Source organism: Vanellus vanellus, assembly GCF_965231255.1.
Source record: "Vanellus vanellus genome assembly, chromosome: 5".
Taxonomy (NCBI): Eukaryota; Metazoa; Chordata; class Aves; order Charadriiformes; family Charadriidae; genus Vanellus; species Vanellus vanellus.
In genome coordinates this window covers 65,932,344-66,003,736 of record NC_138910.1, presented here as the reverse complement: position 1 = coordinate 66,003,736, position 71,393 = coordinate 65,932,344, and the positions used below count along the sequence as shown (strand labels likewise).

The 71,393-nt window shown below is 40.5% G+C and overlaps 3 protein-coding genes across 3 annotated transcripts in view; all 3 read right to left on the bottom strand.

The window, feature by feature from the left end:
• The window catches only part of LOC309672529 (vitellogenin-2-like), a gene marked incomplete at both ends in the record, with an annotated part of 23,798 nt that extends 3,272 nt beyond the window's left edge, over positions 1 to 20,526 (bottom strand). Inside the window, 30 exons of the mRNA XM_082484057.1 lie at positions 472 to 658; positions 1,811 to 1,946; positions 2,657 to 2,795; positions 4,117 to 4,259; positions 4,352 to 4,564; positions 6,134 to 6,211; positions 6,373 to 6,420; positions 6,782 to 7,126; positions 7,387 to 7,562; positions 7,651 to 7,879; positions 8,648 to 8,792; positions 8,995 to 9,180; positions 9,977 to 10,070; positions 10,397 to 10,586; positions 10,687 to 10,806; positions 11,404 to 11,505; positions 12,164 to 12,288; positions 12,713 to 12,810; positions 12,928 to 13,145; positions 13,559 to 13,777; positions 14,837 to 14,962; positions 15,461 to 15,626; positions 15,709 to 15,866; positions 15,976 to 16,126; positions 16,552 to 16,700; positions 16,838 to 16,999; positions 17,149 to 17,400; positions 19,221 to 19,372; positions 19,931 to 19,988; positions 20,506 to 20,526. Coding sequence (XP_082340183.1) covers positions 472 to 658; positions 1,811 to 1,946; positions 2,657 to 2,795; positions 4,117 to 4,259; positions 4,352 to 4,564; positions 6,134 to 6,211; positions 6,373 to 6,420; positions 6,782 to 7,126; positions 7,387 to 7,562; positions 7,651 to 7,879; positions 8,648 to 8,792; positions 8,995 to 9,180; positions 9,977 to 10,070; positions 10,397 to 10,586; positions 10,687 to 10,806; positions 11,404 to 11,505; positions 12,164 to 12,288; positions 12,713 to 12,810; positions 12,928 to 13,145; positions 13,559 to 13,777; positions 14,837 to 14,962; positions 15,461 to 15,626; positions 15,709 to 15,866; positions 15,976 to 16,126; positions 16,552 to 16,700; positions 16,838 to 16,999; positions 17,149 to 17,400; positions 19,221 to 19,372; positions 19,931 to 19,988; positions 20,506 to 20,526 — 4,586 coding nt within the window. The remainder of the gene's footprint in view (positions 1 to 471; positions 659 to 1,810; positions 1,947 to 2,656; positions 2,796 to 4,116; positions 4,260 to 4,351; positions 4,565 to 6,133; positions 6,212 to 6,372; positions 6,421 to 6,781; positions 7,127 to 7,386; positions 7,563 to 7,650; positions 7,880 to 8,647; positions 8,793 to 8,994; positions 9,181 to 9,976; positions 10,071 to 10,396; positions 10,587 to 10,686; positions 10,807 to 11,403; positions 11,506 to 12,163; positions 12,289 to 12,712; positions 12,811 to 12,927; positions 13,146 to 13,558; positions 13,778 to 14,836; positions 14,963 to 15,460; positions 15,627 to 15,708; positions 15,867 to 15,975; positions 16,127 to 16,551; positions 16,701 to 16,837; positions 17,000 to 17,148; positions 17,401 to 19,220; positions 19,373 to 19,930; positions 19,989 to 20,505) is intronic.
• Positions 20,527 to 24,159: 3,633 nt separating this feature from the next.
• On the bottom strand, positions 24,160 to 47,441 carry LOC309672528 (vitellogenin-2-like; the record flags this gene model as incomplete). Its single annotated transcript, XM_082484056.1, has 36 exons — positions 24,160 to 24,278; positions 25,158 to 25,319; positions 26,715 to 26,874; positions 27,624 to 27,721; positions 28,804 to 28,895; positions 29,212 to 29,398; positions 29,893 to 30,028; positions 30,564 to 30,702; positions 31,108 to 31,250; positions 31,345 to 31,557; positions 32,652 to 32,741; positions 33,610 to 33,660; positions 34,155 to 34,712; positions 35,106 to 35,281; positions 35,372 to 35,594; positions 35,716 to 35,860; positions 36,404 to 36,589; positions 36,702 to 36,795; positions 38,556 to 38,745; positions 38,832 to 38,951; positions 39,201 to 39,302; positions 39,413 to 39,537; positions 39,836 to 39,933; positions 40,095 to 40,312; positions 41,282 to 41,500; positions 41,833 to 41,958; positions 42,836 to 43,001; positions 43,092 to 43,249; positions 43,370 to 43,520; positions 44,114 to 44,262; positions 44,346 to 44,507; positions 45,070 to 45,321; positions 46,832 to 46,983; positions 47,085 to 47,105; positions 47,222 to 47,298; positions 47,434 to 47,441. The coding sequence occupies 36 exons, from the start codon at positions 47,439 to 47,441 to the stop codon at positions 24,160 to 24,162; spliced, it is 5,466 nt and encodes a 1,821-aa protein (XP_082340182.1).
• A 5,129-nt stretch (positions 47,442 to 52,570) lies between these two features.
• SSX2IP (SSX family member 2 interacting protein) lies at positions 52,571 to 68,614 on the bottom strand (the record flags this gene model as incomplete). The annotated part of the gene is made up of 13 exons (XM_082484286.1): positions 52,571 to 52,652; positions 52,861 to 52,981; positions 53,922 to 53,973; positions 56,256 to 56,429; positions 56,847 to 56,983; positions 58,470 to 58,620; positions 61,580 to 61,751; positions 61,829 to 61,904; positions 64,060 to 64,195; positions 65,309 to 65,419; positions 67,198 to 67,398; positions 67,629 to 67,795; positions 68,572 to 68,614. 13 exons carry the CDS (start codon positions 68,612 to 68,614, stop codon positions 52,571 to 52,573), a joined length of 1,623 nt encoding a protein of 540 aa, XP_082340412.1.
• Positions 68,615 to 71,393: the final 2,779 nt, after the last annotated feature.

Below are 71,393 nucleotides of genomic sequence, written 5' to 3'. Positions count from 1 at the left end.
ACTAAGGGATGACCTAAGAGAGTGCCTCTAATCTGGGATAAGTAATTCCCTTTTTAGCTTTGTCCACTTCTGAACATCTCTGCTGAGATGATTGTGGGTGCTAATTGATTCTAATTACTAGCTTAGCGTAGCAGGCCAGACTAAGTGATTACAATAATCCCTTTCGGATTTATAGTTTATGTGTCTACCTAATTACTAAGAACTGCAATGAGATGGTTAAATGCTAACAAATTAATGAAGAATTTTGGGGAGTAAAGACTTTAGGTTACTGTGAACCTCAGATATGTTTCAGAAGCACCTTTGAAAGACAAAGTCCCAAATCCCAGTGACATTCCTAGAAATCTTTCCATTGACGTCAGTAATCTTTGCATGAGTCTTATGCGAGTACCAATCTGCCCTAACAGTCTGGTCGTCACGTTTATAGCATGTTCAGCTTGACATCTATTTGTCATTAAGTTTGCAATTACTTACTGGCTGGCGAGTCTGATATTTATTGCTGTAAGGTCAGCAGACTCTTCAAGTCTTTTCATCACCACGAGGAATTTCAGTTCTGGACTACAGTCCTGCACCAAGATATGGTAGCAATTTGTAGGCATTGAATAGTTAAATTCAACTCCATTGAAGGTTGTGATCGTATTTTGGAAAACTGAACAACGAGCTGAAAAAAAAAAATCAGTCAAAAGCAAGCCTTTTATACTTTATATGACAGTTATTCTATTTTAGATTTGCAATAAAAAAAAAAAGAGACCATTTTCTGGTGTTACCTATTCCCACGTAAAAGCAAAATGATTCCTTTAATTGAAATACTGAATTTAGGGTAATATGAAAGCAAAACTTCGCCAGTTTAGTTTTTTGACACACTGTACAGCAGTGTAACCCACTCATGATTTAATCGTTGTTTGAGATAAATTCTGCTCATGGCTGGTGCTGGTGGAACTCTGTGGCCTTTTGGCTTTTGTAACTTTGTTGTAGTCAAATGAATTTCTCAAATGTTGTTAACAATTCACATATCATTAACACTAGAGGAAATTCACTAAAATGCTGCTACCTTTATTGAGTCATAAGCAGGATTAGAAATAGTCAGAAGATGTCGTGGAAAAAAACCCACACTAGAGTGAACTTCTCCCTTTTCCACTGTAATGGTATTTTGTTGCAAATCCTACTAGCTCTGATTAGAAATTATTTTACAAAAATTTTAATTAATACGGACTAGTTTAGGTGTTTACCAAAGAAATATGCATAGGTATAATATTAGTCCACGGATTTCGAGCAAAATGTGACTCCTTATCCCAGGATTACGTAAAGCTTTTCCACTGGAAATTTACCCTAAGTAAGTATAATGTGATTAGCCCTTAATACAGCATTAATGAAATAATAAGCCCAAAATCAAGTGCAGGAGGTGAAATTAATAGGTATACTTTTGAAGCTGTTTTAGCTTCTACATAACAGCACTAATCAAGCAGAGCACCCCAAATCTGGGGTTGCTTAGATGTCCCTCTCATAAATTTTGTAATGATTTTTTCTTCACGAGCAATCTCTGCAGTGAAGCTGAAATGGATGCATTTGGGAATGGATGCATTTAGAATTACTATTTGGCATGGAATTGAATATTTAATCTTATTATATAAGTTTCCTTTTCTTTACATATTTGCAGCCTCACAATTTTCATACAGATGGGTTTATTTCTAGCTGAAGTCCAACTGATTTTTTAAATGAATGTAAAACATTTTCAACTTATGTCAAAAGTATAAATCATATTTACAAAATCTGCAAAGTCAATCAATGTTTGTGCAGATAGTTAATTGCTGACCTTTAAGGTTTTCAAGGATTGTAAGTGTTGCTTGGGAAAAGACATTCTGGTCAGGGGATGGTAGTGTTGAGGTCGGTGTGCCTCGACTTGAAGGGAATGGCAGGGGAAGCCTGATGGCTCTGTCGTAAATTGTGAGCTGAAAATCAGTCAGAAAACAAACATGAATGTAAATGCAAAATACAGCGTAGGGATGAGATAGCATTTTCCTATATTGTTCAAAGAAGGCTGTACTGACTGAATCTAAACTAGAATCTAGATTTAGGTCAGAGCTAAAAATAAATCACATCCTCTGTCTAGAGCATGAAATAGCTCTACCTCTACAGTTTGACACAGCTGCAGTCTATAGAATAGCAGTGCTATAAATGAAGTTTGATATCCACCAATTTTCATCTTTTTGGGGAGTTGTACATCACATTTTCTCACAGTCTGACAAGATGCACACCCTCTCCTTGCCTATACGTTGAGGGCTGCTATTTGGCCATCACGCTTCTGTACAGCCTGGTTTTATTATCTTTTCCAAGACACAGGAAAACGTGTCGTCTTCCTGAAGATTTGGGGAGTGGTAGTCTATTTAATAAGTTATTCTTAGTGTGCTATCAATCATACCGGTTGTTTCATAAGCTGTTTCTTATTTCACATGTTTACATGCTCCATGAGAAAGGGAAATGTGTTGTAAGATATTTTCATAATGAAACCAACTGCATTAATATAACGTCCTTGTGATAGGAGCTTCTTTATAGTTTAATAAATAATAATAATAATAAAACCAATGGGTAAAAAAAGCTATTAACCTTTGATTTCATAAGTACTGAATGCCCCAGGATAAAAGATAGTGGAAACAGTTACCTCAGGTAGCTTGAGGACCACATCGCAGGTTCGTGGAGATGTCAGAGCTATAACCAAGGTTGCCTGGTGAGAGGGACCCCGTTGTTGCCTTTGGGAATATGCAAGCACATATGCAGCTCCTGGAAGAAATGAGTAGAACCTGGAAAAGAAGTAAGTGATTAAAACTACTCATCTTTGAAAAAAATGGTTATCATTTGTTCAGACTAAAATACCCCCTTAAAGCAATATGCGTTCTGTGCACATTTTATATCGGGGTTTGGTAATACATGGTGTTGTGTATGGGAGGACAGGCAGGCGATTTTAACTGTTAATGGGTGAACATCTTCAAGAGACTGGATGGCAGAGTGAAATGAGAACAAAAGTATAGCCAACTTGTTTTAAAAACATTCAGAGTTAAAAACTAGGCACTGATTACATAAAAACTAAAATAATAAAATGCTAAAAAATAGATGACCTTGTATTAATGTGTCAGTTCTGGGGTGGTAACTTTTAACAAGGATCCTTCACCCACTGAGGTTGTCGATGGGTTGACAGAAGGACCTCCGTGATTGGGTTTCCTTACAGGTTTGGAGCTCAAATAGAGAAATAGAGAAAATATTCCTTAAAAAAAAGGCATAGTCTCAGAGCAGAACAAAGCTGAGTTCTATGGCTTTGCTCCAGGGTAGTCAATTGGATGGTTTCATCCCCTATAATAAGGGCAGATAAAAACACTTCAGGTAATTCAATCTAATATAAAAAAATAGCCTCTTTGGTAGACATCTGTTAACCAAATCGCCTGTATCCCTTTAACGTGAAAGCTTGTGTTGCATGCATATTTTAGTAATTGAGTTATATGTGTCTGTATTTTGGTAGCACTATGGAAAAAGATTAGGCTTTGATATGGATCTATATGTTATTGTGGGCGAATGCATGTATGACTGCAATGAATGAATGAATGAATACAATAGATACTATATGTATATGGATAGACAAGTGAACCGAACCCATCAGTTACAGTTTTCTTATACTGTTACACAACATTTGCTATTTAGTGTGCAATAAGCCTTAAGAGAAGTATTTGTATCACCTTCTTCAGAAGCTGGAGATAAAGTGCCTATGTTAGGAAATTACTCTCCCTGTACAGTCGGTAAGAGAATGAAGGTTAGCCTTCAGAGAATGAAGGTTAGCCTTCTGCTCTGAGCCTCCATCGATTAGGAAGCATCAGGAGACCAATTTCCTAATTCAGGAACTTTAAATTAAAAGCGTCCAATTAGATGAATCCCACCAGTTTTCCCACAAACTAAAATACACTAGGCTTTGAGGGAGTGAATACACAGAAAAAACAGACACGTGTAATCTGATTTTATAATATCATATTGGCTAAGGGGAATTTTTCCAGCCCAGAAATTGCAGAACTCAGTCTGTAATTATCTGGAGCATTGGCACAGGTGAATTTTTCAAAAACTAAAGTAAAATCTCACCATCTTGCAGTTGTTCGGACTATTGAAGGTACTTTTGGCCACTCCAGCTTCATCTGCATAGCTGGATAAGCAGCAAATTGCCCTGTCGCAATCTGAGTAGCAATCTGGTAGTCCTGGCAATCTTTACCCCACTTAAGAGAACCCTAGTAGAGAGGAATATATATATTTTTGTATAAAACATAGTCAGATCATTAAATTTCATTTACATTTGAGCTGAACATTATTTTAAACTTACCGATACTTTATGGGAATTTATTACTGAAGCATCAGCACAGAGTTTCCATCTACTTGATCCTGTGATGCTTGAAGCAAACATCTGTATCCTCGATCTCACAGGTTGTGTATCAGTGTACAGTACAAGCTGCAATCCCGTCGGCTGCTTGTTTCTGTGGATGGTGCGAAGGACTGCAGCCACCACTGGTGACTTGCTGTCTCCCAAGAATTCAGGCTTAAGTCAGCAGAGATGAAATAGAGACCAAAGACATAAACAAAGCATTAAAATTACTATATTAAAACCACAGATAAAAAGTATTCGTAAAGGAAAAGTTTAATTCAAAAATCTTTTTATGTAAAATATGGGACAGCATCATAGATCGTTGCTTGATCTGTTCAGTTCATCTGTAGTTTTGCCACAGTCTTTCAAGGGAGAGCTGTCCTGACCTATGTAAGTAAAAAAGTAGTGTTGGGAATCTTTTTTTAAAAGCAATTTCAGTGTAACAAAAGGAAGTATGGAGTAGGACCTTACTGTATAAAAAAACAACAACACCCAGCTCAGCACTGCTCTCTAACCAACCTGTAGTTTAGCTAATAGTCTTTTTGATAAAGTTAATTTAGACACCTGCTTAAAATGGTGATAATTTGTATTGACAGAGGAATCTGTTCAGTGCAGTCTGAAGTGTGGAAGCATGAGGAGCAGCACGTGCCCCCGTTCAAAGTCAGAGCCTTGTGCCCGGCAGCAGCATCTGCTCCGGCTGTGACTGCCCTACCTGAGCTGTGGGGCAGGAGTTCCCACCTGGCCACGGGTGAGTTGCAGGTGGGATGAGCTGTGGGGCAGCGGGTCTCCCCCCTCTGCTGCCAGGTCCAAGTGACAGACCCATAGAAGGATTAGGCAAGACAGCTGGCGAGGGCTTAGGGGGAAACAGGGAAAGAGCAAGGCTGTAGCTGAGGAAGAAGGTGTATGCGGTGAGAGCATTGGAGAAGACTGAGAAGAGTTCAGGGAACTAGTAACGTGGTGAAAAGATGGACAAGAGAGGTGAATTCAAGTTATATGGAAATGGATGGGGGAGAAAGTAGATCTGGTTGCCTTCTTCCCTCAAGCTACTTGCACTAACAACTGGGAGATGCTGGTGCAGAGGGGGTGCTTCAGCAAAGTAAGGCTTACAATTTTGTAGGCATGTAGGTCGTTGTCTGAAAGTGTGAAATTTTCCTTTGAGGAAATCTGCTCCAGATTCCATCAGTTCTTACAATAGTTCTTACAGAGGGACCAGGTACCATTAACTATGTACCGTGCAGTCATTCCTGAACAAACACCTGGATTGCTCTCAACGTTGGAGCATTACTGCGAAGTCAAGGTCTATTCAAAGGCTTTGTATGGTCCTGCTAACGTCAACAGAAGTACTTGGCAGTGAAGGACTAATGAACAAAAGAGTCAAAACCTGAACTTTTACAGAGAGCTATGCAATAAAAAATATACCTGAAACCAGTTTCTGCTCAAGCAGGTCAGCACTTGTCAAGTTCTCATTTTTATAGCAAATTATTTACTCAGTAACACAAATTTCAACATATACAGCAATACATTCCAGTTTCGTTAATTAAGTAGCCTGTATTGAGTGAACCTTAAAAAAGCATTCAATGGCTATTCAATGTGCTCACCTTTATAAAACAGGAAACAATTCATTTTCTTTCTATGTATTACCTAATATGCTAAATCACCATATTTTTCCTATTCTGTTATAAACACCCAATAGCTGGAAATCTAAAGTAAATGTTTTCATTTCTTGTAGATAAAGACACTCACCTGAGACGTGTCTCTAGAGGTGCCAGCTGAAGAAGAGGAGGAGCTGATGCTGCTGTTCAGGACTTCCCTCCCTGGGTCCTGCAAAAACAGAGAATCACCTTGAAGCAAGTTGTTTACCACTGGAAGTTGTTTCAGAATTAATTTGTCATATTTTTATTCTCAGACAACTAAACTCTAATTGCAGCAAAGTTAGTGAGAGCAGTTGTAGGCCCTGCTCACAGTACAAGCAGTAAATGTACCTGTTCATCTGCTGGCTTGAACCAATACTGGTAAACAGGTAGATTTGCCTGTGAAAATAGACAGTGTGTAAGAAGATGTAAGAGAAGACAAAGAACTAACTTTTGACAAATGCGTTAAAAAGTTCAGTATCGAGTATGGAAAAAAGGCAAAACAAAATTGTATTTTTTAAACATTTTAAACTGAAATCTTCTGAAATGTGAAACTTCTTGAACTGAAATGCTTTAGAGAACCGAAGAGGATAACGAGAAAAAGCTCTGGTAGATGGTTACCTCGTTCATCCTGCAGTGAACAGCTACGCTCAACAGACTATTTTGTCTTTCTTTGGTCCATGTTCTGTGGGCACAATTTCCTGATGCACACAAATGTTCACTACAAGAAATATAAAAGGGTCCAGCCTGGGTGAATTACCTCTTCGCTGGAATATTCACTGTCCCCACTGCAGTGCCTGTCTCCAGAGCGGTCTTCTCCACTGCTGCTGCTGCAGATTTTACTGCTAGCAGAGCTGACACCGCTGCTGCTGCTTCTCCTGCCACTGCTGTTGCTGCTCTTGCTGCCGCCATGCTTTTTCCCAGATTGCCTTATTTCATCTTTCTTGTGTTCATTTCCAGGCTCTTTACCATCAGCAGAGGAAGCAGTGGAAGAAGAGGATGAACTGGAGAGGGGTGTTGCGCTGGGCTCTGCCCAGAGGTCTGTAACTGCAGTCTTTACTTTTCTGTGAATCCGTTTCTTACGGTGCCGTGTTTTATTTGCGACCTCCAAAAACAGTTCAAAGCATTATGAATTTATAGCTTGTTCTGTCACATTGCTCTGGGTGTCAGACAAGCTGCTCACCACAGGCTTTCAAGGAAATACAACTTCTTGGCCCTGCATGCTGCAGAAGCTGCACCAGAACTCATCTAGACCCATTCCTCCCAGCCAAAATCCTTGCTTTCCTATGCCAGTTTTCCACGCTGGAAACCCTTGGCTTCATTTATAGGGAAATATTTCCCTCTCTGATGTTCAAAGTTTCTTACCTGGAACATATTTTCAATGCCTAGAATCTTCTTCAGTTTAGCTTGTATGTTCTCATACAGAGATGTCTCATCCTCCTCCTTAGATCCTGAGCTTGCTGTGTCAATTATTTTGGAAGCTGCTTTGGATCCTGCCTGAATCTCCAGCTGTATTTTGTCAATATCAGCATCTGCATGAACTAAAGTCAAGACACTTACATTCCAGGGTTGTGCTGCTTGAGCAGCATTCACAGAGATTGACGGAAAAGCTTTTTGTTGTGACTGTACCTGGCTTTAAAACTATTTTGGCTTCAAGTTCTCCAACTAATTTGTGCAGATAGGTTTTTCTTATGAATGCAGAATTTTGTGACTTTAGGCTGAGACAAGCAGAACATCCCAAACTCTCAAATTTTCCACAGAAGGTGCGTGCATAAAATCTTCTTCCTACACTGTGGTGATGTGCCTCTTCTGAACCTTGCTGGTATCCTTTGGATATCCCACTAGGAATATTGCTTTGCTGCATTAAACAAAAATATGGCAAATAAAGATATTTAAAAAAAAAAAATTGTCACAGCTGCTAAAATCTTTCCTCCTATTGAAGAGAATGATGACAGTCCTGCCTAAGTAAGGAAGCACTGCTTAAAATTAGAGATCCAAGCACTGGAAGCAGTGAGGTTTCCTCCAAAGTGCTCTGTGGAAGAGCACAGCTCTCCTGCCCAGCCTTTCCCAAGCAATGTTTCACAAACATGCTCCCAATGAGAACCTGAAGCACTCTTTGGAAGGGCTATTTCTCTGCATCAGTTTTGGGCTACAAGCCCTCCTGTTGCAAGTCAACCTATCCTTCCCACATCAGCCTCGGAAGCTGAAGAGCAAGTAGGAGAATGAGCTTCTGCAATCCAATGCAGGGATTACCTCAGGATTTGGGATATAACCTGCCCAAGAACCATCTTTTCCACATTGCTGTGGCTCAGAAAAAAAAGGAACATTGTACAAAGGATATGACTTTCACACACCTTCCCCATGACTGTAAAGAAGTAGGAAGACATGCTGTCAAAGCAACCCTACCTGCATGAGATGATGAGGGTGAGACTGTGAATGATCAAGTCTTGAACCCACTGGGGCTTATGTTAGGCTCGGTTTGGGATATGTCAGGCACCTGTTGAGTCTCACAGTTTCTGTGTTTGTGATCTGGTTAGCCAGCTGCTGTCTTGGGCGTGCTCAGCCCCTCTGAGGAGCTGTCTGTTCTCTACCCATCTGCAATACAGATGGTGAGAGGCCTCCTTACCTTCCAACTGCCAGGTCTTGAAGATCTTTCTGATGGCTGAAATGGCTGGTCAGAGATACTTGGTACTTCTCCTCTGGGGAGAAGCTGGGATTTCTTTTCAGAATCTACTTTTTCCATGTTCCTTGAAATAGCATACGCTTCACTCCTGTGGAGGTGATAAATGGCACACAAGTAGCATCTGATTTTGCTTATCTGTCTTTGCTGGTGCAAAAAAAGACAATACTAAGCTTTACGTGGCTGCCAAGGTATGGCAGAGCCTAACAAAGAGTTGTATGTTCATGATTTTGTAACAAGGAGCTCACACTCAGTAACACATAACGAGCAAAATGCAACAAGCTCTTCTGTACCTCACAGCTGCGAGCTCAACCTCCTGACGGCAGGGAGGCGTTTCAATCTTCAAATTTTTCTCTTTCATGTTTATCCTGGCATCAAATTTCATTGTAGTGTTGGCACTGAACTCTGCATGAAATTCAAGACCACTCTGAAAGTATTGTGTATTAATCCCCATCATTGCAATCATATGAAAATATCCTCTGAAAGAGTGGAAATAAAAACACATTATTACAGATTAATATGCACATATTTAACTTTGAAATGCCAAATTGCATTTTCATGCTGTTCTTTTTATTGTAAGAGCCACTACTGATGGATAAAGAGATGTATCATATAACATGATAAAAAAAAAGCTGAAGTGCCGCTGGAAAAGGTGAAGGGATTTGTCTGATAAACAAAGCTAACATGGACTCTCTCGCTGCTTTCTCACTGATACATTGCTTGAGGACAAGCTGATGCCGGAATCTCTACTACCTTCAGATTGTGTCTAGTTGTTTATTAATATTATCACTATTATTAGGATAATTGTTACTATTATTGTTATTAGTACTGTTGCATTTGCTTTTGGAGATCCAGAAGCATTTCCCTTTGCCTCCTCAAATCCCCCCAGCTTGTGCCTGGTGGTGATGCTATTCTCTGTTGAACTTGTAAAAACCTTTTTGTATGTAAACAAATACATCTTCACAGCTTAGTATCTTTAGTCACTGAACAGGTACAAAAGTGAGCGTTTTTAGTAACGGCAGAACGGCACAGTGTCCTGTGGGATACAGTGCACGTTGTTACGTTTGCAGGATCATAAAGCATGTGTGTTACTTTGTCACTGTCGTGGTTTGGGCCTCAAACCAGGACACTCACAACTTCACTGCTCTGGACTAGCACAGCCGTCCCGAATCTGGGATGACCAAGACCCTTATATAACAACATGCAATCACATATCTATTTCAAATATAAATATAAATGCTTGTGTGTGTTTGTGAAAATATATGTCATTTTTACTTTGGCTTGATGTCAGCATGAATGTCCATGTTGGTTTCCAACAACTGTGAAGGTCTAAAATTGTCAGATAACGGTGGTGACATCTGTATATCCACTGCAAAAGACAAACAGGAATTGTATGAACAGAAAAACAATAAATGCTGGAGGTGCAATGTTTTCAAGAAGCATAGCAGTTAACACGTGGGCAGTGGTTTTACATTGTTAAATACTTTACATGGTAGTTTAAAGATGGCTACTCCAAACCAGAGTTATACAACTATGTCCAAGGTGAAACATGCTAATTACTTCTCAAACCCTTTGGAGGTAGCCCAACACTGGTATTTCCACATTACAAGAGTATTTTTCAAGATTATAGAGGGATTTAACTTCAGACCCACAATTATTGTGGGGAAACTGCTCATTTTGGTATCCCAAGCTCACCGTCAGCCGCGGCCCGGGCCAGCACGGCGCCGCACAGACTAAGCTCCAGCGGCACACCGACCACCGTGGGGACAATGTGCCGCAGCTCAGTCACCATCGCCGGCAGGGTCCATTGGCCTGAAATGCCTCGCTGGACTTCTTCCACCACTTTTTTCACCACTGGCTGCCAGTTTGATGATCCAGTTAGACTCTGAAAACGGAGAAATAGGTTAGGCAAGTACGTAAGAAGAGATGGGAAAGGGAAATTATTCAGCACCACAGACAAAAAAAGACAACAGCCTTGTCAGTACCATCATGGTCTGCTGAATGGCATCTTTATCAATGTCAACAAAGGCGATCTCTTGGCCCAATACTTTGACATAAGCAGACACCAGAGGGTCTTCGGGAGGTAGTTCTTTCCATCCCAGAAGCTGTGGTGTTCAGGAGATATGGGGAGAAAGAAAAGCAGCAGATAATGTTACTTCAAATACAGTAATGTATTAGCAAAGCGTAGATCCCATTTCAAGGTACTAACCGTGGTTCCTTAGCCAAAAACTAATAGACATCTTACGGGTCTGAATCAATGTGGCCTTTCTGATGTTGCATAACTGACTCCAGTGGGAATTTTCCCACATAAGGATGAGGTAAGGACTTGGTAATTTCTGCTGTTCTAAGTGGGTGACACCTAAGGACTCATGGACAAAAATCTTATTCAAGAATCGTTTTAAAGGAGAAGAGCAACCACTTACTGTGTTTTAACATACACTTGAAAACACATGAATTTTAGCTACTGGCATCATCATTGTCTTTTGTATTGTACATTAAGGGCTGGCACATGTTGAGTGAAAAGGTGGCATCTGTTGACAGCGTAAGTACAAAGTAAGTACATCTTTCCGTGACCAAACAGGATGACTGACTCCTTTCTCACTGAAACATCAAAGGGACGACTCGGTGGGTGGGTGATGCAACCCCGGCGCTGGCGGGAATTGTGTATTACAAACAGATCAGAAGGGTGTGTAGAGACATACCGTTTTACCGAGTTCCTTCAGTGTCTTGTATGTATCATACTCAGCGAAGGGAATATTCTGCTTCCTGATAAGCTCGGTTAGGCCTTGTGACCGGAGAGCCACCTGTAGGAAACAGAATTGGGTGGCACAGCCCAAGCACAAGAGAGCCCAGGAAAACCTTTGTACCTAGTATTACACTCACTGAGGCCGCTCTAAATACAGGCCTCATGAAGCCATTGTACTTATAAGGCTATGTCTACCTGGCAGATGACTGCAGGCTACGGCTGCAGATGCTGAGGACGTGCTGAGCCAGCTTTGAATCAGTCATCAGGGATAATTTTAGGGCAGCGCAGAGCTCAGCCCAAGCTGCAAAGCTTGCCCAAGAAGCCTGCATGCTGTTACAGGGAGCTTCATGCTGCCTTGGCTGAACTGCTGGCTGAAATTTAATTTCAGGTGCTATTTCCCTGTACTTATGCAAAATACCCTAGATGCCATGCGACTTTAGGTAGGCAAATGAATGTTCTGCTGCATAAGCTTTCCTCTGCTGTCCTAGATTTTCATGCCCATACTGAATGTATCCATTGATGAATATATGTGTCAAGAAACCCAAATAAACAAAGAAGCCTAAGTAAAATCATAATCATTATCTAAATTTTCTGTTCCACATCTGCCCTCACAGCCAGAGACGGGGTTAAACACTACGTCACAGTCCAAATGGCTTCACAAGTAATACTATCTGTAGCTGGTTTGGATCTAGCTGGATGTTTAATGAAATACTTACTTCAATAATATCCGTTGCAGTATTTGCATAATATCCTCTTACTTTTGTGATTATATCAGATGGAAACATGGTGCTGGGACTGTTCATTAGGTAGACCCTCCAAATGGCACCAGCCTGATAGTCAGCTACCACAGAAATAAAAAGCAACGGAGATTTTGGTTAGGGTCTGCAAGGCGTCTGGTGCATGTAAGCCACCTCAGGTGCTTGCTGTAGTAGATCACAAGAGGTTCTGCCAGGATTCAGTCCCACCGGTCCTCAAGTTTGCAACCTCAAGAGGAGAACTTTGTTCTAGTGCAGAGCCAACACAAGCATAGTGACTGAAGAAGGAGGCCTAAATCCATTTACAGGCACTGCTTTCCCCAGCAGATACCCAGAGGGTAGCAGAACACCCTCAGGGAATTTTGCATCTTAGGAGGCTCTTGTGCTTTTTCTGTTTCGAGAGTGCACTAAACTCACAGCCCATGATTGGATTTTGGATGAAAATCATGGAACAAAATAGAGGCATTGGCTACGTAAGCTGAAAAGGTGAAGAGGGCACCTGGTACTCACAGGAATAATCGCCGACATGAATGACCTTGCTGTAACGATAGCTCAGCCTGTCCAGTCTGGGGCTCAGTAGTTTAATGGCAATGTTGCAGGCAGCAGATCTAAGTAAAAAGGCATAAAAATCATATGAAGATAGTTGAGTGTGACCAAATTCTTAGAAAACTGTAAGAGAAAAATCACCATTTCCTACTAAAAAAAGTACTTCTTCCTCTACTTACAGATTATAGAGCTGTGGGATCCTGCCTGTTGCCAAAGCCTTCATGTGTGAATATGTGAAACTGGCTACTTGTAAGCTGGGCTCCGTCAGCAGCGAGCTGGCCATAGCTGTTACAGTTGGAAGAGCAGGCTTAGTTTCGAAGAGGACAACACAAGCCACCATTCGGACATTAGGAGCAAGTGTATTGTCCATAAAGACCTGGAGGGCGATCTCCCTTACCTAGAGGAGGAAGGTACAACCTGTGAGTACCTCATAACTTCTCAGTGAGAAGTGGTTCCTAAACTGTGCGTGTGTGATCTGCAGTGAATGAAGAACAAAACCCAAAATAGATACTTAAGCATGGGACCTATCACTGAAAATGAAGATATTGCTGGGTGCATAGTGAACAGGGCTGGAAGAAACAGCCATTAGTAATGGACCTAGTGTTACAGTGACTAAGGCAACCTCTTTCCCGGGATATCAGCAAGGATGTGGTGATGTCAGAAATTTGCAGTGTGGGCAAGAGGAAGACCAGTAACTGAGAAATCTGCCCAGAGTTCCTGACATTACCCGATGGCTTTATTATTCCAGAGTCACTAAGTAAACCCAAACCATACCCTCTAAGATCTTTTTTAAATAATAATTTCAGTTACTTTTGCAGGGTCTTTTCTGGCAATTTTCCTCAAGGCCAACACGGCATCAGCATGAATTCTGTTTGGTAATGAAGCTGCAGCCGGGGAAAACGTTGGCAAGAACTTCAGGATGCGTTTGATACTGGCTGGCTCTCCTGCATTGCCGATGGCTTTCAGGGCCAAGGCCATATCCTTGGCATCACCTTTGCTGGTGGCTTCAGTAGCAAGGTCATGGAGCGGCTGAAAACAGAGCAGACTGTGTTAATCTTACCAGGTAACAATCTTATATTAATACATGAAAATATACATTGCCATAGCAAGCGAAATAACTACTGGTGCAGAGCCCTGAGTAAATCTGTTCATATTTTTCTCCCTGGAAAAACCTCACCATCATTATCAGGATGCCAATCACGGAACATACAAGCAAACTTGGTTTTCTCCTTACACAGTGTGGTAATTGATTTTAAATTGTGCCTGAGCCTGAGCGTAGGAGATAATGCTAGGTGGACACCTGCACCAGAGAGTCTGTTTCAAGTTCAAGAGCAGCCCTGAGCTGATGCTGGGTTCAGTGGTTCCCTGGGGCGCCTCCACCAGCCCTGCCAGCCTGCAGCCCCCGGGTCTGCACAGCTGCAGGGTTACACTGCCATATTTTTCACTTCCTATGGTGATAGCAAGTTTACTTAAATGGTTTTGCTGTTCTGAGAAGACAAATTACCCTTCCGGTGGCTTGGCTTTCTTTCACTCTTTTTCGGAAGATTTAAACACATTTCAAACACCAGCAGGCCATCTCGGTGCTGTGGTCCCTGTGAGGAAGGAGCCAGAGCGGCATAGTCCGAGGACAATGTCCTGAATATTTCTGACAGTGACACGCAATTATGTAGCAGGGCCAATTTGGAAGCACTAACCTGTGACATAGCTAAAGCTTTGCTTATGTTCACTCTTTAGTGCCTTTTTAATAGATTTTTTTTTTTAAAATACATTCTACCTAATGTAAAAGTAGAGAGAAGAATTATCATTATTTTGCTTTAATCCTAAATTTATCATGCCTAAACACGTTTTCAGGCTGTTTATAGGTTCCATTATCCCCATAGGCTTCTTCCACTCACATTTGAAATTCTGAACTGTTAAGACCAGATTTTTCGAAGTGTTTCATTCTGTCTTTGCAACTTTGCAGGCAATCACAGCTAAGAGTGAGGCACGTAAACAGCGTGTTACCTAATTGCCAGCACTGTGAGAGCTAAATTAGAGGCGTTTTAAAAATTTCTACCCCCTTATGAATAAGAAATGAGAGTCACCTACCTGAAGAAGTTCATTTGGACAAAGTGAAGTCTGAGCGCAGTATTTATTTACCACGCTGCCATATCCCAGGTAAACAATTATTCTATGCATTGATGCTTTCTGGATTTGGGGACAGGTCAGAAAAGTCTGCAGAAGAAAGAAGTAGCAGTCTTTAACGTTTCTAATAATTAGAGCTGGTATTTAGTGGAAATTACATTTGAGAAATAAATAGATAAAATTGCTTTGGATTTTTCCTAAATATTTTCAGAAGTTAAATCTAATGCTAGTCATTCAGCTACAATAAAAGTAAATAGACTTGCTCTAGTTGTACAGTATGTACTTTAGATTTTAGTTACATGGTATTATTTTCTTGAGTTTGCCTTTTTTTTTTTTTAAATATTTTTCCAAGAATACATCAGTAGCAATTTTTTAGGATTTGTGGGTTTTAACACCAAGTATCAAAGCCATAGCAAAATTTTGGCAACAAGTGTTTGGAAACATTTTCTAAAACATACCCCATTTTTGTTAATAGCTTGCATTTTACAAATTTAGAAGGAATTATGTTGCATCTTTCACTTATAATTCTGTGAATTCACCTTTAAAAGGGGTGAGGGGGAAACAGAAGGAAGAACAATCTGTACTCACTGAGGCAACTTCTAGGGTTTGCTTGTTGGGTGTAACGAAATGGAAGGCGAGAGGGAGAGTCGCAGCTGCTTCCCAGATGTTCAGCTTCTCATCATGAATTTTTTGCTTCAGGAATCTGAATGTGTCAGTAGCTCCAGCAGCACAGATGGCACTCAGGAACCAGTGCCTGCCAGGGAGAGGAGAATTCATTATCCCTATTGCCCAGTGTGCCTCTGATCGGAGATCCTGGCTGAAGGCAATAAGGTTACCTGTAGGGAAGGTCGTTGGCAAACTGCACCCACAAAGACTCAATTTGATCAAAGGTCACTACACGAAAAAGCTGGACCATTTGTAAGAACTTGGCTGAAGCTTCTTTAGTGGCTCCTTCCTCGTTATTCTGAACTAATTGCCGCAGTATTTCTGTTAACTGTGTGGGAAAAAACAGACAGTTGGAAGGATCCACGTTTAAAATAATTATGCAATGATCTGTTAACCTTATAAGTAATGAAAGAGTATGAAAAACAAGCCTCTAATACCTGTAAATCTGGATTTTTAATCCTTATTAGAGGAATTGGCATCTGGAGTAGCTCTCCCGAGAAATGATAACGAAGACTCCCCTGGTTTTGCAGCTGAATTTTTGGTGCACTGATGGGAGTCCTTTTAATGTCGACCAAAGACAGTTCTTGTCTTCAAAGGAAAGAAGAAAATACCTCAGTAGACTTTATCTGCATTGTGTGTGTGGAGGACACGTACAGCAGTTGGAGCAGACTGAGGGGTGCTGTTGCATTGACCACAAACAGATCGTGCGCTTCTCTGTTTATGCATTGCTCGGGATTATCTGGAAACATCACAGGACTGGCAAAAGCTTTCTTTAGAGTTTGCCAAAGTCTCTGAGAGGTTGGACAAATGTTTTAGGTGCCCCAGCAAAACCTCCAAATGGCAGGACACGGGACCTGGCTGGGCATCCCAAGGGATGTATGGTGCCTTGGCCCCTTTGCAGCCCACAGGCCAGATGCTTCTTGTTAACTCACAAATCAACAGTAAATATGTTTTAGGCATCTCCTCCTGGCTCTGATAATCACAGCTATGCTAAGGACATGCACGGTTCCTACCTTGCCTCCATGGCTGCTGCCCCGTTGGGTTCATTGAAGGGAGAGATCTGGTACACCTGCTTGGATGTAGCAGACGTCATCAAGGCGCCTCTGTCATCATACTTCATCTTGTAAGTGAACATCACCGTGCCCTTAACATTTCTGACTTTCTAGAAGTGCAAAGAGACCCACTCAGAAATAGGAACAGGTGGAAGTTAATTAGCAGAGATGAGCCAAACTCCCTAGTAGCATCAGTGTGATGTATGAGTGTTTAGCCGTGGCTTACGCCCAACCGTGCTGCTCGTACCAGGGGGCAGGTGGGGCAGGGGCGGATGTACGCCATTCCCATGTTCTTCACCACTTTCTCCTGGCAGTTGGTCAGGTCCTTGCTTTTGGAAATGGTGGCACGGTTATTCTTGCTGTCGTCCTGGATAACGTATCTGGTTTGGCAGATGCCTTCAATCCCGGCCTGTGAGTATTGATTAAACACAATGAACTTTCCACTTGAAACAGCAATAAATAGGTCAAAGAAAATTTCCTGGGAAGTGTATGTATAGGCAAGCTACTATATAGCAGTAAAATGGCAATAAAAGTAAAATCAGAATGGACAAAACAAACCTCCTGTAGCTCATACACATTTTGTGACTTTTTGATGGTTATCTGCATCATGTTCAGAATCCCTCTCACTAGGTTAGTGCACAGGATGGGACAGTCCTCAGGGGCGAAAATACTTCCAACCCTTCCCTCGGTGTATTCAAACTTAAAAGCTTGGCTGAAGCATGCAGCAATGGTCTCTGTGAGTCTTGAAGATGGAGTGAAGGGGTCCGTGGGCCAGAAGCCATTGAATTCCTCCAGCTTTGGTGATCGAATCTGTGAATAACATTAGGAAAACATTCATCCTGTTCCCCATCAGTTTGAAATAGTGCAATAACAGGAAAACTAGGCACTTCAAATCCACGGCTGAACACAAGCCGCTTGACCAAGAGCAGAGGAAATGTTTTCCTCCTCAGACTCCTGCCCTGGGCCTAGGAAGTGCCCTTCAAATGCAATTTGCATGAAGGACTTCTGCCAGAAAAATGAGATTGTGCAAGCAGCGTTCAAAACTTCAGCAAATCTGGTGAAGCTTGCTGGGTGAATGAAACACCGGCTGCCAGCAATCTGTACAGAAAGGATACTTGCCCGTTTTCCCCAGATGTCCAGTGAGATCTTCCTTCAGTCTGCAAGGCAGCCAAGCCATTGCTCAAGCTGCCTGCCTAAACACACGGGGACTATTTTGGCTCCTGCTCCAGGTCCAGCACATCCCAGAGTGCCGAAGCCGCAGCACAGCTGATGGGGAAGCAGAGATGACCGCAGGACCTCACATGGGAGATGGCCCAGCAGGAGCTGTCGTCTTTCTTTGGAAGCGGCTGTCATCATTTTGTTTCTCAAGCTGTAAAGCTTGCACACAAGTCCTTGACTGCTACCTAGTGGGAAATGTGTGCCTGCATGCACGTACCTATCTAGTCACATACACATACACTTACACGCACACCTCCCACCCTCGTACATAAAAGGATATGTTCTTGCACAGAGGGAAATGGTGGGGTTTTACTGCTCTATTTTATTTTAGGCATTTATAACCATTGCTGCAAGGGTGGCTTGCCTCTTGTCACATTTTCTCAAATTAAATCCTACTCGAGACTATTGTCTGCAATTGCTGAAGTTACAGCAGCTCTAGCAAGGTTACAGAGAGCCTGAAATTGCAGCAGCGTTTAAAGTTTGATAATAGGTATTCATTCACACTGTTTCAGTAATATATGCACAGGATTACAGATTGAGTAAACTCCTAGGTTGAACGCTCAGCGCTCTCTTACAGCTTTCTCCCCACTTGGTGTCTTCTTGGTCCCTGTTCTGTGGTCTTTCATTCCATGGCTGTATTTTAAGTTGTTTCGTTTAATCTTTTCAGTTAATAACTGCGCTTCCAGCTCTGGTATCATTATGCCAAGCACAAGCATTACCATTAGAATCCTTCATGTTTGAATTAATGCCTGCATGAAGAATATCAAAAGGAAGATAGTGGAGACAGATGGGACTTCCTCATGTGATATCTGAATTCGAGCGCCGAGCCTTTCTCAGGACCAGGTTGAAAAACATGAACATTTCATGCTTGAATTCTCATTCATACTCCAGCTTAGTGTTGCTTTAGTAAAACTGTCTTAAGGACATTTCTTTAAAGTGGCTGCCTGCCATATTTCTGCATGATGAACCTAAGGCAGCTTGAGTCACGAGGACTCAGGTACTGATGGCAGCAGAGCTGGAGCAGCTCTGCCTCCCTCCCGCAGAGGTGTGGGCTGCAAGGAAGCCTGTGGCGCTTTCTGTAATTCACTACCCGTAACCCAAAACAGTTTGGCTGCAGCTGGAGACACTCCAGCGGTGCCCTCAGCTCTCCCCCTGCACAGCTCAGGGGTGCAAAGCCCCGTGCCCATGCCCACACCTCTGCCTGCACTGGGGAAACCATCGCTGCCTGAGCGAAGCTGCTTGGTCTGACACTGAGCTTACGGGGTCATCTCAGCACCGGGAAGGGCCCTAAGCTTTTGTGTGAGCTCTGCATTGTTTTGTCAATTATTTTACCAGCCTGGAGGTATGAAGCAAACGTCTGTAGCTGCACAATGTGGGCGGGTGGGTGGGTTCCCATGCCCATGGGGATTTACCTGGAGAAGGTGGTCACTGTGGGACACATGGCTGATCTCCAGCTTGCAGGTCATCCTCACCCCTGCCATTGCCAGGCCTCTGCTGGGCAGCCCGTGCAGGATGAAGCTCTCATAGCCGTACAGGTAGGTCTTGCCGGTATGAAAAATGGGCTCTATTGAAATCGAAAAGAAAATGTAAGAGAAACACCTCCTTTGCTGTGATTGTTGTGATGTTACTCGCAAGAACCATCCCAGCAAAGAAGGGTGAAGCTGCTGCTGCCGAAAAATAGGTACAAGCAGCGGGCACAGCCGCAGGGGAGGGCAGCGTGGGAACTGCTTGCTGGCGGTGGCACTTACCGAGGTCCTGCTTCTGGCCCCCTGCATGGGAGGAAAGAGAAGGATGCGTGAGAAACCCCTCACCTCTGTGGGCACTTCACATGTATTATTCATTTTCTCAGTGTGCTAATGGTTGGCAAACAACCAGGAATGTGCACCCCACACCCCCCGGGGACACCAAGCCCATGCCAGCCCCCCTCGCTAGCTACCGCTCCCTCGGCTTTTCCCCTGCTGCTAAGCTTAGGCACAGAAATTTAATAGTTTACAGCCAAAGTCGTAAAAGGGCTTCAGCAAATTGAGCTGTAAATATCCCTGAAAGGCCCGGAGGACATGCAGTTTGTTCAGGACCACAGTGGCCATCGCAGCTCAGCAGTGCTGGTAAAGCTTCAACTTACCCACGAGGGTGAGCACCAGGGCCAGGATGAGTCCCTTCATGCTAAAAGCAACTGAAGACTGCAAGGGAAAATGTGCGGCTTTTATAGAAGAATTATTAACAGGCACAGTGAATTTTGTTGAGTTATCAACTTTTTATCAACCACTGAAACCCTTTGAGGGAGAGGGGGTCGGGACAAAGGCGCCGGTTGTTATTGCTAAGCCAAAACTATCACAACTACTTTTGTTCTCACTTCACCAACTGAATGCACAGGAAGTACTTTTTGAAACTAGTGCTTAAAAGTATTGAAATATAGTTAAAGCCAAAATATTTATTGTGTAAGCAAAACTACCAATTATCCTTATTCACTGGAAGCACCTGGTACTATTGCAGTCTGCGTTTGTCCAGGTTATCCTGACCTGACCATAAGGCACACAGCTTATCTAACTGATAGTGCCCCAGCAGGATTGTGCAAAAATTCCCGGGCAGCCCTCCCATGACACCGTGCCCATACGCGCCCTGCTGCGAGCGGGACAGGCTGTCACCCACAGTGCTACTCTCTGGGGACGGGGACTTCACCCAGTAACACAAACCTACTGTCATTGTCACCAAGGCCATGGCTAAATGCCGCTGACGTTCATGCTTCCCTCACCTGCCTTCTCTTACCAGGCTGACGCGTCAGCCCCTTTCACCGGCGCGGTTAGCCATAGAGGGGTGTTGGTGAGGGTTGTCCCCGCAAAGTGGGACGGGTGAGGCTGAGGGACATGAAAGACACAAACCTCTTGGTTTACAAAGGTGTACACAGTGTGATTCACCCAAACTCATTTCACATCACGGAGCAAGGGGCAGCATCTTCACCCCACAGTGCAGCCCCCTTTTCCCATCAGTCGGCATTTTCCCTGTCCTTTTGGGGGCAGCCCCACAGACCCCTCAGGCTGCTCTTGGCTCCAGGGTTTGGCATCGTCCCTGGGTCCCCTGGTCCTCCAGTGCTGGGACGTAGAACTGGGTTCAACTAAAGCAGAGGGAGCCACCTGCCCCGTTCACATCAGGAACCTGCACGAGGAGGGTTACGGAAGCCCTGGACTGAGGGGTTCATGTTGATGCTGCGCAGCCGCTATTTGCCCACCAACCTTCTCCTCCACGGGTGGGGAACTGAAGCTGCTGCCCACCTCACTGTGGGAAGGGACTGGATTAGTTTCTTATCAACAGATCACTGGGTCCTATCCAAGATGGTTTAGTTTTCATAATGCTGATGTTTTTTTATAATTGGCAGTTGGGATATAATTTATGTCTGACACACTGTGGATTTTGTTCCTAGATCAAAGGTTGCATCTGTAGGGTAAAAAAAAAATAAATTTTGAAGCATGGCAAGTACTTCACTGTGTTGAAGCATGGCAAGTACTTCACTGGTAAATGGCAAACGTAGCTAAAGGATTTGAGTATACAGCTACTGGCGACTGGTAAGTGAGGCTCAAAAGCTAATATATTATGGCATAACTATATGCAGTTGCACATAGTTTTTTAAAAAAAAAAAAACAAATCACCTTGTGGGCAGCGAGGACTTGGGGTCAGTGGTAGTGCAAGCAGAAAAGCGCTGCTGTGATGGCAAATTAAATGCAACAACGCTTGTATTCAGTGTCTCAAAATTATAACACTGTCACTAAAACACCACACTATAACAGTGACACCATGAACCATAACACTCCTCAAAAGAAGGGCTGTATGGGCTGGGCCTGGCTGAGTGGGCAAGGTCTCCCCAAAACCCCCAGCCCAGATTCGCAGAGTCTCGCCCCCGTCCCCACCACTTTGGGCAGCAAATGCTGCATCCCCGGTGACCCCAGCCGTGCTGCTGCCATGGAGCAGGATCATCTATGCTTCTTCTCCAGGGGTAGGCAAAACCTGTTGGTGAGGCCTTCGCCTTTGGGAGTTTCTTTATGGAACTGAATGCTCTTATTTTCTAGACCATTTCTCCAGTACGTCAAGAACGATTCCAAGTCCCAGCCTGTTCGCTCATACACTCACAGACATTTCATGCTTCATATTTCTCCAAAGGATATAACCTGAGTTAAAAAGAGAAAGGAAAAAAAAAAAGTCTTAAGAAAACTGTGGGGGTGACAAACAACTCTGCTGTCCCCAGGACCTGCCCTGGACAGCGTTTCCTTCGAGCGGTGCTCAGCTCTCTCCACCATGGCATTGGGGAGAGGGGAAAAGGCTGCCTGGGGCCTCCCCACAGGCCTTCATGAGGTGGACACCCACAGCCCACACCCCCCTGCAGTCCCACGGGTGCTCCGGCTGCCATGGTGCTTGGGTGATGCTCACCCATAGTTGCCCTGCCAGGGCCTTACTGCTGAGCTCATGGCACCCCTCTCACCTGAGCATGGAGCCTGGAAGACGAAAGTCCTCCACAAAACTGTGCTCCAGCCTTGGCAGGCTGGGAAGAGGGGAACCCAAGGGCTGGCCCCACCGGAGCTGGGAGCCTGTGCCAGAGTCACCTGTGGAGCCCAGCCCTGGGGGTCATGCAAAGCCCTGGCTTCTGCTGGATTTGGCCTCAGGGGTTACCCAGGAAGTCTGTGCTTCCCCTGGCTGTTCTGTGTGACTTCCAGGCAAGCAGCAAACCCACCAGCTCACTGCTTTGCTGCTGCTGCTGCCAGGTGGTGCCCAAACACCTCCTGCTGTCAGTTCCCCATCACTTTGCAGCACAAGATACCATGACAGCCTTTAAACTGTGTATAACTATATATTTATGCCTGTCTTTCAAACATACTCCTTTTGGTACTAAGGGCATTACCTTTCCAAACTATAAAACTCACATCCAAACAATACACCTCACATACATGCATCCATTGAAGGTACCAAAGCTGCTGGGGAAAGCAAAACACCACAATTTTTTACAGAACGTTCCTATGTGTTTTCAGCAACTAGCTAGTGATTACCTCTCCACCCCCCATGGTCATAGGTAAGTGCCATTTTTCTTCATTGGTTTCTACTGATTTTAAGAACAAAATAACTTGCTTCTCTTTAAATTAATTTACTGCAGATCTACATTTTTAACAATTCAGTAGGATCACATTCTGCTTCACATTAACAAATTTCAATGTAAAAGATGAATGTGTTTTCAGTCAGTAACAAAATTGGCTGGATGTATGTGTATTAATTGGGAGAATGGTGATTAATTAAGGCAGATAAACTTAAGAAAGTACAATACCATTTCTATCAAAATTTGTGTAAAACTCCTAATGCCACCAATCTCATTGACGTTGATGGTTATGTCTACACCATCTCTTAAGGCAATTCTCTGAAAACCAAATTCACCCAGCATGCAGACTCGGCCTGCAAGCACAGCCTTATGGGAAAGCAGAAAATATCTCCCAGATCCGCAGGAATCCTTTGGGGTCCAGCGCTAACGGCAGATGAGCACGTCCCCCGCTGTGCCCACGCAGACCTGCAGCGGGTGGGCAGGAGGCAGAGCCCACCTGCTGATGGTGGCCGCAGCGAGAACTCGTGCTGGGCATGCAGAGGTGGGGCATCTCACCCAAAATGCAAAGGTCTGGCTCTGCTTCAGACCCTTTGGCAGGTGGTATACTTGGGTAACCCCACTGTGTCCTGTTCAAAGACTCCTGATTCCCACTAGCTTCTGCATGTGGTGCATGAGGAACATAATGTGTTCCTGATCCCCTCAGAGCAGCCTTGTCCAGTGGCATGAGGTTCAGGCCTACTCCCTGGTCTTGCTGTTCCCTACGGCAGCACTGGCACAACAGGTAGCTGTTGCAGAGCACCGCGGCTGTGTTGCTGCTGCATCACACAGAGGGGATCAGTTCCTGCCCCGGCTGCACCAGGGAAGAAAGCAGTGGGGTAAACAAGCCTGCTACCACAGCTACCCAACCCATACCCCTGATGGGTCCTGACACGGACATGTGCCTGGTGCACAGAAGACGGTCACAGACTCAAGAAGTCTATGAAATGGGGGGTTGAAGAGAAGCAACACAGACCTCCTCTTTCCATTACCAGTGAAATAAGGAAGCCTTTGTAACTTTTTCCATGCATGGATTTATTATGAAATCAGATATTTATGGACAATCGTAACAGTTTCTACAATAATAAAGTTTAATACTTTAAATTACTTGGGAAGATTCCACACAGCCTTAAACACTTAATTTAGTATCCCTATTGTGTCTTAAGATGAGTTTTCTTACACCACATAATAAAAACATTCAAGTGTTTCTGTTTTCTCGTGTGCTGCAAAGTACAGCTTCATGCACTGCAGTCTTCATTCTCGCACGAACATGCTATGTGTGCATCAACAGTGTCCTGCATATCCTCTGACTTCTGGTCGAACTTTGTCTGTTTGTCCACCAGGCTGGTAGCTGAATCTGATGGGGAACAAGAAATGAAAGGTCAAGAGTATACTTCAGAAGTAATTTTGCAAGGTAGAGCTTTTACCATGCACTAGTCATTACAGCAGGCTTGGCCTCCCCTCGCTAGCTTACATATTTATATTTGTCAAAGTCAGGCAGAGATGTTCCAGGAAACCCACTTAATTAATAAGCCAGTTCTACCTTGAAAACTACTACTTCCATAAGGAGTTTTATTAATAATACATTTAGGAAATGATATTGTGGTCTTGGAGGAAAAACAAACTTGGAAAACAGACACAAACCCATCATCTATATAATCTATATCGATCTAATATAGTATCTTAGAATCTACAATATACCTGTAAAAAAGACATCCTCCTACAACACTGCACCTGTGTGTAGGAATCCCTTCCACACCTGCCCTTCTATTGCCAAAATTGGCTAAGTGAAATAAGATCACACCCAAAGGCACTGATATATAAAAATATACAAGGGGAGGATCCCCGTTTCAGGGTGCCACACGTGATCAGATGTGGCTGAATCCTCACCAGCTGCAATACAGTTTTTCAGCTGAATCACAATGTTGACTGTGCTGTTACCCTGCCCTTACCTTGTTAGCTCAAAGCACCACGAACGCGAGTTCAGTTTAGATTTTAAATTCTGGTATAATGAAAAACATGGTAAAATTACAACAGAAAAACATCTCTCTCACTAAGGAAAGATTTACATATTAATGAAAACAGGGGAAGGTCTTCAGTCGATACCACAGCAAGTCCATCCCTACCTGTGGTTGTGTTAGATTATTCACACGTTTCAAGTGGAATAACCAAGTCAAGGGACAATCTGTTTAGACTTTTGTGCAGCTGCTATTCAATAGGATTTCTGTTTACTTACCAGCTGGGAGACAGTGGAAACCAACAGTGACTGGAGTAGTCTTGGTGGCGGAGCATCCTTTCATACAGCGCAGCACGGGCTCTGTAGAATAGCACTTGGACTCTACACCCGCAAGCTGAACTGTCTTCTCAAGCTTCACAAGGGAGCGTCGCAGTTTGCAGGCTGTAACACAACCATTGGTGATAGTTTATGTGCTTGTATCCAAAATCTTCATACCTCCCCAGAAGGACCCATCTGCCAACACTGCCAATTTGCAAACAACTTTCCTCTATGAAAACTATATTTTGATCATAAGCAAAGCAGCATCCCTGACTGATAAGCTTTTCGAATCAGCTAATTAGATAAGGAGCTACAGAAAGTTAAATTAAAAGTTATTTCTAGATTAATATGTAGAAAAATAGTCTGATGTACTTTCTAATAAACAATTTTAAAAGTAAACTGGCTTACTGAATAGCTGCAAAACCACATTTGAAAGGGTTGAATACTCAGCAGGGGAAATAAAGGGGGTTTTCTGACCAAATAAAAATAATCACTAAAGAATTACACCATTGCCACTGTCATTCAGACACAGAATTGCTACAGAGAGAGACCAAAAGTCATTGCTGCCAGCCAGTAATATTGATCTCATTTTGGATTCCCAGGACAAGAAGTCACAAGTGTGTGAGAAGCTAAATGGACCGCAACTTATTCCAGACTATAAGATTTATTCTTCAAAATTCCGGCTATTTCCACCGCATGTTAAATGGAAGCACAATAAGTGGTCACTACTAACCATGGAAAAATTATTGTGTAGATGCGTGTGGACTCCATACCCATCTAAAGCAAGTTTTATGCCCAGTATTCTTTACAAAGCCATAGCAGAATAACAGCTGATGTATAGCTAAACATGTAGAAGCCATCTCCAGGGACTGAAGAAGTCCTTCCCAGCAGGACAAATCTTCTTCGTGAGGGCAATGTGCCTATTCTCCTTGCAGCTCTATGGTTTGCTGTTGCATCATAACCTCAGCTGAGAGCTCTGAGCACAGCATTGGATCCTAATCTACTGAAACACTTAAAATACAGCTTTTTTATTTCAACCATGTAATTAAGTCCCTGGAACTGCTCATGTGCTCGAACGCTTTGCTTGACAGGTTGCACTGGTTCAAGAATCGGGTGGTCAGCCAAGGTAAAATAATTACTAATCCCCATCTGATTTTTTGATGGATCAAATACTGGCTGGAAAATGCTGTTGTGCTTAAATCAAAGCATTCTGTATGAATTTATCCTCTTACATTTTTTCCTGATCTTCTAAAACACTTCAAAACTGAAACAAAGATTTTGTTTCAGCTTGGTTATTTAATTTCAACTGACTTGTGTTTTTTGGCTTGTTTGTTTAACTTGTAATTTCTTATTCCTTTCTAAATTGAAAAATACTTTTTATACTTAATATAACTTAATAATGAACCTCTTTAAAATGCTTTCTTCAAAATATTTACAGATTTTAAACTTTCCAAATAAAGTCTATATTTTCAATACAACTGCAGTAATATGATATTAAATTTATCACATCTTGCATACCTCCTGTACAAGGCTTTTCTTCCAAAATCCAAGAATGCCCAAAGCTCACTGCATCTTTAGCTAGATATCCATTGGGCATCCGATATTCCTGTTCACATTCTGCATCATATTTTCCACATATTCCACACATTTTCCCTGCCATCCATAAAGCAACTTGAATCTTCGAAAGAAAAAACAAAACAAAACAAAACCATTTCAAGTTAAAAAAAAAAAAGCCATGGAGATGGAGCAGATTTTTGCTATGAAGATCCCTTCCAGTATAAGTTAATGCGCAAACATTTAAAATCTCTTTGCTAAGAATTCAAAAGGGTCTGACAGTCAGATGCCAAACTCCCATGGTGCTGCAGTGTCTTTAACCGTCAAAGCCTTTAAAACCCACAGTGCCAGTCTAGTATGTTATTAGTAGTCTAGACGATTAATATGCTGAAGCTTTTCTCTGATGGATGTTTTTGTAGTATAGGTGATAGATACAGTATGGTTTACCAATTTCTTTCATTCTCATTCGTTTTAGTGCAGCCTTTAAAACATTTGTTCGTCTTAAAAGAACGGCTGCATTTTTGCCGATTCAAAGGATTATACAGCCGTAAGAACAGTGGACAGAGCTGAAAACTCATTTTCCCTGCAAATGCACTGCTGGCTCAGTGTGTGTACGCTCACAGGCCCATTTCCCAATGCACACCTGTACTGCAAGAATAACGTATTTTTGTTGGCCACGGATTCTCACTTCTCCTACTGAGAAATAAAGAGCAGGGCTGTGCAATCCTGTAGTGTCATCTCCTCTTTGGGGTTTTTTGGGCCCCGCACAGATTTGCTTTTCCCACTGTATACTCTTGCACTCACACATACAGTTTTAAGAGAATCCTATGGCAATTTCTCAACACCCAAGCTTATGAAGAGGAATAACTATACCCTGAATGTGTATCCGTCAAAGTACAGTTTATCAATGCCGTAGGCTGGGGCAACAAGTACAAGTCCTTGCTTTTCACTGTGGATCCACAGAGAAGCACCTAGAAAGAAAACAAAATAAAGCAGAGCAAAACCAAAACAGGCACAACGTAGCTTCTTTAAGAAAGAAAAAAGCAACTGACACATTTCTAAAATTTTCTTTTCCTTGAAATTCCTCAATTGTTCTATTCAAGAAAAAAAAACCAAACATCAAAACAATGTAGAAACGTGTATGAATAGAAAATAGATGTTTGTAAAGAGTTGGAAAACAATTTTAATGATCACAGATTCACTTGTTTTTCTTTGGGTTATTAACATATTCATATTTATTTCTAGAAATGACTACAGAACGGCCTATAATATCTGTATAGTTGTGCAGGCATACAGGGCCCTGATTACACTACTTTGGAGTAAGGAAATACAAAGAACACCGTGACTGTCACTGGAGCCATTTCTAGCACAATTATCACTTCCCTAGTACATAACAAATAAGACAGAGCTCAGCACTGGCAGATACTAACCCAATTTCAGCAAGATTTGGCCTAATTCATATACTACAGCTCTACAGTCAGGAAATACCTGCACTGTATATAGCCCCTGACTGCATAGCACAGAATGAAACAAGGTCCTCCTGTATCTTTCACAGAAAAAAACCCTATTCCTGCTTTCAGAGAAGCAAGGAGGCTATTTTACCAGTTCTCCATATTTATTCCTAGTGTATTTCAGAATGCTAGCCAATTTATGCCTATCAATCAAATTATGAAAAACATCAATATACATGTGGTGAAATTTAGAAAACTCTACTTCAAAAAGTTTTAATCAAGCAAGATTTTGTAGTATAACCAAAACACTTCTCAAATGTGGAACTCGGCAGGAGCTGCAGTAATGTATGAAGAGGAGGGATCTTCATGTTAGTTACATCTTGCTTGGTTTGGCCACTTCAAGAGCTTCACACTCTAATCAGTCTTTCTGAATGTTCCTATGCAGGTGAGTAAAATACATGTTCTTAAATATTAACCTCACAACCAGGGGCAGAAATACTCATTGAATACAAACTTATGGAATCTCTTTAATAGAGTTCTTTCTTTCTTTCTTTCGCCTAAAACGTATGTGAAAATGAAACAACAGAGGCTGCATCACTTACCAGAAGACATGTATGAAACATTCGTCGTGGGGCTTTCAGCCCCATCTACCAGCAGTTTCACCTGTCCATTCACAGGACGCATATCAATTTCACTGTTAAGGAGAAGAGCGTTCAGAGCCTTTTTTTATCCTGTTCATGCGCATACAGCGACAACGGCATTTTCCTGCTCACTGGGTATCCCTGATAAGCTCATTCAACTACTTAAATTACATCAGGGGTATTCTTGTCACCCAAGATGCAGGGTAACATCATCAGCATCACATTCAACATACACAAAAAGTAAATAAGGGAAATGCTGAAATGCCCTGGGCTGCTAACCATTGCAGTAAAGCTCAGATCTGAGCCCCTCATGTTAAATGTGGACGATTTAGTCCCTCACACTCACAGCATCTGGCAGGAGTTACTTACTGACTGCCAAGCTTGATGTTGATTGCTTTCAGGTTCATAGCTTCTTCAGCATTCCTCATCATCACCAGGAACTTAAGGTCAGAGCTGCAGTCCTGAGCCAAGATGTGGTAGCAGTTTGCCGGCATTGTGTAGTTAAACTGAACATCGTTAAAAGTTGTGATCTCATTGTAGGAAACTGAGCAGCGAGCTGGTTAAATAAAATGCCAGTGAGTACTTGCTTTTTCATAAAAACTATATTATTTTTCCATAAAGCCATATTGTTTTTTTTTTCCATAAAGCTCTTTTTATAAAGGCTGTATTATTCTTCCATAAAGCTATATTATTTTAGCTTTATAATTTTTCCGCTATGTGATATTTTTGTATGGATTACAGGGGCTTTGGGCTACTGAGTACCCATAAATTCTAAAAAAGGTCTGGAAAATACGTTCCTCTATCTAACAAAAAAATAATTTCCAATAAGTTTAAATGTTATCAATTCAGATAATGGGTATCTTGATCCCTGAAATGCTGATGATTTCTGTACTATATGCCCAATATTCTCTCCCAGTTGAACCATTCTCACATTATTACAGCACATTTCCTAATTAACTGGAGACAAATAATCCCAGAAAAATTCAGAAGGTGCTCAAGTAATGCAGGAGACTGAGGATGCCATGCTTCTGAACCCAATAAGATCCTGACCTTTCAAATTCTCGAGCACTGCAGAAGGGGCTTCAGCAAAGACATTCCAGATGGGAGGCTGCAGCTCTGAAGCTGGTATCCTTGGACCTACAGGGAGTGACAGGGGAAGCCTCATGGCTTTTTCATAGAGGATCATCTGTAAAGGAATTAAAAAGCACGTTCAAAATACACTTGTGCCAGGTATTCATGGCAAACAGCTGAGATCAGGTTTTTTTCCTAGTTGGAATTTTATTTCAATTTCTTCTACTGTGATTGACAAAGACTTTATGTGAACACAACTCATCTGACTCACTGTCCATGAGCTTTTTGCTTTTGCTTATAGTTTTCTCTCATGGTGTGGGTCATCATTCAGATATTATTTGGGAGAGAATGAATTATTCCCCTTCAAAGGTGGTTAGGTGAACACTTACGGGGCTACTACAGATGGAAACGAATGTAATTATGAGTATCCACTGCACTCTCTTTTTCCATAAACAAAATCAATCTGTGAATATTCTTGGATGTAATATAAAAAGGTTGAAAATAAACAAAAGTTGTTTTCATCATTTGCTGCCAGACTGATGCTTATTTGATTTTTCTTTCTCAGAATTGGCCCACTGTAATTAAAATGCAACAGTGCCACATTTCTACTAGGAAAAAATAAAAGAGTGATAATAATATTTCATAATTACGTCAGGAAGCTTGATAACAATGTCGCATGTCCTTGGAGAAGTTAGAGCCACTATCACCCTGGCTTGTCGAGAAGGATTCTTGTCCATTTTTTCAGATAACCCCAGCATAAACGCAGCCCCAGGGACAAACTTGTAAAACCTTCAAAAATTCAAATCAGAAAGATCTGGTGAAATAGAGAAGCAAAAAGCAGCACACATCCCAACCAAGTTGTCTCACATCTGTGTGTAAGTAGCATAAAGTGTCTTCTGGATCACTGGCTAGGTTCCCGTGACCACTCTCTGCTATACTGATCAAGTGTTCAGTGAAAGGAAGGATCTGGTCCTCAGTTTTCAGTAATCATCTCCAGTATAAAGAATTACTGTACATTACAACAGGGTGGCTACGAACTCCCACTCGGCTTTTACGTCCAAAGACAGTACTCGGACAAATCAGAGAATAAATTAATAGCCGGTACTTTAACCACTAGAACCTCAGGGATGGACACTGATTTTTCCCAGTTGACCGATAACATGAATGGAGTGTCGCTAAAGACTAAAACCTCACCATTCTGCTATGGATCTGACACTTGAAGGAACTTTAGGCCACTCCAGTTTCACTTGTACAGCCGGGTGAGCAGCAAACCGCCCAGTCACCAACTCAGTCGAAATCTTGTAGTCCTGGCAATTCCGGCCCCATTTCAAATAAGCCTTTAATGGAGAAAGAAATAGTCCATTTTTAAATGCATGGAACATGGTTTTCCTGTGATGCGTACCGCTGTATATAACTATTTTTGAGCCTTACCGCTGCCTTGTGAGCATTGAGGACTGAAGCATCAGCACAGAGCTTCCACTTGCTTGAATCTGTGAGGTTTGACACGAATACCTGCACCCGGGGCCTGATGGAGTCAATATCAGCATATACCACAAGCTGGAGGCCTCCTATCTTCTTATCGTTACGAATGCCATGAAGAAAAACTGCTAATACTGGTGTTTTGACATCTCCCAAAAACTTTGGCTAAGAAGAAGGGGGAGAAAGTATGCAAAGAATATAATTATAAAAGAGTTGCCATGGAGCATTGTAGATGCAAGAGCTAGATGGATAAATGAAGAATATGCTACTGAACTGCAAATATATGCCAGCATATGTACCACACATATACACACGCCTATAAACTCTCGTGCATATGTCTTTAATGTGCATGTGCCTCTGCATGCACAGATGGATTTTATCACTGCATTTTGTAAGAGCCAAAATTTGCACCATTTCCTAAGCTACAGCTGATACCGTGGAAATGTTCATACCATTAGGATACAGTAATGACTATGTGATTTGGGCTTCATTGTTAATACCTATATTTGCCTGTGAAAGAAAGTGGTCCGATTTGACTAGTAGCATCACCTGTCAGTTGTATTCACCACTCATTCTCACAACAATAACATCCCCCAGCTAGTGTCCTCCTGTTCAGCTGTCTGGTTGGTCTGTTGGCTTTCACCTCACTCTTCAGCTGTGCGTTCTGTGGGGCAGGCTGGTTCTGTGTTTGCACGGCACCCTAGCACAAAATATAGTCCAGGACATTGTCTCCACCATCAAGAACCTCCCCCCTTGACAGCAGGGCCTTAAGCATACTATGGCCTGCAATTCCTTCACTCCATTGTTAGGCTTCACTTCATCACTTGCCCCAGAGAGCAAGCCTGCACGCATCAGACAGAGTGGTGGTGAGGAGCCAAGGTGCTACATGTCACCTCCCGAGCGTGCCTTCTGCTGAGGCTCCTCTTTGCCTCAGCCTCCATGACCGATGTCCTTGCACTGGCACTGCAGAACCTCAACTTCCCTCCTGGTTGCAGAGGTCACGAAATCAGTCTCTGCAGGCATCTGTTGGCCGGGATTCCCACGAGGGAAGGGTCATGGTGCAAGTAAGAAGGATCCTGACCTCACTGCAGAGGAAAGTGTGTGGGGGAACTATGGTGCATGTCCCTCTCTTGATTGAGACCCGAGACTTGAGAGTATTTCTCTCTTCCCGTTATCCTAGTTGTACAATTACTGCAAGTGCACGGCCACTCTGCCATTCTTCCAAGCTATCAAAACCCCCTAAAAATGATGTAACTAACCCGGGAAGCAGCTCGAGATGAGGCATGACTGGATCTGGTAGAGGAGTACGTGCTGCTAAGTTGGTCAGCTGGGAGTTTCCTTTTTGGGAACTGCAAGAAGAAAACACATCATGCTCAAGAGGGTAACTTAAAAGCGTGCTTGAAGAAATTGCACTAGGCAGTGCTGCAGAGTGCTCTCATGGCTCTTGGTGTTGGTAAACTTGTGTTCCAATCCTGAGGAGCTCAATGAGTTGCAATATGCTTTGCCCTGCTTAGTACATGTGATCTAGCCCTGAAAAATCTTGTTTACCCAAATACATCTGACCCTTCAGAAGAGACTAATAAGGAATGTGTCTAGATGAGAATTCCCTGTGTGAAAATACAACGGGCCAGAGCAAGTCAAATTGAACCAGCCTCTCAATTCAATATGAAAGACCAGAACTGATTCATTTTACTTCTGGAAGAGCCTGATCAACTGGAGGACGCATTGAATGAACCAACTGAATGGAAGGGATCAGCTGAATGGACACACATAGCTGTTTTGAGGAACACTAATATCAAGTACACTGCTACTGGCTGGCTCACGCACTAGCACAAATTTTTTGCTGAACTAAAGTACCAACAGTGTGTACCAACAGTGATTCCAACCCAAAAAACCAAGTGATCAAAACCAGTCAGATGACCCGTGCTCTTGACGGTAGGATCTTTGTTCCTCCAAAGTGTGCTTCCCCAGTCCCTTGTACTGCTTTGGTAGAGCTTTGCATCTACTTTGCAGAGCCACAAATGGCATCATGTGCACAATACGAAGGAGAACACAGCTCTGTCTACGCATCTCAGAAGAACCACCACAGTTTATTTGGTGTTCTAAATGTTATCCATACTGTAACTTTCCTCAGCAAAGACAACAAGTTGCCATTAGGGTTCCCATTTGACTCATGACATATTCCATACTTGATTTACTGAGGAAAGAAAAACTCACCTCTTGTCTATGTGCTGATCTAAAGCGATACTGATAAATCTCATGATCACCCTTTGAAAATGATAAAAACAAGAAGATGAAAAGTCTCGGAAGACAAGAAATGCTGCAGTTAGTTACATTGAAATCTGAGCACTGGCAATTAAGGGAAGGATTTTGCTAATTATCATTCATGCATAGTGCTGTATGCATAGTCACAAGCCTGTAATGCAACCCTTGAAGTAATTTATATAAAGCATTAATGCTCCTAGCGCAAAATTAAGTCAGAAATATGCAATGTATATTGACAGAAAGTAGTAAATTGGCAAAAAATGGTTCCCTGACTGTAACAAAAGTTTCAACAAACCTGTGGAAACTTTTGAGATGCTATGAAGTAGACATCTAAGCCAATGATTACAGGTGTGTTTGCAGATTAAATTTTGTAATTTCGCATTGCTAAAATTTCTGTGTCAACTCATAATTTCCTGATTTATGATGCAAAGCCAGCTGCCATCAGGAATGTGATACACAAACATTGGCAGCGTTAGTAAATTTACTGACAAAGTTACCCATATTTTGGAATATCTGCTGCTGCTGCTGCTGCTGCTGCTGCTGCTGTCACCTTCCAGATGTCCTGAATGATGCCCGTGGCTATGGTGACTCAATGACTTCCTGCTGCTGCTGCTTCTACTGCTACTGCTGCTATCTTTGCTACTGCTGCTGCTGCTGCTGCTGCTACTACTGCTCTTGCTGCTGCTACTACTGCTACTACTGCTCTTGCTGCTGCTACTACTGCTACCTTTGCTACTGCTGCTCTTGCTGCTGCTGCTGCTGCTCTTGCTGCTGCTACTGCTGCTCTTTCTACTTCTGCCACTACTGCTACTGCTGCTGCTCTTGCTGCTTGCATCTTTGTTTCTCGCTTGCTTTACTTGATCATTCTCATCTTCACCCGCAGCCTTTTTACGATCAGGAGAAGCAGCAGATGATGAGGAAGAAGAGGAGACAGCCGAGGAGGCAGAAGATGAGCTGGAGGGATTTTGTGCATTGGGGTCTGCCCCAAGCTCTGGTAGCATAGTGTTTCCTTTCTTAGAAGGCTGCTTCTTCTGGTGTCGTGTTTTATTTGCAACCTGCAAAAACAGTTCAAAGAAAAGTGCGAGAGAGGCGATACATCTGGTTCTGTATTTACAAAGTTAAAATTAACCGAGTGTCAGACAAGCTGCTCACGTCAGCCTTTCAAGGAACAACAACTTCCCTGCCTCGCTCACTGCAGAAGCTGCAGAACTCCTGTAGGTCCACTCTGCCCAGCTGAAATCTAGCCCAGCATGGAGGACCAGTCACAGCTGGATGCACCCCATAGGATCAGTCCTTCCAGATGTGGCACTGGTTGACAGGCCTGGCACTGGCACCTTTCAAACTAACCCCATCCTTGTTTCCCTCATTGGCTCTGCACGCTGAACTTCAAATGCATGGCTTCATTTATGGGAAAATATTCCCCCTCTCCCATGCTCAAAGCCTCTTACCTTGAACACATTTTCAATGCCTAGAATCTTCTTCAGTTTAGCTTGAATGTCCTCATATGGAGATGACTCATCCTCTTCCTCAGACTCCGAATTTACTACATGAATTATTTTGGAAGCTGCTCTGGATCCTGCCTGAATCTCCAGCTGAATTTTGTCAATATCAGCATCTGTTTGAACTACACACCAATTCCACACATTAGAAGGTTATACTGCTTCAAATAGCACCAACAAACCTAAGATGACAAGGCTTGTGCTCAATATTGTACCTGGAATCAAGACTATTTTAGCTTCGTGTTCTCCGATTAATCTGTGCAAATACGTATTTTTTAGGAAACTGGCATCTCGTGACCTTCTGGAAAAGCAGAGCTGACAACCAAGACGATGCAGTTTGACGCAAATGTCTCGTTTATGAGTTTTTCTTCCTGTGCCATGGTGAAGATCCTCTTGAGAGCGATAGGCATGTTTCCTTGGCATGCTGTCAGCTCCTTGCTGCATTGGAGATGAGTATGTGAATACCACTGGGAGCATATCATAGGCAAGGGTAAAACTGCAGACATGTGCATCACGGAGATGGTAAATATTACAATATAAGCAAAAAGGAATAGGTTACCTTTGTGAAATCTTCACTGGAAACTCTCTCTGATGGTTTGAAAGGTTCTTCCACAATATTTGATGAAGCATCTCCTGGGAGAATTGAGGTTCTCTTTTCCACACCCAGTTCTCCTATATTTCTTGATACAGCAAAAGCCTTATGTCTGTTGAGATACGTGCAAAAAATGGTTAATTATTCCATCCCCTTTTCTTTGGATTAAATTAAATGCATCCCTGGCAGTATCATGTGACAGCACAGAGATATGTTGTTTGAACGTAGGGATTGTATATGCAACTGTAAGTATAAATATTATTAAAGACAAATAAGAGTCCATGACAAATATCAGTTCCTTATATCACAGGAAGTTTTCAAAATCTGGGTAAGTTTAAACAAATTTCCAAAACATGAAAGGCATTCATTTAAAAATGAAAATTAAAAACCCTAAAAGACAATAAAATAATAAACAAATAAAAAATTTCAAACACAAAAGAATAAACAAATTGCAATCAAAATTAAACTCCTAAATAGTTTAAGTCTCTTTTGACTTTTAACTCCCCGATTTCTCTTCCTTGGTCTTTATCCCAAATGTTCCGCTACACACTGAAAAGTCACTCTGCCTATCTAGAAACCTCTGTAGCAGGTCAGTGAATGGTGAACTTGGTAAGGTTTCAGCAACAGAAAGTATTCTGAAGTAATGCTACCGTACCTTCCAACCACTATCTCAGTTTCCTCCTGGCATGGATTTGTTTCAATCTTAACATTTTTCAGTTTCATGTCTATCTTGGCATCAAACTTCATTGGCACTCTTGTCAGGACCTTGCCTTGAATTTCAACAGCATGTTGAAAGTATTCTGTGTTGACACCCATTGTTGCGACTGTATGCACGTATAAGCTGAAACAGAGTGAAGCGGTCAGATGTAAGAAAGGTGCTCTTTTTTAACACGTGGTTCGGCTTTTTCATAAAAAACCTCCATCATTTGTAAAGCCTTAGAAACCTGCCATACCTTGGGTTTATGTCAGACCGAATCTGCATGGTGGATTCAAGGAACTGGGAAAGTCTAAAATCTCCGGTTAAAGGAGGTGTCATCTTTCCATCAACTGCAAACGGCAGAACAACATTTAAACAAGGTAGAAGTGAAAGAAACTATTTGAATTTAAGGAGGACACAGTTTTCAGGAAGAGGCAATATTTTTGTTAATACAACAAATGGCTGGAAAACAAGACAGATTTTGGGGTATATGAGATCTTTTATGAGTCTGAAAAATACTGAAAATATACAGAAAACTTGTTCTGTAGGCAAAGGTTCTTATGCAACGTATTGAAAATGGAAATAAAAATATAGTAAGAAAATAAAGAGCTGACCCAAATTGAAAGTTTGTTAATAGTATAACATTAAAATTTCAGAAAGATGGGGAGCCAGAAGACAGAATGAATGGTGGGCAACCAGGTTAAACAAACCCTGCTCTCCAATCTTTCCTCACATCAAGTGTGAGCATCTTTCTTGTAGTGTGGACCCAAAACTGAACACTGTATGTCAGATGCAGCCTCAGATGTGCTAAATAGAGAGGGGGAAATAATTTTCATGCCATCTCTGCTCTTGTTGCAGTCGATGCAGTTGGCCTTCGTCACCACCAGAGCACACTGCTGGCTCACTATACCAGCTTGTCCTCCAGGCCTCCCTGGCCCTTTTCTGCAAAGCTGCTTCCTGTCTGGGCAATGCCTGTGCACTTGCATGAATTACGCCATCCCAGGTGAAGGACTTTGCATTGCCTTTGTCAAGTTTCATCACACTTCTCTCAGGCCACCCCCTCCAGCCTGACAGGGTCCGCTGGGGTGGCAGCCTGACCCCCCAGTGCAGTGACTGCTCCCACCAATTCGATGTCATAATTGACACAGATTTGCTGAAGTCTTTTCTGAAGTTCAGATTGTTAAAAGAGAGAATGATCAAGCGCTAATGACAGAGGAATGTTGCTCATAACAAGTCACCTATTAGACTTTCATCTGTTGACTACTCTTGGAGATCAGCAGTCCAGATAGCCTTCACTTACTTTGTAGCCCATCCATCCAATCTGTACTTCCCCAACTTGGCTACAAGAATGTTATTTAAAACAAGCAAACAAACAAAAAATAAAAACCACCCACAACACAAGGGGCAGGGGTTCAAAGATGTTATTAAAACAAACTAACAAACCAAAACCCAAGAGCAGCAAAGGGTGGGCACATACGAGACTTCTGTAAAGAGCACAAGTGCATGTACTTCACCCTTCATTCCTTATGTGTTGTCAGCAGAAGGAAGGGTCAGTTTTGCCTGAATTAAAAGTCTGCTGCCCAACAAACAGTATGATCACCAAATTGATTTCTTGGTAATTCTTCATACTTGCATATCTATTCTTTTAAAACAGTGCTCTCTGTCTCTTTTCACAAGCCCTCTTCTCTTCCTGCCTTCACTAACATTACTGGTAGTTCGCTTTTGATTGTCTTCTGTTTTATTCTCTGTTTAAATCACCGTTGAATCCTGCTTAGCTTGTGTGGGCATCTCTCAGGAGCCACCGCCTTCTGCCCCCGTCTGCATCAGCTCCCCAAGCAGCTCTTGTTTTTTCTGACCTTGAATGCTGTGCCCTTTCTCTCTCTGGTTCCCCAGATTCGCACCTCACCTTCTCTGTCTTCAATCCATTCAAAGATGGGACAAAAATCAGCTGTTTCCAGCTTCTCTTCAAACATCTTCACTACCTCCCCTTCGCTACAAAAATTAGTTCTTTTTCCAACCTTTTTCCACGTTTTTCTTCATCCTCTCTTAGCCTGGCCCTCTCATCCCCTGCTCAGAGCTCCCACAGCTGATCTCGTACTTCCCAACTCACTGTTGACTGCCGCACGTGCCAGAGCAGTTGTGTATGACCCGTACTCCAGCGGCAGACCGGTGCAGGTAGGAACGATGTATCGCAGCTCTCCCAGCCACACCGGCTGTGTCCATTGTCCTGCAATTCCGTTGCGGATTTGGCTGGCAATTCTCTTCATCGCCGCGTTCCTGTCAGCAGGTTCTAGCACAGTCTGCAGTAAAACAGAGATGCAAGAGGTTGGGATGTAAAAGTACAATGGTGTCAAATCTCGCAAAGAAAAATAGGAGTCTCTGGTACCTTCATAGCCTGATGCAGGACTTCCTTATTGATGTTGACGTAGGCCAGCTCTTGGCCAAATAGTTTGAAGTAGGCTGATATCAAGGGGGTTTCTGTTGGCAGCTCCTTCCATCCCAGCAGCTAGGGAACACATAAGGAAACAGGCAAAGTTCCTTAATGCAACACTTTACAAATGGTAATTCAGCAAGGTGATCAATCCCATCACTGCCCAAGCTGCAATTTTCCATTGCTGGTTTGGTTTCTTTCCTGCTTTGTAAATAACACAGTGTCGCTAATTCAGACTGACTCCCTGTCATTGAGATGCCCACGAATAGCCTCACTAAATACACCTTCATATAACCCACACGTTGCATTACTGAGAATACCTACAGCTTTTCCAATCTCCTTTATCTTTTTGTATGTGGGATATTCAGCAAACGGGATATTTCGTTTCATGATGACGTCTGTGAGGCCTTCCACACGGACACCAACCTACCAAAACAGCATGAGAAGGAGAGGTCTGAAACATACTTACAGAGACAAAACTTTGTGGTCAATTTTAATTTTACTTTGTTTTATTATTGATTTAGGTAAATATTTACCTCCACCAAATCAGCCACTGACCCTGCAGAATATGCCATCAGCTTGGAAATTATTGCTGACGGGAACATCGTTCCTGGGCTGTTCATAACAAAGACATCTCCAGCAGCACCAACTTTATAGTTATCTACGGCAGAAGTAAACAAAAGACACATCTTTTTTCTAGCCATTCTGCTTATCATTCAAGATCATATTTCTGCAGCTTTTTCCATTGCCAGCTCTAAGATATATCATTACATAAATTTTAACTGATTAGCCCCAAATGAATAAATGGCTACTCATGCATTTTTAAGTATGTGACTGTCACATTTAATTCAATTTCTTATTGAAACGCGGAATGCCATATTTCTCCAAAGGACTAAATGTCTTTTAAGCAGGGATTTCTGAAGTGAAAGTTTCCTGGTCACTGAAACGCTTTTACTCACCGAAGTAACCACCAACACGCATGACCTTGCTATACCGGTAGCTCAGCCTGTCCAATTTGGGGGCCAGCAGCTTAAGGGCGATATTGCAAGCCGAAGATCTAAACACAATGCGAAAGGTAAAAATATCCTGAAATAAACTGCACCCCATCAGAATATAAACTGAATTCAATTTGTCAGCACATGCAGTGCTCGCTCACAGGAATGTAACAGAACTTATTATTTGCAGAACGTCGCCCAATTCGTTCCTGTCTCTACTTACATGTTGTACATGTACGGCAATCTGCTCTTCGACAAAGCCTTCATGTGGGAATACACGAAACTGGCCACTTGCAAATTGCTCTCCTTCATTGCCACATTAGCTATCGTTGTTATCAAAGGAAGGGCGGGCCTTGTCTCAAAGATGACAGCACAAGCCATCATTCGCACTTCGGGGGGAAGCGACGGGTCTGCAAGGATCTGAATGAGATACCCCTGCACCTGCAGAGAGAAAACGGTGTCTCAAATTACCAATAATAAAGACTTTTTTTGCAGAGTGGATCCACACGTAACTCGCAAGAAATGTGGGAGTGGGGGTCATTGTCCCTGCAGAAAGGTTTCCTGACATTTTTTACTGAATGGTTCCATATGATTTTATTAAGGCAACTGAAGGGACCATGGAGGAACAGCCCTGTGGAGAAGGGTGAGCACTGAATCTGAAACAAATGTCCATACATCAATGTACTGGGTCAACACACCACAACCAAAAAGACACCAGCGTAGCTTTTTGCATTACTGACATTCAAAGATTGGTGAATGACTTCAGAAGAAACAATGGTAGATAACAAAATAGATTAATTCCTTGGAGTAACGCCACTGACTTGGTGAGCATGCTTCACTATTTTAGACCGCTTTTAAAAGTGGAGCTTCAGCGTCTCACCAAAGACAGTCTGAGTGGATGCTGTCTCCTATAGCTCCTATATCTAAACCACGTGAAAGGCAGGAGTCTCGCCTGCACGCCACCAACCTCAGCAGGAGGTCAGTGGTGACTCATCTGACCTCAAGGGAAGGGCCTAAAAAAGGCAGAGCAATGTCTACATTTTGCCTAGGAGGTCAATAGAAAGTGTGTCTGTCTCTCCTCTTGGCTATCGAGGCAGGTTAAATTATATGTCTGACTTTTAGATGGCCAAATTTCCACCATATATAACTAGCACGGGATTTAATTGGTTATGACACATGACTAAAGAAACAGTGCTGATGTCCTTTTGAAGCCTCCTTCTGACTAACAATTATTACGGCTTAGAGTAAAACGTCAGCTGAAATATAAATTTGTATTACGGTGTTCTTAAAAATAATCCTTTTTTTAAAACATGCTGAATCCGCAGACACAATACCATTAAATTCATGACCCTTTACAGTATATATTCTTTAATTCGTGAAGTGAAGAAGTCTCTGACAGATCATACTTACTGTTTTGGGGTCCTTCCAAGCTATTTTTCTCAAGGCCATTATGGCATCGATCTGAATGTGGGTGGGGATATCAGAAGCACTGGATGAAGATATGGGAAGGAACTTCAGGATGCGCTTGATGCTGGCTGGTTCTCCCATGTTACCAATGCACTTCAGAGCTAATTTCATTTTGTCTTCACGGCCCCTGCTGATCGCTTCATCTGCCAGATCATGGATGGGCTACAGGCAAAGCACAGTTCAGTCTTTTCTTCCTAATGTATAGATTGCCCACAACGTTCCCCTTACCCACTGCAAAAACCAACTGGTTTTAATAAAATTACTTAGTAATGGCTTCTCTGAGGATTTTACCTTACAGTGTAAAAGCTGTGTTTTCAATGATGAAGCCATTATCTACATCAGTAAAATGATTCATGGCCTTCATTCTGAAGGACACCTATGAAATTTGTATTTCTACGTCCAGGTGCCATTTTTATACTGCATCTTTAAAGAATGAAGCTAATGTAGTGAACATTACTAAGCTATTAAGACCAACCTGAGAAAGAGCCACCCACCTGAAGAGCTTCTTTTGGACAAGCTGAGGTCTGAGAACAGTATCTATTGACCACAGAACTGTATCCCAAGCAGGCAACTTGCTGAAGCATGGGACTTTTCTGAATTCGAGAACTGGTAATTAAATCCTGTGGGGGAAAAAGGGAAAAAAAAAATAATTTGTATTTAATACAGTGCTTGACGTAGCTTTCAGAGCAGGAAAATCATCCGAGCTTATCTGAGGGGAGCAGTTTCCAAATGATTATTGTTCACATCCAAACAAATTAAATCAGCTTGTAGAAATTTTATTTGCAAGCTTCACTTGGGAGCTTAATTTCCCACTAATTGCAATATAAATAAGTATATATATAAGTTTACATAGCACCATTTTGATTTTCCTGAACTGAGTATAATACTGAAAATACAAAGATTAAAGGAAACCATCAATCCATAAGTAGAATAACCTTAGGACAATGTGTAACTCAATTATATTAATGATGCATTCTCACATCATATCCCTTTTTTCCTATTTGAGAAGAATATTGACTAGAGATGGGAAAAATCCTGTTCAGCATAATTTATTCACTATAGTGTCAAAATATTTGATGTTTGCCCCAATTCTTTCACTTGCAGCACTTTACAGTTTATAGGAACAGTTTGCAATTAAAAGAGCTATTCAAATGACACAACACATAAATTGCCATTTGTTTCAGCAGTAAGAGATTGAAGTGGACAAAGTTTTGTCTGCAGAAGGCATGACGTGATCCCAGCAAACCAAAATGGGAATTACCCTTTGAAGCTGTTATGGGAGAATGGCTTTCATATCCATGTAAGCAAAATGAAGACACAGGACTCTGTCTCCTCTCATGTATGTAGTGCCAAAAGAAATTCACGGTTCAACATTTGCGCAAAATTGGTATACATGAGAGGAGAATCCAGTCTCTAATGTACTTCATAATCAAAGGTTGTCATCGATTATCATTCCTTTTGTTATCAGATAGGAAAGATTCACACGGATTTACTCACTGCTGCTACTGGAACAGTGTCTTCATCAGCTTTCATTAAATGAAGAGCAAAGGAAACACTTAAAAGAGTCTGAAGGTAGTTAACGTCATCATTGCGAATTCTGGCCTTAATGAATTTGAGTGCTTCTACAGTGCCTGTTGCAGAAACTGCACTCAGCAGCCATCGCCTGCGAGCAGGGTAAAAAAAAAAATTCCTTAATTTTAGCTCTCAATTCTCAAAAAATGGCGGTTTCTTATAGGTTGATACAATGAAATACCTGTAGCGGGGTTTATCTGAAAATTGTCTCCAGATGGACTCAAGAGTATCAGCACTTGCTATCCGGCAGAGCTGGACGAGCTCCAGGAATCTGTATGGAACATCGTCGTGGAAATCTTGTTGGTTATTCAGGACTATGTGTTGCAGTGTTTCTACTATCTGTTACAAAACATGAGAGAGAGAGGGCATACATAGTTAAATCCTTTGGAATTTATGATCATTATTCTTTTATTAATTTTCCTATTAGGAAAGTAAATTGAAGACCTAAAAATACTATACCCTTTGCTCGGGGTTTTTCATCTTGATTAGCTGCAGTGGCATCTGTGGCAATACTGATGGAAACTGGTAACGAAGGCTTCCGTAGCTCTGCATGGAACTGTCTGGGGCGCTCCCCCGTTCACTTCTCACTTCAAGCAAGGTGAGTTGTTGTCTGCCAAGAGGTAAGTGTCACAGGAGGAAAAAATTAGCTCTCTTCCTCCATCTGCCTTGGCTGTTTGTTGGTTCAGTGATACTGTGACGGTATCAGTTTTATTCTTTAATTATTTTTATTACAACAGTAAAATCTTACCATTTGCTAATGGATAAAGTCTTCTAATTGGGAAAAAATTGTATTAGAATTATCAACAATTAAATGGTTTCTGAGGAGCTAAACCGCTGTCTTCTGAATAAGAGTTAACGACAGTGTAATCAGTGGTCTTATTTCTATGTGCACCATCTTCCTCCTGACACTATAAACTAGCCCTTTTTTAGGACAGAGCAGTAAAGTTGCATTCTTATAGTATAAGCGAGCAAAAGAGCTTTTCTTCTTCTCTTCCACGTAATTGCAGTGCCAAGTTCACCAGGGTACAAATAAAGAACCGTTCACTGAATTTTTAGGAGCGTGGAAACCCCAAGTATGAGTACACGCAGCTTTCCCCAACTACTGTGGAGCTCAACTCTCATTTCACTTCAATTGGGGGTGAAAGGCACTGCCAGAATCTATACCTATTGTCACTTCGTGAAGCAAGCCCATGTCCCACCTACCTTGCTTCCATGATGGCAACACCAGTAGGTTCGCTGAGTGGTGAGATCTGATACACCTGCTGCGACACCACTTCTGTGATCAGGGTACCACTGTCTGACTGCTTCAGTTTGTAGGAGAAAGCCGCAGTCCCTTTTATGAGCCTTCCCTTCTGGAGGAGGACAGAGAGACCCAAAGAGTGAATGGGAACAGAATGGCCGTGCGCGTAGTAAGATCTTTTCACATGTCACATACCATCATGTCGACAGGACAAGGATAGATGTAAGCCATTCCGATACTCTTCATCACTTTTTCCTGGCAGTTATTTTGGTCTACAGTTTTGGTAACAGAGACTCGGCTGTTCTTCCTGTCTTCCTGGATGACGTACCTTGTATGGCAAACACCGCCAATTCCAGCCTGTGCACAGCAATAGAGATAATGAGACTTCCCAATTATATCAGGATTTCACTGCGTGAGAAGTTTCATTGAACAAAGATTCTGAAGGAGCAGTAGGTGAGTAAGGACCTATTGAACCATCTTAATTATGTTTCGAAACCTGTTACCATTACCCACAATTAATCCTATTGAACTAAAAAATAAACATATGAACATTACTTTGTCAGGGGACTGAGTTTAAAATGAAAACGTAATCAATTAATATCAACAATGAACAAATAAAATGGATCAAGCAGCTGTATCAGGGAAGCCATATAACAAAGACATTCGTAGCCAGTAATTCTTTTTCTTCAAAGGACTGCATGTTGAGTCTTAAAGACAGATGTCTTAAGAACAATCCAGCTCTGATAATTCGTTCAACACATACGCACACATTTTCTTCTATGTGAATGAAAACTGTCTTTTTTTTTGTGTGTGTGACGAATATTTGAAAGTAGATGCAAATAAACAGAAACTTGAAGGAAGAGCACCTAAAGAGAACACGTCCTTTCAGTAAAGTAGTTTCAGAATGGAAAAAACAAACCTCTTGCAATTCATACACATTCTGTGACTTTTTAATGGTTATCTGCATCATGTTCAGTATTCCTCTCACTATGTTAATACACATGTCGGGGCAGTCTTCTGGGCCATAAATGTTGCCAATCCGTCCACTACTGTATTCAAACTTGAAGGGCCGGGTGAAACACGAAGAAACCATCTGGGTGATTTTGGAGGATCGAGTAAATGGGTCCCTGGGCCAGATGCCATTGTACTCCTCGAACTGTGGAGAGCGGATCTGGGAGGAAATTAAGGAAAGGTACTTATGTGAATAAAATTACTTTGGTACGAAATATGCAAACACATTGGAAGAAATCAACATAATCACTAGTTATATACTCTTTCCTTTCAAATGTAGGCTTAGAAATTCATACAGCAGTTTATTCTTTTGTCTCTTGCTCACACTATTGTAAAACCAGTACAAACCTGTAAAACCAGTATAAATCCTGTGCACTCAACAGTTGTTTTTTTTTATCTTACACAAGCGGTTAACATATCACTACTGTCTCCCAGGGACACTTTAAACATTTTACTTGCATTAATTCTATAGAAGAAAGGCTGATTCAAAAAATAATTGAAAAAATCAAGTAAGATTCTCCCTATTTTTTCAGCCTTAAAATGAATATTCTGCTTTAGGTGAAATTTAGCATTTTGAAAGTTTATATCATTCTAAATGTCAAAAAAAGAAGTTTTAGAATGCTTAATTTTAACTTGTTGTCTTCAAATTTCTTTTTTACTAAACTAGTTGCTATATTTGATTCGTATTTGTGAATTGCTTAAATCAACCCATTTAAAAAAAAAAAAAGATCAATGTATTTATAAACCTTTTTTTTCCCCTTATACCAAGACACAATGTAAATCAGAAGCAATTTCAGTAACTTTGGGAAAGTTACTGCCAGTTTGGGTGCCTCAGAGCACAGCCTGGTGCACGCCGTATGAGTTTCAGGATGAAGATTATAGTGTGAAATGCAGTCCGTAGCCCATAATTTTGACATCTTGTCCTCATCAGTGAAAGAAGATCTGCAGCTCAACTACAACCAGTGAGAGTTCTGTCACTAACCTCAGCGCCCCAAAAAGCAGCTCTGATTTGTAACTAAATTAAACAGACAAATAAAAGTATTTTTCTGAAACATACTTATTTCAGATAGGTCAGCCCCTATCTCCATTAATGCCGACAGAGGCATGATTTCCCACTTACAGATCTTTTACTGCATTATCCAAACACTAAATACTATTATATGCTCTTTCGTGATGCCTTTCATTTTTTAATCTTTCTTTTTTCACCTATCACTTTTTATCTTTAGCTTTTATCGCTTTTTACGTCAACATTCATTAATTGCCTGCATGGCAATGATTTTACATACCCAAGTCCTGGCTTCCCACAGAAGCTGGAAAAGCGTGTTAAGACTAGAATCAAATCTTAAACTCAGAGCAGGCTTGAGTGCCTTGAGTTAGAAACAACCATTTTTTAACAGAACCCCTGATTTTGGCACCTCAGTTTCCACCACAAAGTCTTGAGGAACACCTGCTATGAAAAATTTCCACAACAAACACCAGGTAAGTGACTGGAGGCCAAATTACTCATCACTTCTGAAACTACAGCTTGCAGATCATTCTCTGACATCTACAGCACTAAGTCTCCAGTTGTGTTTTCTACAGCTTTCCTAAACCACAGGTTGGCCAGATACAATTATGACTGTGATTTATAGTTCACCGTTGTATGGTAGGTTTGGAAGAAGAGGTGGTACCTTGAGGAGGTAAGTGTCCTCTGACAGCCCACTGATCTCTAGTTTGCTGCTCAAGCGCACACCGACTTTGGCTAAACTTTTCTCTTGAAGCCCGTTCAACACCCAGCCTTCATAGCTGTACAGGTGGCTCTTTCTGCTGCTGAATCCCGGGTCTGTGGGGAGTGAGAGCCATTTTCACAATACTTGCAAGTGTGTTCTAATAAATAGAAATCACAACCAAGTCACCAAAGAAGGTTATAGAAGATTTACTTACCAATGTCAAATTTCTGGCTACCTGCAAAAAGAGATGGAAAACCAGATGAGTAACATTCAGTCTAGATCCAATTGTTGCCACTGAACTTAAGGAAATTTTGGGAAAGAGAAAGGTGAGGAAGGCGTATGTAGGCTTACCTACGAGGGTGAGCGCTAGTGCAAGTATGATCCCCCTCATAGTGAAGGTGAATGGGGCTCTGCCAGATGTGCTGAGACTTTTATGGAAGGAAGCTCAGGAACACGTGGCTGTGTTCTGCTGAATTCTCAAGTTTTTTATCAGTTTATGTAAACACTTCCCTTTTTGCAATCATACTTTCTCTTCAGATGGAATAAAGGAAATCAAGTCATACCTTGGCATCCCACTGATTTTCTCACATGAGCCCTTTGCTGGATTGTTTAAAAGTTTCTGCTTATCCTAGTACAACAATTTTACTAGGTCGTTTACAATAAATTTACAATAAACACATTACTTAATTTCCTAGATTGTGTCACAGCTGGCTGCTGGTATTGGGTCCTGCCACAGATTAGGTTGATTTTGCCCAGGTTATGCTGACCTGGCATCTGACCCAAATGGTTATCTAACTGATAGTGGCCCAATTAGCAAAGTGGAGTCAGTGTCACACATTAACAGTGTTCTTTCTCATCCGTCAGCATTGGTTTAGACAGGTGGTGTCTCCTGTAGACAGGAGACAAGAACAGATAAAGCCTTCTATTCCTATATTCATATGTGCACCACGGCACATTTAAAGTCCTACTGAAAACCCGTATACATGGAATATATATATTTATTTAAATAAAACAGAGATCAGTGTGTCCTTTCAGCTCTGGTCACGCTGACCAGGAATATTATTTAAATGAACAAAGATTTCATAAGCAATCTGTAAATATTTTATCTTCCAAGGTAAATGACAGCTGAATGTGAGCAATTAAAACCCGCAGAGACGCTTAGCAGGGAAGCAGGGGGAGTGGGAGAGCAGGTCAGCCAGAACCTTTGCATTTCCTAAGGAGCCAAATACAAAATGCAGCCAAGTAGCTGGAGTGATGTAAGCTTGCAGCCAGCTTCATCACCGATGTACATTGACAGCCCAGGAAGGCATTCACACAAATGGTCTGTTCTAGAAATGGCGGGGGCATGGAGGCAGGTGGAGATGCACAAAACACGCTCGCCCTCTTTGAGCACGGTAATTGATAATCACAAAAAGGGAGAAATGAGTTCTGGTCAACCCACCAAAAGAGTTACAACAGTCTTACAAGGTGAGCTGGGTGGCAACTGGATTAACAAGAAAAAAAAAAAAAAAAAAAAAAAAAAAAGGCAAGAAAAATGCACAGGGGCTTCTGAGTTGGAGGGTACTTCTGGAGGGGTAACGTCAGGCAATGCAATAAACCGTGAGCTTTTAAGTCACACCAAAAAAGTGAATCCAATTCTAATCCAACATCTAAGACATACAGGTTATTCAGTCACGTTATTTCTGCTCCCACAATACCTGTGGTTATAAGATTAACCACAGGAGTATGATTTGTGGCAAACACTATTCTAATGACCACAAAGGATCTTCTGTTCCAGCAGTTTCTACAGTCGCCCACTAGCACTGCTCTTCCTAGGTTGTCAGTCCCACAAATCTTGACTTTTTCAGATAGATTTCCTCTGGGCTGTAAATCCACCTGGGGTTGTGCAACCTCTATTTTAGGAACTGTCATCCAGCTCATTGCAGAAGACTACATTTTGGGGGTGGGGGGGGTGGGGGGGGGAAGACAGCAGGAAATGTCTCCTTTTTCGTTATTATCCATCTATTACTATGTTGAAAGGAACAAACATGTTTTGTGCCTCAGGTGACAAACTTTTCACTATGATGTTGGCAAGCTCTGCCACACAATTGTAACTTATTTTTTATCATTGAACATTTCTTTAAAACAAACTTATCCGTTATGCATTCCAGTTAGTTGTACGTTTGTACAATTCAAAACTTGAAGAGAAAACCATGAGTACTGTGTCAGTGTGAAAACTACAACACAGTATATACTGTGTTGGATGTTTTTAATTTTTTTTTTTTTTTTTTTAATTACAGTGCAACTTTGCTGGGCATAGTGAACATTAGAGATCAGATGTATTGCCTGAAAGCAATAAATACATCATCAGATAATTTGAACATTTCTTTTGGGACCAGTGTTTTTGGATCCAACTATATCAACCCTTCATATCTTGTCCTCTAGTTCTCTTGGAGATTAGATGGGGTAGTGGAAGGGAAAAAAGTAAAAGCAAGAAGTCTTACTCACCTTCACACACCAAAGCTTTGCAGTAACTGCAAGTTAAAAAAAAAAAAAAAAAACAACACACAAGTAGTAGCTAAGCTAATTCAACATACACAGCATTGCCATTACCCTGTAAATACTTCTATTTTCCCTTCAAGAATAACCTCTTCAAATTAATTTAATCTTGGGGATTTTTTAGTTACCTTGTCCCACTTGAAATGTACATAGAATAACCCATGAGAAAAAGCTGATGGTCTGATTTTTTTTCATACACACGGGAATATTTTTATCCCGTTGCAATTGAAGTAGAGCAAGTCTGCAGAAACCGGTGGAAGTGGTTCTTCGAATTAGGAAAAGGGCTGTTTTGTAGGGAGAAAGTTTCCTCAAGTAAAGTTTTCATTTATTAATTTTTTGCTATATGGTCTGTTTTATAAAAGCTGCATTGTACCATCCTCAGCCACGGGGGATGAAAGGGAAGAAAAAAAATTAACAGCTGTAATCTAATCCTGGAAAGTAAGCTTTCATACCTAATCAGACTGATATTTACGGTAAAAGCACTCTCTTATCATGCAGACCGAAAAATAAGCAATGCGTATTATATTTAAAGATTTTGTGAAACGAAACACCATAGTTTAAGAGACCCATTCATCTTCTCAATACTTTGCGCAGATGGCTAACAATAGCTGTTTGCTAATCAGTCGCTGGCAGTCAGTACTTCTTGTTCCTTCTCCATTAGGACACTCCCTCTGTTAGCTCAAATATGCACCTGTGTGTAGTGACACACCTGTGTCACCTTCCTGCAAGCAGTCCCCACTCTGCTCTTCACAAGTCTGAGTAAGAAAGATCCTGAAGTGGTTTCTGACACAGTGAAGCATTAGAATATCACCATACTACCAACCAGACCATCTGCAGTATTCTCACCATTATTAGCAGTAGCTTCGGATTTAAAAGCTTTCTGATCGCTACATATAGAGCAACCCCAAAATTCTAGGCACGTTTTCTTTCTTTACAGGGACAGGACTGAATCTATACCCTAGACTGCCAGACCAGGTCTCAGAGGTCAGCTCAGGACCCAACTGCATAAACGCTTCTAGCACAGCTGGGTCTTCCAAGGAGGCATTCAAATGAAATTCCCCCCTATAACATGGGTTACAGAATGTTAAAGCAAAAAAATTAGTACAAAACCTTTATTAATTGCTAATCATGCAATAGGCATAAACAAAATAATAAATAGGTAAATTATTTTGTTCTCCAAAGGCATCTTTATCCTAAAAGTTACTGTCATGAAGAAAAACTCTCTACTAAAGAAGCCCAACTAAACCGAATGCATTGAAGTGCCCCAATAAAGCACCAGCGAGCACACACACCTTAATTCCTTTGGAAGAGCAGCAGCCCCTAGTGGCATACTGATACTACCCAACTATGGCCTTACAGGCCTGGAATAATCTACTAGCTTGGAAATAAAAGTACTTTTCTCCCACTTAATTGCCAATATATTAGATTTTTTGCTTTACATCTTTCTATGTTTTTTGAATATGTGTTCTTATTCTTCCATCACTAAAATTCAGGCAAAAGCTATCCCACATGTTGTGGGGAAGGTGTAAGCCCAACAGTAACTATAACACTGCTAAACCCTTTCAGCAGCTGACATGACTGATTATTGAGGAAGAACTGGAGAAATAAATAAAAAGAGAAATATGACGTTATTTGCACTGTCTTTCCAACCTGACCACCTATGCAGCAGAAAGCTGACCAAGAATATCATTGCATACACTCCTGCTTTGTTAAGGATGCTGTACAAGAACCGTACTACAAGTATCCTCTGCAGTTTACATTTGAGTTACAGCTGGAGGTGAAGTAGTAGCCAGTGTACTGAACTAATCAGCAGAAACTGCATTTTTTCTGTCTTAGCTTCTTGGAGAACTCCAGTTTCTTCTCTTTCCTATGTTATTGTATTTTTCCAAGTAGTTCAATCACTCCATTACATCAAATTCTGAAGACAACGGGCAGAACAGCAATGCCTTCTCAGGGAATGATTCTAAGCTTCAGAGTTAATTTCCCTCCTATGACCCCAAGAAACGCAGAAGTTTCTCAGACATTGTCCAAAAGGTCAGTTACACCATGATCAGAGCTACACACACGCGCTCACAGATAGATGAAAACCCAACAAGGAGACAAGATGTATTTTTAACGGGCAAGGAAAAGTGCATGCTTTGAGTCAGGTGAAGGAGACTTTGAAACATCTTACCTCCACTTGACTATTTTTATTACATTATAAACAAAACATGTTTCCCAAAGACTATGCCAAAAAAGATTCTGGAGTCAATTAGAAGGAAAAACTAAGAAAATACAAAACCAGCATCAGATTTGTTGACGTAGTGTACCGCCCTACAACCATGATAGCTTAGAAGTTTAGTGCACAGAAAACAAAGAAACCAGAGTTTCTTAGAATAGTATTACACGTTTATTGTTCACATTTGAAATAATTTGGTTCCTGATTGAACCATTGAAAGTCCTAATGTATCTGTAAACTGAGTTTCACTATAAAACAATTTAAAATGCCATGTAAAATAATATCATGTATGCATGTGTTTCATTTCATGGTTTCTCAGCATAATCACTTTGTCTATTTACAAATATATAAAGATTTTGCACTTTAAGTCATCTGAAATATCAAAGAGGTATTTTCAAATCACACAACTTAATAAATATAGAACCTGTTTTGTTAAAAATCTACAGTATACTGTACATTCAAGTTGAGGCAAAAGAAGTTTTAATGCCAGTTACATTTGAGACATACATGAATGTTTCCAATAATTAAACAATTTTTAAAAGTGCTATTTCTGCCCGTGATGAAAGGTAACATTGGGATCCAATAATTGTTACAGTCAAAGTTTCAGACCACTGCTTCATTCACAGAATCAGAGCTTCTGTTACTAGAAAAATATCAAAGCTTTTATGTTTTTTAAATTATCTTAAAGAGGCAAAAAATAGTCTAAAAAATAAAAGCCATGTGCACACACGTACATACACGCCACAATTCAAATCACCACATAATCCTCTAGAAGAATGATCAAACTCACAGCATTCTGTTTCACTTGAGAATGATAAGTTTATGAACAAATCTCTAACAAATAAAACCAGCAGGCGACCCTAGGAAGTCTAAGGCAGTTGTTCTATGTGCAAGTTTCTACATAGCAGAGTGCCAACTCTGGAGTCTTCCCATGACTTTGTGCATTACTCTGTTTCTTCTTTGTCACTTTCCACCCACTGATTTGGCTTGCTATCTCCAGCAGGTTTTTTTGATGCAGCATTGGAACTGAGAAAAAGAGAATGTTACAACGCAAATAAATTATGCTTTGGATAGAACCACAATATTGTTTTTATGATATGATGTTTAATATGTTTTGCTATATATGAATCATAAGCCTTAGATTAGGTTTTCTGTAAGTTATCACAACTTAGTCTCTGTGCTCTACAGAGTTTAGCACTGTAAAAATAACCATCTGCAACATCATTTCAGATACCTGTTACGTGTAATATACTGAGATGTCTGGCAAGGTTCTGCTGAAAAGGGACCACTCGACGTACAGTGAGGTTTTCTTTGCTGAGATGTAGATTTCACTAACCGATCGTCTTGGTCAGAACCTAAGAGATATACATATCCATCAGTTCAACTACAGTGCAACCAAAAACATTTCAAGTACTTGCTTCTTCAAGTCCTCTGCTTTAAAAAAAAACACACAAAATCTCTTACAGCTTGTCTATAATAATAAACCTTATTGTTATAGATCTGTGATTAAAATTTTAAAGTACACTTAATGCTATTGAATGAAATTATGTTAAAATTCATTTTCTAAATTTGAAAATGAAGCATTTACACACACAACCACAACTGCAAATAACCATACTGAAGTCAAGTTTAAAGTCACTCATGTAAAGTTTCTCGCTTTAAAATTGATAAAGCTTTTTTACTCCTTAAGTAAACCCTTCTCATTATCATTATGCTCTTTTCACCATTTCTTTTTCCAAAGGATTCTTCTCTTACTGAATACGTACACATACGCATGTTTAATATTACCTCATCTCCAATAATTAATGCTGCTGTCTCCACACTATGATGCTCTTGCTTTTAAAACTCGTTTCTAATCTATACAGACCTCTATAGCTCATGATTTCTCCAACTGCCTTGGCAATTAACATGCTTACATTTAATTTAACTTAGTAATTCTAAGAGTTTCCCTTTCTTAACAGCTGTGCTGTCAGGTACTTGACATCTACCAGATAGCTTCACAAATATAAATTCATCACATAAGTAATTATCAGGGAGGGAGTTATCACAATCCTCTTTTTAAAAAAAAGAGATTTTGAACCATCAGTTACCCTGACAGGTAGAGGCATACAGATATATGGTAAAATTTATCAAAAACCAAAAACTTTGAGACAGTTTTGTTCATGTTTGCACCTTCTAGTTGAAAGGGGGAAAAAGAAACAAATGAGAATAACGTAATTTGAATCAAATACTTGCTTCCTAAGAAGGCACTTGGAGTTGTCACATTTTCAGAGTGCTTGTAATCAGTAGACATACTTAAGAACTGTTGCTTCAGCCATGCTCCTCTATCTTCTTCAAATGCCTTTCTCTAGGAAAAGAAATGGCAGTTTACACTTATGACCACAGGAACAAGCTCAGTCCACATTAAATTGATGCTATTCTATCTAAGGAAGCAGAAATACATGTCCACATAACTAAGGAGAGCCAGCAGTTTAACACAGAATTACAGTCATGTGAGCAAACTTCTGAATCCAACAAGGATTAGCTGAGGAGGTATTTATTTACAAGCCTAACCCCACGGTTTGTTTCACAGACATCTGACTAATCCATTCATTCTACTGGTCTCCACTCCAGTGACACAATCTCCTATCACTGCCTCCTATGCTCCCCTTCCCCCTCAGTGTGGCACTACCTCTTGGAGGTAGCCCTCAGTCCTGGGCAGCTGCCAATAAGGATTACTGCTTAAACTTCACCCCTGAGCCTTCTCCTAAACAAACATAAATTACGTCAGAAATGGCACTGATTACTTCTGTCCAAAACTGGCACAGAAAGAAAGGGGTTGTTTTGTTTTCCAATCACTCTGAGTACAGAAAAGGAAAATAATGGCTAAAATACAATCTCCAAAAGATCCAATGGCTCTGGAATCAAGCAACAAACTATTTCATCTCCAAAAGCCATCAGTGAAACAGGATGTCCCCATTATATAAAATTATTTCTACTATGTCAATAGAAAATAGAGCAAGCTGAACTCCAACGCAAACTTTCAAACACCTACAAAGCTTATAGGGTTGCTTCTCTTTTCATAATTAAACATTTTATCAAACAGAAGCATGGGTAGTTACACTTATGCCGCAACATAGTCCTAAACATTTCTGGACATTTATTATCACTCAAGACTTTTAAAGCTGAATTCAAGGTCTAACATGAAATTCACAAACTCATTAAAATGCAAATAAAATGAAATAATTTGAAGAATACATATCTATATGTAGTGGTCTGTGTCAATATTTGTCACAGTGTGAACTACCATTGTGCCAGTATCCCAAGTAAAATCTGAAGTATTTTAAGTTCTTCATTATAAATTTTAAAGCATAAGAAAAAAAAATAAAAAGCTGCCTTGAGTCAGACAAGTTGTCCATCTAGCCAACAATGGCCACAAGAGATGCTGTTTATGAGATCACATGAACCTGGCCACTTTCTGCAGTGCATTCCCTCAGAGGTTCCCAGCCCCAAAAGTAATTTGATTAGAGATGTTAGAGGGCACTCTCTTGTCCTCTCCTTTTAGTATCCATCTGTGGATATGTTGTTCATGAGCTTAGGCAACTGCTTTTTGAACCTGCGGGTATTGATTGCCTCTGCAATCTCCTGTGGCAGCAAAATCCAGAAGTCAACTACCCGATATATAAAAAAGTTGTTTGGTTTTTTTTTTAAACATGTTTTAGACTTAATTTCAAGCAGTTTCTGTGAGTTCCCTCTAGTCCTAATCTTGAGAGATTTGGTGAACAACAGTACTGCTTTCATCTCACCAACTAAATCCACCATTTTATAGATTTTAATCATATCGCACTCCAACTTTCTCCTCTGCATGTCACAGCAAGCAGTTCTGTAAGCAATAAATCTGAAGTCCATTTTTTCCCCTTCAATGTCTTTTTCCCCCCATCATACCTGTACCATTATAGTTTCATGACCACATCATCATTACTTCCCTTCCCTGCCAAACTTTTAAATCCCTTTATGTTCTTAGCCCTAACCATTGGCTAGACCAAAGGATACACATACTAGAGTTCATTTTGAGACACATCTACCCTGACTGCCTTCCAGTATGTGTGCTTACTGGCCAGCTTAACTACAAGAACAGAACAGATAATGACCCTATTAAGAGGAAGGCAGCATTTACTTTAGGTTTCTGCCATAGTCATTGGTTTTCACAAAAGTTTAGGAATCAAGTACCTTTGAGAATTCAATCCTGCAGCCAAATCTGACTGAAGTTTGCATAGGCCTTGCTTTTGTAGGAAACCAAACTTAAGCAGCATCTAATAAAGGATTTGGTGAATAAGTGGACTGATTCTTGGAAGTACTTAGGTATTTCAAAAGCTAAAAAAAAAAAGGGTTATTCCAGTTGCAGCAACTGTATTTTCCAATACACACAAAAAACTTGGGTTTTTTTTGAAATGCCAAGAGAATAATCTCCTACAATGACCAAAGATACCTTTTTTTACAGGATGGGAATGATCTTTCTGTATAGATGTTCACAAAGAGATACTGTTGGATGGCTGCACTTTAGTGTGTATAACAGTAAAACTACTTAACAATCGTAACTCATCTTCCATAGGAGTTCCCTTTTCTAATACCTTTCCACTTTTCTAATACCTCAAGTCCTAATCTAATAGCAGCTTCTGTAAAACTTCTTCGTTCTTTCTCAAAATTCTTTTTTTGTTCTCGAAATAGTCTCCATTCTTCCTGAAGACGCTCTCTTTCTTCCAACAAATAGCAGTCCTCTAGTAACAGAGTGGTGTCATCGTCACATGGAGACATAAGCTGCTGCTGCAGATACAAAGCAACAAAAGACACAAACATTAATTTGGGAGTGACTGTTAAGAGGTGCCATATTTTCATAGGTTCAGTTTTATCAGAAAAATGGTTGAAGTTTAATATGGAAAAACGTAGTAAGTATCATGTTAGTGGCTGGTGGGGGCAGAGTTTCAGACGGCAAGCAAAATCTCCCTGTTCAGGTAGTTGACCTGATCAGCCTTCCTCACCTTTGTTCATCCCCACAAATTACTGCTACCAGGATTAGAAGCTCATTAAATTACTAACCAGCCTACTAGCACACCTATAATTGGACCAACCATTAATTTTTTTTATTTAAGAAGCACTATCAAAGAATGGAGAAAGGCAGCACATTAAAAACCAAAAAGCTTAGATTCATTTGAGAAAAATATAAAAATTAAAGCCTACTACCTGTAAGAGCTGTTGCTGAGTTTTGATCATTTCTTTACATTGCTGAATCTCTAACTCTAGCTTTTCGGTTTGCAGCTCATGGTCTTCTCTTGAAATGACATCTTTTTCGTTCAAAGCTCCTGAATGTACACGTGACACTAAGAGGGGGAAAAAAGCTACTTAAACAAAAAATCCCTTATATCAGGGACTCATAGCAAGAGCAAAAGGTTTTGCTGTATTTGTCTTATCCCGAAAAACAGATGCACAGCGTATTCAAAAGCACTTCTATATATATGAGACAAGAGATCCAGAATTGGTGCTACACATGTAATTATGCACAAAAAACAGTTCAGAAAAAAAGGCACTGAAAACATAGCTGTTTCACATTCCCCAAGGTAAACCAAGCATCTGCACTGCAATAAAAGTGTCATGCAAAACCCCCTACTTGTTTCAGCAGCTATTTAAAACAAAAATCAAGACAACTGAAGACTTCTTTCCATTGACATGCCATTAGCCTATTCTTCTAAGCCCATTTTTGAATGGCTTGTTTGCTCATAAAAATATGATGGTAGCTATATTTATCACAGATATAAAAAGAAAGCCTTTTCCTTCAAGTCCTGTGAAGGAGAAATGGAGCTAGCAGAACATTGTGTGCATATTTTCATCCCAGTAAGGGAATGAATTAGACAGAAATAAAGTGTATTTTGTATAATTACAATCACTGTGATAGCAATGCATGAAATTAAATAAAGCAATACGTAATGAGCCAAGTTGTGAACCCCTGATGCCAGTGTTCAAACATTAACTGAATCCTGAAGGACTAGACTATGGTCATCTCTATAAATCCAAAAAACAAAAAGGTGACTCCAAGAAAACAGCAAATACTTGAAACTTATATCTTCAGTTAGTTACACCAAATAAGTATTACTTGAAACAAGTGTTCTTAAAATCCTTTCTATGGTATAAACAGATTCTCATAGACCATCTGCTCCTTTATTTGCAATTGCACGCGTGACCTTCTCAGCCTTATTCTTGACTGCAAACATCTATGTGGTAGCAGCAGCATTTGCTTGCATGGGAAAATAATACTAGGAAAGAATTTTATATATTTTTAGCCGTCTTTTAATGCTGTTTAACAGCTGGAAATGAGGAGAGTCCAGCACCATACCATCAGCCAGTTCACTCAATAATGCTACTAGCAGCCTCAGGGGTACGGATGTGGCAAGCCTAGACTCTTGAAAAGCATTTGCAGATTTTGCATTCAATTCCTTCAAGTTGTTACATCTGCATTACTTGAACATCTCAAAAAGGTGGGGAAAGGCAACAAGCATTACTACAGGGCATATACTTTCAAAAGAAAAATAATTATTCATTCATCAAGTTGTTGTTTACTGTGCCAAACTATAATTGCGTCCTTTCTCATGAAAACAGGCTTAGTATACAATTGCTTCCCTAACTACCCACTATTAAAACTCACACAGAAAAATGCCAATCAGAAGCCCTTTCCAAAAGTCTGCCAGGTTACAATTCCTTCCATTTTAGCTTTCTTTCAGCTTAGGCAGTCAGTAAAGTAAATCCTAAGAGCATACCAAGTGTAATTCTCAGTAGCATTTTGTATTTCCATGTAATACAGTTATGCATCACCTTGGTTATCCAGCTTTTCAACATGATTTTTCAACATTCTCCATTGTTTTCTAATGCTGTTGGTAAGCTGTTCTCGCACAGTTTCACAAGACAGTTCCCACATATTCTCTTTATTTAACTCTCCAATATCTTCCTCCAGGTCTGACAGCACCTGTAGAAGCAGAAACAAGCGTCTGCTGCAAGCCACCCCACGAATCCAACTAAAAGTATTTGTTTATTTAAATACATATATAGGTTTAGTTTACTGAAGAGAAGGAAAACCCTTACATACAGGAAAGACTTTTCTGACCCAAGGAAATTTCTCTGTCAGGGAGTTCAGTTCCCTGACAGCCTAATGCTGAAGAGTTAGAAGTCACCTGGCAGTCCCCAGAACCCCACCACAGAGAGAGCTAGCAAGCTAGCAAGACTCACTCTCACACATCTTCAAGCTAGAGAAATTCAGATTGCTAAGTTGCTGTCAAACTTATGCAGTAGCTGCCCATAAACTCACTATGCAGCATGAACAGGATTTAAAACAAATGTTTTCTCCCGTTAAAAGTTAAGTAATTTGTCCCTGCCTTATTTTTCTCCATGAGAAAAAAACCCCACACCACACTGAAGGTAGAGTGGAACTGGCACTTCCCTCTCCCACTTCAATTTTACACTACATTTCAAACATCAAACCTGACTGCTATCTGGAAGAGCTAAACCATGAAAGTCTAAACAGTCCAGAGAAGATTAGGCCAGCACTATTTAGTAGATTTAAATTCAAAAGCTATAGCTATTTCAATATCTGGCATGAATACACCACTATACACTCCAGCCCTGTCTGGAGTAGGCCTCTGGATAGTGCTGTGATAACATGACAGTCTGGCTGGTTTCATGGCTATTATTTTGCAATGAGAACCAAAAGTGATAAATGAAGCTACAACATCACTAGCTGCCGCACTCCAGGTGTATGTTTCCTTTTATGAATCAATACAAAATAGCTTTTCTAAGCAAAAATTTAAAGTTTGGCGTTTTTTTTTTGTTCTGCAAGGAATTAAATAAGTTCAGTTTCATACCAAAATGTTAAAAGAGCCACAAACAAGAATATAAACTATAAGATGCAGTGGTTTAAAATAGAAATTTTCAGATATTCACAAAACCACCAATACTTCTAAACAAAAAACCTAATCCATGTAAAATACACGTCGTGGGATAGACTGCCTTAAAGACATAATTTATTGCTGCAAAATCATAATTTTGGCAACATCCTTCCTGTTTATATTAATTTGACAAATGTAAAAAAACCCTAAGCAATGTCCCTATCATGACAAAAACTATTCCCAATTCTAGAGTAGCATGAAATTAGAGAAGACATGAAATAGATTAAGTGGGAAGAAAAGCCCAAACCAAAACAACAAGAAAAGCTAAACAAACCAAAAATCCCACACCACCCTACAACCCTGCTGAAATAACTCCACTTGAGACTTGCATCTAGTAAGTATTTTTATTCATATTCAACTGCTAAAAATTATTATTGTCTAGTAAGTAGATGGTCTGCTCAATTTGGTTCATTATTGCTATTAGAAGAGAACGAATCAGAAGTTTCAGTGCAGGCTTTTAATATTTTCTTAGTAGTCTATTAATGCTACAACAGTTAACAAATACTTGTCTAATCACCCAAGAACAGTAAATTTCAGAGCACTATGTCCCAGTTTTTCCTCATTTGTTTCAATATGCAAGTTCATAGGGACCCCATTCCTACAGCTGGATTCTCACCAGTGTACTCAAGTTTGTGCCAAACCCTCCTGGCCTCACTGGAATCCTGAAAACTGAAGGACCATTTATAGAACTGGTACATAATTATGCTTTATACTATAAATTATACCTGACAGCCATTACTGAAGATCAACTTCTTGTTGCCAAGCTGTAGTAACAATTAAATCTACTGATTTCCTACATGATGAACTTTTAAGGTCAAGGTTAACACACTGCCCATTACTGACTACTTCCCTAAATACACATTGAAGTCATTCTATGGGGCGTAAGGGGCAAGTAATTCAGTGAAGTTAAGAGTTTATTCACATCTTACAAGGTAGTGGCCAGGGAGTCTAGTGCTTTTCTACAGAGCACATTTTGGGACTGGAAAAATGCACTTGAGATGGGTCAGAAATAAAGAAAGTAGTACAGCAACTTGAGCAGGACAGTGGACCTTCTGAAACGGCAAGTACTAGATTCCACAGAAACAGCACACGTTGCAAGGCTCCATCTACACATATTTTTACATATTAACATGTACTATTTACTGTAATAGAAAATGCTTCATACTTTGCTTTGTAGAGTACCCATATTCTCCTAATCTCCTATTACTACTACACCACCAATCTTGAATGATTCCTAGAATCTAGCCTTTATGCATGTTTTCTGTATTTCAACTCTTTCTTATGTCCAGGGACTCTTACTGCTAAGTAAAAGCTCAGTTGACCTTCTAGATTATTCCCCACTTCACTCTGACATCAAAACAGAACTGCAACTTCTAGCAGGGAATCAGCAAAATGAATAAACAAGCCCTCTGCTAAAACAACGAATGTGCAGTGCATGCGTGTGTTCCATAAAAATAAAATATCTTGTGAAAACAAAGGAATACTTAACTGACAAACCATTTTACTTGGAAATCAAACATTGTCCATGAACCTAACAGCAGCTCTGTAAAAGGAACTGACAGCTGCTCTAATCCATGTGCTATAGGAGCACATCCTAATTACATTTCTTCCACCCCCATGGTTTCTATGGGAAGCCTGCCTTCTTTGCATAAGCACCTTCAAAGCTAGCATCAACATCTTGTATGGAAGGCAGACAAAATCCAAAATGCATTGTTATATAGAATTACATACAGGTAGCTACTGCATTTAAAATTCAAGTTATACTTTCAAGCTTTCCATTGACTGACTGGGAAGAATAGACTGAGTATTGTTCACAGACAGTAGAACATTTAAACGTGGATGCATTTCAAGCATGGCACAGGATGTGCAATCCACCGCAAGTCTCACAAGTTTACTTTTTTTTTTTTTTTTTAAAATGATCAAATTACTCTAGCACTATGCTGAACTACCACACAGAATTAATTTTAACTAAATAATACTTACTGGCCCATCTTCAGACCTTTCTTTAGGTTTCTGTTTCTGTGGTGGGAGAAGTGAAATAATCTCTTTCTTCATTTGCTGAAGAACTTTTTTCAGCTCAGCATTTTCCACTAAAAGCTGTTTTTGGCGTTGTTCATAATCACTTAACAGAACTTTGTACATTTCTTCTTCATTTCTGGAAGAAGAAATCTTACAGTAACAACATAACAGCCATAATATATGCTTCAATTATTGTTGTTCCAAGACAATTACCTGGCTTCTGTCTTATCAGTCCTCCATGCACCTCTCTTCCCATCAGCTCTACCAACATAATTTAGAACTTCCATAGCTACAAATAAAAAGGATATTTCGAAGTGTGAAACAACATGCAAATATATAAATATTCAGATGACATTGCATTTACATATAGTTATTGTCAAGAGACCACATTATCCAAATATCCCTCTGAATCTTCAGACCACATGAAACCACATTGTCCTGCTTAAAGTGTGAATAAGATAGTCAAGGAAAGAAGATACTTTTTGCGTTTGGGAAGTCATGGAGGGATGCATTCTCATCCTGTCTTATCTTTTTTATGCATTTCTTAATGACACCTTCTTTATCATTATTTCAACCTTTATATCAATGGTGTATCAACTCTAACCTCTCTTCTGGCAATAATGCTAGTTTTGTTTACAATTTAGAGTAAGCAACTTCCTGATGTTTCACAAGGTGTTCCTCAAAACAAAAACACTTCTCTGTCCATGTTTGGAGAAAAACAAATCAAATGATACCAAACCGGGTGGGGTGGCTGACACCCCAGAGGGCCGTGCTGCCATCCAGCATGACCTGGACAGGCTGGAGAACTGGGTAGAGAAGAACCTAATGAGGTTCAACAAAAGCAAGTGCAAGGTCCTGCACCTGAGGAGGAAAAATGCTGGGCACCAGTATAGGTTAGGGGTGGACCTGCTGGGAAGTAGTTCTGAGGAGAAGGATCTGGGGGTCCTAATAGACAGTAAATTATCCATAAGCCAGCAATGTGCCCTTGTTGCCAAAAAGGCCAATGGAATCCTGGGCTGCATAGGGAAGAGTGTGGCCAGTCGGTCGAGGGAGGTCATTCTCCCCCTCTACTCTGCACTGGTGAGGCCACAACTGGAATACTGTGTCCAGTTTTGGGCTCCCCAGTTCAAGAGGGACAGGGAACTGCTGGAGCGAGTCCAGCGAAGGGCAACTAAGATGATTAAGGGATTGGAGCATCTGCCTTATGAGGAAAGGCTGAGAGAGCTGGGACTCTTTAGCCTGGAGAAGAGAAGGCTGAGGGGAGACCTTATTATGGCACACAAGTATCTAAAGGGTGGGTTGAAGGAGGATGGAGCCGGGCTCTTTTCAATAGTTCCAAGTAACAGGACGAGGGGCAATGGGCACAAGTTAGAACATAGGAAGTTCCGTTCAAATACACGGAAACACTTCTTTACGGTGAGGGTGACAGAGCACTGGAACAGGCTGCCCAGGGAGGTTGTGGAGTCCCCTTCTCTGGAGATTTTCAAGAGGCGCCTAGATGCAGTCCTGAGTAATGTGCTCTAGGCAATCCTGTTTTAGCAGGGGAGTTGGACTAGATGATCTCTAGAGGTCCCTTCCAACTCTGAAACTCCATGATTCTGTGAAAAAACACCCCAACCCCCCCCACACACACACACGCACGCCCAACAACAAAACCAACACATTACTACAGATTAGTGGCCCAAGCTCAATTTTAGTTAGCTATCAAGCAAATAGTAACTAGATTTAAAAGACTTATTTTGACCTCACTGATACTTGAACTAGGACTAGCCAGCTGAAGTCAAGAACGTGTCACAAGTAAGTTTTGCTGATTTCATGCCAAGGCTTCTAGAGATTGCTGAGCTGATACCTAAAGATTTCCTGCAGCCAAAATAGGTGTTCCTGCTACAGTGTCCTAACCTGGTTTGGCTTACCCACAAGCACTCTCAGAAAACTAAGCCAGCAGAAAACCAACTTCGCAACAACATGAATAATTTTCTTCTGGTTTAGTTACTAAACCAGATTACTAAAATATAACATGCACTACAATTAGCAAACAGCTGACCATTTTGGGGGTGGTGGACATAATGCAGTGTGTATGACATTATCTGAAGTCTTGTGATGGTGGCAGTAGCAAGAAAAGTGGAGGAGAGGCAGCTCTAGCTTAGGAATTGATTCCAAATAATTATCCCTAATAAAAAAAAAACAAACTCATTTTGTGAAGATCTTCATTTGCTTTGTGCTTGGCAAACAATCTTATGGAACACAATATAAAAGTTCATTAGCCTTACAGTAAGCTGACATGAAATTTTACATCTTTTTTGTAACATCCTAACATCTAAAAAAAAAAAAATCTACAAGGAGAGAGCCATATTGACTTTAAAGACACCCAGAACCAAATTTAAGCATTTTTAAACACAGAGAATATGCTATTTTGCTGTAGTAAAATTCACAGAGCTACTTACCTATCTTTTTGTCCTTTTTGTTCATGACTAATTGATGTAAGCGCTCCTTTAATTTGTTATATTCTCTCTCTTTCCTTTTCATATCATGATTGTACTGTGTAGCTCTACTTGAAATTATGTTCTGTAACTTCTGTACCTAAAAGCAATCCCACAAAAACTGTGTTTTTTCAATTAAAGCATTAACACAAATTTCTTCAGAAACCGAAACAGACAAAGCAAAATTACACTTTTATTAAACTGTGTTTCTGGTGAAAGGAAGCAAAAACCGGAATCAGGAAAAATTTCTCAACCCATGGATTCTGACCTCAGACTTATCTCAGGGGATTTAGTTTCTTTTCTGCAGAAACCAACATATTATAATAGTACATTTCCTCTGACGTACAACTAAATTCATGTTCTGGCAATTCACATAGCCGCCTTTATTGAACAGAGCGGAGAGACATATTTTCAGTTTCAGTAACTAATGTTCAGGATCTAGTTTTACTCTAACTGTAAAGTATGCTTGCTAGGTTTACAGTAAAAAAATAACCTCCTCTTCTTTTGGTCAGCAGGATCCTGGAAGACAGACTATTTCATTTAGCCTAAAAGAACATTAAAACATATCATAAAGCACATTCTTGGCCTGTACTATCAATACCTGTGGTTGGGTTTTTTTTGAATCATCAGTTTTAACCTTACAAACATACAGCTCATTCAATAGTTTAAGGTGGAACTTTAGGATGTTCACTATATACAGATAGCGCTGTGATTGCTAACTGTATGAATATGTTCATGAACACAGAAAACTCACAGAAACTTAGAAGCCACTAAAGTATGGGGTAGTGGAGAGGGTCCCCCACCTCCCTTGGTTTTGGTCTTTTGCTCTCATCTACAATACAACCAAAAAAGAAAAGCTCCTATACACAAACATTTGAAGTGACTGAATCCTGTTGCTCCCTCCTACTTTTTGATATTTTTAAACCTTCTAAGATAAAGCTATGCTCAAAAGTACAGAAAACCTCAAAAAACTGCATACGTGCATTTCTGCAGTACTCTCTACTACTGTTATAACATGCATCTATCCCTTACAGAATCTATTTACCCATATGTAACATGCCAATTTCACTTTGGTGAAAGACAACATTTACCAATAAAAAAAAGCATTCAAAGTGAACAATTACTAGACTACTTGTAAAAAAAAAAAAAACAACCAAACACGTATTAGTGAATATCTATGTAATGACATGTGTTAAGGTACAAGACAACTCACTTCATCTTTTTCATTTTTAAGTAACTGGTGCAAATTTCTGTTCTTGCTTTGCAGTTGTCTGTCTCTTTCCTGAAGTCCAACTATTTCCCTTTTAGATAATTCCAACTGTTCCTAGAAGAAGAGTTGATTATTGATGCTGAACTATTAATAGCAAAGGATTAAAAACCCACACAACCAGACCACACAAACCAAACTGCCAAACCATCTCATTTGAGGTAAGTTTGCCTATATATTTGATTTCTGATGTTTTGGGAATGATCTTGCATTCTCAATGACAAGTTAGTTCTATCTTCTGGAGGAAGAAGTATGATTCTCCAGCACAAGAAACACTCCTGCTCACAAGAAACAAAGATTTGGCTTGGTATTTTACAGATACTATCTTATACAGTTATTACAGTCAGGATTCTGCATGCACATTTATACTGTTAAACTAAGGCAGATACTAAGCAACCTGTATGAATTTGGCACTACAGTTTTACTGGAATGTTTCTGTTAATTAATCATGGGAACAATTAACACAGATATGCATACCATGACCACAGGAAAGCAATGAGACATTTCACATATACAGAGTAAGGCTAGACAGATGATCTCACAATAACAGATTATACAAGACTAGCATTTTAGAAATTTTTTCCACAAATATGAGACTCGAACAAACTGAAATAGCCAACTTAAGTGACAAAGCCAAATACTACATACAAGCTCTTTTTCTTTGTATATGTAGTGAGCTACAAATGTGTACAGATACTTAAGCAACAAGAACTAAGCAAACCACGTTGGAATATAGGTAACACAATAGTGGAAGTCAAGAGGATTGCTGCATAGTATCTGAAAGAGTTTCCATGAGAAACCTTACAAGCTGACAGCTAAATTAAATGCCCTGGGACTGGAGTAGTACTAATAAGTTTCTCCCTTCACCTTAAAGCCGTTTATCTAGGGAAAACGACTGGAGTGTTCTGGAACCTAACATTATATAGTGTTTGTATAAAAAATAACTGCAGTTACACATGATTTTTAGTGTCACGTTGAAATGCTTCTACATGGATGACCAACCTCAGCAGAAGGACTACTATGATTTTGAGAATCTACAGCAGCATTTGTCAAGGAGATAGTGCTGGCCAGCCTTAGTGAAAAGCAAGCCTAAAAGGCCCTGAATTGTGCACTGAAATTTTTATTTTTCTTGACAGAGTCAAGGGAAAGACAACAGCCTTCTAATATGACTGCACATACAAGTACCCATGAAGTAGCACAGGCTGTGAACTTCCAATATATCAGCTACTCCACAGTGACTGACCTTGTGCATGTATTCACCCTGTGATAAAACAAAGCTTAGTAATTTCAGTTTTGACAACAGCTTCTGAGCAATTCGTAGAAGACGACCTTGTAGTCAGCCATCCAAGGAATACAACAACAACAACAAAAAATACATGGAAAAGCTACAGACATGGAGAAAGACTGATAATAACCCTGTGACACATACTAGAAATGCTACCTACACTTTTACAGGTTACAATTATATTGGAACTTTGTCTTTTAGAGCCAGACATATCCTTTTAACTGACACTGAACGATATGAACAGAAGTGTAACATTTTCACTCACAGCATGCATTAATATCTCCAGTCTGAGCAGTCTTCCCTTTGTCTTGATTAAAGAGGCCATAATTCTAAATAAAGTTTTCAGTTCTCTCATTAATTCACATTTCATTAACTGTAAGAAATTTTCAACTGGAGAAAAACTTCAAAAAACAACCCCAAAACGCACATAAAAATACAACCACAGATTAGTACTGGGGAGAAAAACAAAAAAGCACTCACTGTTAAGTTTAACAGATACTGTACATGCTTAAGTGCTGCATAATATTGTTGGAATGAGCTTGGTCTCTACCTTTAATTTAGCATAGCAGTTCTGTAAGTGATCCATATCGCTACTCAATTTCAGATGCTGCGTTTCTATTTCTTCCTGAGCTCGAAGGTTCTTGTGCTGCCGTACAAGCAATTCATTCACGCAATTTATGATAGATATTAAATTTAATTCTTTTCCTTTGGACTCCGCATAAATAGAAGGAAAGCCCAATGTTGTCAATTCCTGGGAAAAGACAAGGGGCAGGGGGAATAAGTAAGTGGATCGATCTCTCACAATTCTCCAAAAGAGTGAAACAATATCAAGTGAAATAAAAAAAATAAATCCTATTCTCCACCAACTATGGTTTCTGAGCATTGAGAAAAAAGCCTTCTTAATCCAGTGAATCTTTACAACCACAATTGATTTAATGTTTATTGGAGGTGGTGTGAAGGTGACAAGAACATCTGGCTTACCCTATTGAGATAGGATATACTCTGTTCAATATTCTCTTCTGTGCAGAAGGCACTGAAAAAGCTGTGCATGCTTTTGGATGAAGGCAGTGGCAAGCGTAGCACTTGTGAGTTCATGCTTGGAGGAGATATCTTTTTTTCTGAGGTATATTGAAAAATATTTTTGCTATCTAAAAGTTAAAAACATTAAGAAACAAGTCAGTGCTAGTAGTTCAGGACACATCACAAAAAAATAATCAAATCCCTAACTACTCAAATTATTATTTACAGATATTTACAATTCCAGAGCTTAGAATTTCATCTAGAATGACATATATTAAATAATTCACAATAAAAAAAAAAAATAAGCTTCCACTCGATAAAGACTCAGTAACATTTTAAGGTATTCTACCTTTCAAATTTTACTCATCTGCCAAGAAAAAACTGCCCAAACTTCCTTCTTAATCGGCTTGTTACAATGCCATTTTTTAAATTATTTTTTCCTATGCAGGTGCAAGAGTTGTGCATTTAGTGAGAATTCTTACAGAATGTATAATATCCTTCATATTAAGTGTATACTGTAATTTTCTCTTCCACTAGGCAGAAGTAGGCAAGAAAATATTTACTCCTTTAGTAAGTTTGTAATCAATTTATGAGGTAAAATAATAAAGAACAAGTAAAGAAACCTCTTAAAATGCAAGATATGCTGACAGGTGTGATTAAAAAGAAGAGTGTAACTGAAAAGTCTTAGAACCTTTATATATATGTGAAATAACAGTATTTTACAGTAGCATTTCTGTGAGGACTTAATCTAAAACAAAGCACTGTATGTACTATATATTATTTAACATTCTGCTTAACTAGTCAAATATGTCACACACAAAACTCCAATCTCTCTCTCTTTAGCAGCTATAACATCACTGGTAAAGTTAGCAAATCTACTAAATTCAAAATATTACTAATTTACCTGATGACAGCACTGGCACAGTAACAGTCTTCCAATCTCCCATAGCAACAGAGACAGGCAGGGTACCTGAGCAACTGGTTCAGCAGTGAAGTATTTAGTACAATTGCTGGCAACGTGTGTTACGTAGGCATCTCCTAAAATAGCAAGAGCGTTTTAGATTAACAATAGCAGCTAATACAGCTAGAAGATTAAAGTAGGCATAGGAGAGTGACTATTGGACTTGAGCCACATGAAGTTTTTCTACTTCTTTACACAGCATTTGGAACATAGCAAGCGCAGCAAGTATTATGCTGTAAAAATGATGCATCTATCTATATGTAGTTAGCCTTAAACTTAGTTAAGTTTTGTAAACCAAAGCTAAAATACCACACACACATGAAAATAATAGACTCACACTGTAGATAACTCAGTTGTTTCTGTTGATGTACATCAGAGAAAACACAGCAAGCCAAATATTAAATATTTTCCTGCCATATAACCAGGAAGCAATTTTATTAAGATAAACTTATGTGAAGTTTTAACACACGTGTCTGAGTGGGATTGTTACTTAAAAAGAAAGATAATAAAAGCTCTAGAGAAGACATTGTCAGAGAAAGGGCAAAGGAACTTCAAATAAATATTTAACCATTTAAATTTAATTTAACTTATACATTTAGTAATATTGCCTTTCCCAGGCAAGTTGCTTGCTTCTTTGCAGAATCTCTAAAATTGTTGAAGAAAATAAATACGAGAAACCTTACCCTGTTGGCACAGCCACTCAGTACAGCACTGGCCCTCTGGAAACCAAAGGAAAGTCACACATTAGTAGAAAGAACAAACTGATTTTCCCCTCACCCTACCTCCACCACCCAGTAAGAAGGCACATAATAGCATTAGCATTACCACAGTGCTGGAAACTTAAATTCCAGCTTGGATGCTTAAGATTTGGACCATGTAACCCATCAGCTTTTAAGTGAAAAACTATAGTTCAGGGAAAAAAACTTTCCATCAGGGAAACAAAGTTTCCATGTGACAGAAGAGAACCCCCCCTTCTTTCAAGTAACACTTTGGAACAAAATCTAAAGTCAGTTTTAGACAGACTCTGTAGACTTTTACAGCACAGGAGTGTTTTCCTTTAACCCACCCCCCACTAATATTCCAGTAAACACACTACAGATAAGCAACTTCTAGATTTCTGACACCAAAACCTTGTATTTTTATCACTGTGGAAAAAACTAGCATTTGGCGGACAAAAAAAGGGAAGGGGGCAGGGGGGAACAGGAGATGGGATGTGTGCTCTCTTATCCTTAAGGCAGACAGCACAGAGACAGTAAGAATCCTTATCAACATTTTGAAGTGCAGAAGACAGTGCCCAAAGTAACACCAATCTTTTAAGAGATCATAGTGGTGCACCATGATGTTACAGAATGCTCAGCACTAGAAAATAAAACATCCAGCTGGATCAACGTTTCTCCAGGTTCATCAATTTACTTGGGGGAAAAAAAAAAAAAAAAAAGCAAACGGTTATTCTTCATCTGAGTTGAAAGCTTGCAGGAACTACTAAATTACATATCAGAAAGTATACATAAGGTAGCAAGAAAGCACAGTCAAAGCAACGGTCTAGTGGCTGTTCTTATTTAAGAAGTGGGGTTTTCTGCCCATATTCTTTTATGCACATTTTCCTTTTTTTTTTTCTCCCTGTAAAACCAAAATGCTCAGAAATGAACAAAGTGAAGGTTCAGATTCTAAAGACAAGAACTGACTTCATAGCAGAAATCTGCAAAGCAATCTTTCTTTTTTTTCCACCCACCCAAAACAACTGTGCTTTCAAAAATGGAATTCAAAGTCACACTAAGAATTAAGATGACACACTTACATGCTAGTTTTGTTTCTGTTGGTTCCATCAGATGGAGAAACCTGCAAGCATAGGGGAAAAAGGCGGCAAATTAACTCACAAGTATATTCCCATTACTGGCACTGCAATCCTGCATTCTAATAAGGTATTTCAAAAGACTTAAACTCAAGACACAAAAATTCCATTAAGGATTGTTGGAAAGTCCACAGAAGTGCTACTCACATTTCAGATACGCCGTTACTTTCAAACAAACTTGCTTTTATTCTTTAAGATGCTGCATGCCCATTATGAGATCTTATCACCCAAATTCCCTCAATCAACCCACAGGTGTCTCTACAATGACAATACTATTCTGACACAGCATCTATCACCCCAAACAATGTTTGACTGAAAGCAGAAACAGGACTGGTCCAGGTATGGGAATGCAATGTTTCTCTATATTTGAGCCCTGCAAGGAGCATGCAGATTCATTCAGAGTAGATGCTTTATTAAGGCTACTCTCTAGTGACATGCTGTTTCTAGGTACACCAACAAGAGGACACAGAGAAAATTAACACAACCTCAGGCTCATAAAGATGTCTAGTGATGACACAGAAAGCAAGAATGCATAGGCAGTACAATAAAGTCCAGATAATACAACTATATTCTTCTCACGTTCATCAACCTTGAAAGCTCTAGAGCCTTTTGTTTTGAAAAGACCACCTTGCAGTACACTGCACACTCACTATTTAACACATCAGATTAAAAGCCACCTTCAGCAAGTTCAAGATTTGGACAGTGCCAAACTCAAAACCTGCCTTCAACTGTTAAAACTACTGCAAAGTATCTTAAATTATTATGTGTTATCAAACAAATCCAGTAGCTTTAAAGCAGCAATAATTTCAGAGAGTGGTCAGCATTTTATACTCGGATCATCTTTACATACTGTATTTAGAATTAAACTCAGATGCGCAGAACAAGATAACCCTGTGTCAGCTGCAAATGAGAA